Source organism: Lactuca virosa, chromosome 8 (genome assembly GCF_052849685.1).
Source record: "Lactuca virosa cultivar CGN04683 chromosome 8, Lactuca_virosa_CGN04683_v6, whole genome shotgun sequence".
Classification (NCBI taxonomy): Eukaryota; Viridiplantae; Streptophyta; class Magnoliopsida; order Asterales; family Asteraceae; genus Lactuca; species Lactuca virosa.
Genome location: NC_136433.1, coordinates 216,314,358 through 216,386,446, shown reverse-complemented (window position 1 = coordinate 216,386,446; position 72,089 = coordinate 216,314,358). Strand labels below are relative to the sequence as shown.

Sequence of the window (72,089 nt, the reverse complement as noted above, 5' to 3'; positions counted from 1 at the left end):
CCCCCAAAAATACCAACCACACATAAACATACTCGTAACATATCGCAAATAGAATAGCCATGCGGGTCTACTGGGTGACTGGTCCGCCCGTACCGGGCCTTCAGTCCACCTGGTCCACCATCCGAGTCTATCCATGTACATCGAGTCTTCAGTGTGATTGGTCCGCCCGCACCGGGCCTTCAATCCACCTGGTCCACTCTCTGAGTCTACACTATGACTGGTCCGCCCGCACCGGGCCTTCAGTCGGCCTGGTCCACTCTCCGAGCCTCGGCACGTCTGGTCCGCCCTCTTGGGGCCTTCAGCCTATCCGGACCGCTCGCTGGGCCTTCAGAATATCCGGTCCGCCCTGGGTATGTTCGCCTACAGCACAAAGCAGGACCCGCCTCAAACCAACCCCCGTCAAACAACCATGCACACATAAAACAATTAATCACATAACAATCCTTAACCAGACAAACAGTCTAACAAATCACATAGCATATCAACATCCTAACCAGGATTCCGACCTAACCGGTCACTAGCATAACATTACCCTATATACCGGGTACCGACCTTAACCAGGTTACTAACATAACACCATCCTAAATACCAGGATGCAGATCTAGCAAAGCAATAACATAACAAACAATACCCGGATTTCCATCCGATAAAGGGCCGGCCTTGGTGCCGTAGACCCTGTCGATATAGTGAGGATAACTCACCTGCAATTGCCGACTGAAGAGATACGACCAAGCTGCTCCGACCACCACCACGAACTTCACCACATCACAATACCAAAGAACCAATATCGAAATTACCAAAATACCCTTGGAAGTCAAACTGGTCAACTCTTGGTCAAAGTCAAAGTCCTCAGTCAAAGTCAACCTTCCTGGTTAACTCTACTCGCCGAGTCAACCCGTCGACTCGTCGAGTTCTCATACTCAGAAAACTCCCATAACACGACTCAACTCGCCGAGTCGCCCCAAGACTCGTCGAGTTCAACGATCTCGGAATCCCATCCTGTCCAACTCACTGAGTCGCCAACCGACTCACTAAACCAAAGCTTTAACCACAAGAGGTTGGGTTCTGCGACCAGACTCGCCGAGTCCAAGGCAATCTTCAACAGACTCGCCGAGTTGTTCTTCCAACTCGCCGAGTCCATGCACATGTTCATACAACTCGTCGAGTACACCATGTGACTCGCCGAGTCTCTTCAGTTCTCAATCCATATAGAGGCTTTTCGAGCCATGCAGGGGCTCCAATCCATAGATCCACTCTTCTACAGCCTAACCCTCACATAAAGTTGCAAACTTTACGTGAAACCAAGGAGATATAAGCCCAAAACACTCTAGGGCTAGGGTTTATGACAAAGGGGCTTCACCAATAACTCTTAGACAGGAGCTTTATGACATTAAGGACCATCACAAGCCTAGATCTGAAGTAGCAACCTCAGATCTAAGCCTCTAACTCGAAATAGCTCACAATCATACCAAAAATGCCCCAAATCTCAAATGATAATAGATCTAGATACAAAAGAGCCCAAGCAACAGATTAATACCTCCAATATATGCTCCAACTAAAGTAGATCCCGGATCTACACCACTCCTTTGCAGCAAACCTCTTGATCTTCAAGCCCCTTTCCAAGATTTTCTCATCCAAAGCTCTATTCTCTCTATTAATGGAAGCTCACTCGATTCTAGGGTTTTTGGATCTCAAAAGGGTAGCAAAGAGGCTGAGGGTGGGTTATAATGTGCTTTATATAGGGCACAACCCCCAGGATTAGGGTTTTCTCTCATCAGCACCAACTCGTCGAGTCCAAGCTGCCGACTCGGCGAGTTGGCCACTTAAACCGCGATAGAATCCCGCTCCGACTCGGCGAGAAAACGGACCTACTCGTCGAGTCCCTTTCCTAAATTTACACTTTTGGCCCTTCATTGAACAATTGAAATTTGGGGTGTTACAACTCTCCCCCACTTAAATTAGGCTTCGACCTCGAAGCCAACTGCAGTATACGCCTCAGAACAAACCCCTTGCACTGCAGACTCCGACTTCTCAATAAACTCATGCTCTTACAAACCCTACTTCTGCATCTCTCTTAAAATGGCTTTGTAAGTCCCTAATATGCTTGTGTATCAATCAGATCTGTTTGATGGTACGGAATCCCAATCAAACGGATGATGTCAGATCAAATAGAAGAGAAGGAGAAGAAGAAGATGATGAATCTTGTATGTATTGATATGAATGAAGATCCGGATACAAGATTCACACACACTTACACACACTCTCTTTTCTCTCTCTCTAGAACACCTTCAAATGCACACACTTAAGCTCCTCTATTCTATTCTGTTCATCAATCTATTCCTCACACCCCTCACCCCTATATATATACATGAGAAACATGGGCCGTAAATGGGTTTACGGTCGTAAACACCCATTGGGCCGTAAACAGGGTTTACGGCCGTAAACCTATTTACGGCCGTAAACACCTACCTGGCCGTAAACCTGACCATAAACTCATAAAATATTACATAAAAGTACAATTGCCTAGAAAAGCAAAGTATAAACCATATTTTTGACCCGACATGCTTATTCTCACGTGGCATCCTTGCCACTACTCCAAGCCGATCATCGGCCTTTCAACTCAATAGCACCACGAATTAACCACGAATCACCCGATAATACTATCCTTTCATATCAGGGACACGCTTCCGCGCCCTGCAACGCTAGATTCCACAAACACCCACTGAGCTCTGCTAAGAAACTAATCCATCTTCCTTCGCCCAAAATTGGCGATAACCCTGATAACTTGCAACCTGAAACGAATCCTCATGATGGAATACCCCAGATTGGAATACCTCCACATACATAACTCAAGCCTACAACCATACTCGGAACTAAGGACCTTGTCCTTGCATCACCCTCGAACCCTTCGGTTCGACACAACAGAGTGCAACCCACTTACACCTCCCTATCACGATCTCTAGGTCCTTGACCTCCGACTGTAATATCCTTATACAGTCCTCAGCACCGGTCCAGACTACTCCCGAGTCTGTTAACCTGATGTCTCACCTTCCTCTGTCCCAATCTCCAATCTGAAACCACTTTCCTCCCCCTCTTCCAAGGAGACTGAAAACATGCCTGCGCATCATCCAACATTGCCATAACCTCAATGGGCATCAAACCCGTATGTGCTTCCATATATCTGGTACAATCCCAGTGCTTACTACCAAGCACTTTCGATCATCCATTTACTCCACTGCCTTCCTTTTAGAGGACCCAAACTCCTTCCGGAGCTACATACCTTCCCTTTCCAGGAAGTCTACTCAACAACCCTTACCGCACCTATAAGTGCCACAGAGCTAAACTCCACTCTACACTATCCATGTAGAGCAACTGCTATTCTCGAACTCCCATATACTCCGAATCCGATCACATAACTAACAAGGCCCACGCACGGCCTCCAGCCAACTTCATCATCATGATCAATACTTGGGGCCAGACCATATCGATTACTATTGCATGGCGACACAGTCACTCATTCTCCGCATACAGATCTACTAACACATACAGAGTCTTCGGCATGACTGGACCGCCTTACCAGGCCTTCAGCCTATCTGGACCACTCTCAGAACCTTCAGCATGTCTGGACCGTTCCCCGAGCCTTCGGTCTGACTGGTACGCCTTCTGGCCTTCAATCTATCCGGACCACTCAAAACTGTCGTACGTCACCCTGAACCATCCTTCCCGGGAATCTCTCCCATGCAGTCTGTTCTAGCCCTCTTGGGGTTCCGAACTCCAGTTCCGTTCCCGGAATCCTTTCCATGGCCTAAACCCAGGCCTCACATTGACCGACTACCTTAACTGAAACCATGGTCTGTTCCCTGCCCCACTTGTCTATCACTTGCTCCAATCATGCCACACTCTCGGCTAACAACACTGATAAATCTAAACAGCTAACCAGCCTTGAATACTTGCTGTTTTACCGAAGAATTTTCCAATTCTCCTAACTTTCGCTGACAAACCGGCATAACTCGATCGACCTTACTTGATAAAGTTTCCCCCCTCTTCTCTCGGAACTAAATCCCTCCGGAGTGAGCAACCTCCACAGAACACTCTCTCGTCATCGCACATCCCGAACTCCAAGGAAGTTCGAATCTCAACTGAACACTTCTCGCATCGCAGTTGCTATTCCTAGCAACGAGATCATATACCTTATCTTTCGACCAAGAGTCCTCCTGAACGCTAACTACAACTCCTAACTACTAAGATCCTCAATCATACTACGAAACATGCGGAACAATGCAGACAGATTTACAATACCACACAAATAACAAGATAACAGGATATCAAAATGGAAACATACCCGCAGCTGCATCCGGCTCTGCCCTGACCTCCTCTGCGGTAAGCTGGAAGGCGCGTCCCTGAGCCCTCAGGGTCTCCGCTCCTCCCTGACCTCCACCTGTAATCCTCAAAGTGGCCGGTGCTGGAGCCTGCACCGATCCTGCAGCAAACTATGGGCAGTTGGCCCTCGAGTGTCTAACCTGATGGCAGTGATAACAAATCCTCATATCCTGTACTGGGACTGACTGACGGCAATCCCTCGCATAATGCCCCTCTCTCCCGCACTTACGGCATGCACCACCGGACCTACAAACTCCGGTATGACCCTTCCCACACTTCTCACAAGTGTGGCTGCTCTGACCCCCAATCCTGGAGTCAACAGTTTTGAACCGTTTTGGCGCCGGCTGCGACTGCACCGGGGCCTGCCTCTGCTCTCGCAACTGCAACTCAATCTCCAACTCACGCCGCCTGGCGGCCTCCTGCAACTCTAACAAGGTATCACATCTCTGCGTGGACACAAACTGTCTAATATCCCTCTTGAGCATACTCAGATACCGGGACATCTGAGCCTGCTTCGACGCGAACTCCGGGCAAAACATCGCCCTCTCAGTGAACATCCTGGTGATCTCCGTCACCGACTCCGAATTCTGTTTCAGCTCCAAGAACTCCTGAGCCAACCTCTCTCTCTCTCTACCCGCGGAACATAACGAGTACTGAACATCTCCCGGAACTGATCCCAAGTAACCGCAGCCCGCTGCGCATCAGAATAAGATCCCGTAGTCAACCTCCACCAATCCTTCACCCCGAGCCTCAAAACGTTCAGAGCACACCTTACCCTCTGATCCACAGGGCATGCACATGTGAATAAACAACCCTCCACGTCTGACAACCATCTCATAGCAATGATAGGATCCTGAACTCGATCAAAGGTAGGGGCTTCATGTTATCCAAATCCCGATACTGAAAGCCCCGACCGGCTCCACCCCCTGCTGCTGTTACAGCCGCTGTAGCTGTCGCGGCAGCCGTCTCAGTAAGAGCTGCATAACGATCATCGAAGTACTCCCTCATAGCGGACTTAATAGTCCCAAACAACTCCGGTGTAGTGGCAAAGAACATGGTTTGGCATGCGGAATTAAAGTTTGCACAATGAACATGGTGATTTGGGTGTTCAAGAGATGTATTGAATATGTATGGTGTTACAAAAAAGGGACATAGATCTACATCTAAATAAATAACACACACTTACACACTCACTTTTACACCTCTCAAGCACACCTATACAAGTGGTATGAACCCACTATTTATAGAGGTGTTTACATGTCTCTCTCTCACTCTCACTAACACATGGGTCAAAAGGCTAATGCACCACATGCAAGTGGGTCTACAAGAGTCAAACCATTACAAAGTCATACATGAAGAACTTTGCACCCCAACATTCTCCCCCTCAAAGTTAGGAATGGATGACCCACTTCAAATCTTCCAAAATCGAGCAACTACGCGGTTCGAGCCTCAAAGATGACAATGTCGAAACGAACTTCAATCTTCAATTCTTCCATGATTCTTCAATTTGGGCTCTAGGATGTGAGACCATACAATCCGAGCAGCAACGAATGATTAACTCCAAATAATCACCCAAAAGTTGCGCATAAAAACACACCCCAAAAATCTTCAATAAAACCAAACCCATTTCAAATACATCACTTCCGAACATCCAATTGCATCGTTTCGTAAGCTTCAAAACATCAAGATCACTTCGGTCTTCAAATCCGCGTAATATGAAAAATTCAAGTTCGGATTTCCATATAAATTTCTCCCCCTTTTTATAATCGAAAATTGATTATAAAACCTTCAAGGAATGAGAACGTGCTCTATTCGGAATTTTTCGTGTCAAAACTCCCCCTTAACATGTGGCATAAACTTTGTGCTCCAATCCAAAAAACTCAAAAAATATTCAATTTTTAGCTTCGTTCACGGATCGCCTTTGACAAAATTTCTCAAAAATGGGTAGAAATTGTCAATTTCAAAATTCTGCAGTGACCCGGTGCGCCCAAAACAGCAAAATATGCAAAACTCTCCCCCTTTTCCAAAGCTGGGTAGAAAACGTCAATTTGCACAAACTGCAGGGGCTTGAAATGCACTTTCTTCAATTTTCAGAAAAAAACAGTCCTTTTTCGAATTTGGGTGCAAACTGCCAGACATTCGAAGCCTCAGGGACTATTTTCGAAAATTCTTCCCTTTTTGCTCCAAACATACGAAGACTAGTCCCAAAGATACGAAGCTCCAAAAAATTTCGAATTTGGGTGAAAAGTGTCAAACATACGAAACTTCATTTAATTTTCAAAGTGCCAAATATTCGAAGGTTCAGGGGCTGTTTTTGAAACGTTTGCTTTTTCAATTCATACGAAGCTCTTTCATGAAACATACGAAGACAGTCAAAACTCAAAACGTACGCTTTAACACAGTTCTTCTCCAATTCATTGATCAAATAACAAAGGCTTCGTTCGTTTGATTGAAACCAAAACCAAAATCGTCGTCCTTTGTTTTTCAGAGATCAACCCAAATCATCAACACTTACAGTTCTTCGTTCCTTATATTTCTTCCCAAACCCAACGCAAGTACCCTTCGAATCGATCAACCCCAAAATTATCAAAACCTTTGAAATCGATTCCATAATCAAATTATTTAATTATCTTGCCTTCGCGTTTAATACACAAACCAAATCATCAACCATACTTGAACCCTTTGTAAATCAACGATCAAAATCCTTCGTTCAAACTCCCTTATACCCCTTAGAATCAAAATCACCAATCACAGTCTTTGAAAACAATTAACCAAACCCTTCGTTCGAAAATTTATCTGCCCATATGAACGAAAATCTTTTAAGCTTTCTTCTTCCCTTCGTACGAAATTGAATCAAAATTTCCCAGTTCAGCGATTTCGTTCCTTCTCATATTGACATCAAAATCAATACTTTGTTTTTTAGTAACAAACATCCAAAAACTCAGACGACTATTTAAGATTCGTACCCAATGCAAGGTTTGTTTGTCCCCAAATCGAAAATCAATGCATTGACCAAAACCAAATTCGATTCCTAAATTGTCGATTTCCAGGAATCAACTCAAAACAAACTGATTTGAACACTCAATTGAATGAGATGTATCAATCATCAGTCAAAAATCGACATTGACTTTTCGATCTTAGAAGTCAACAAACACAAAAATCGCAATTCTCACATAGATTTTCAAATCAAATCGAGAATATTTAACTGTTCTTCATCATATTCAACTGTTCTTGATCTGATTCTTCAAAACCAAAGTATCGATTGATAATTGTCAATTTCAATTTGATCAAAATGGAATTCGTAATCAAACGCATGATACTCAATCGATTCACAAAACAAAAACGAGAAGCAAGAACAAATTGATCAACAAACTAGAACAGATTAGTCAGCTAAGACCAAGAAATTTATCGACGATCTTCAAACATTGAATACTAATGAGAAATCAGAGTGATAAAGGTTCTATGCGAATAATGATTTTGCCCAAAGATAAATGATGAACAGTAAGGAATCAATGAAATGGGCTGGATCAATTGTTACAATGAACAGTAACAGATACGTGAAATCAGATCTTAACCAAAATAAATTTTGGTTTGGGCTCAAAATGGATTAATGAACAATGAACAGTAGTTGATTGTTTTTGGGCTAGATTTTGAATCAAGTGAACAATTGCAATTTGAAAATCAAATCAAACAAACGAATATGAAATTGGATCGGACTTTGATCAACAAAAAATTTATTGGATCATAACAAGTGGGTTTTTCAAAGAAAATTTTGATCCAATGAGTCAAACGATCAAAAATCAAGAACGCAACGCACGAATCAATGAAATTAAGAAAGATCATAGAGAGAGACTCACCAAAATTGTTCCAAATTGCAACAAAAGTTTCTAAACCGATAATCGTTCTTCAAAAATCACCTTGATCTTGAAGACCCGCTCTGATACCAATTGTAGTGACAAAGAACATGGTTTGGCATGCGGAATTAAAGTTTGCACAATGAACATGGTGATTTGGGTGTTCAAGAGATGTATTGAATATGTATGGTGTTACAAAAAAGGGACATAGATCTACATCTAAATAAATAACACACACTTACACACTCACTTTTACACCTCTCAAGCACACCTCTACAAGTGGTATGAACCCACTATTTATAGAGGTGTTTACATGTCTCTCTCTCTCTCTGTTACTAACATATGGGTCAAAAGGCTAATGCACCACATGCAAGTGAGTCTACAAGAGTCAAACCATTACAAAGTCATACATGAAGAACTTTGCACCCCAACATCCGGAATCTGACCCCGAACAATCTCGACCACCTCCTCGCGGATGATCTCCCTGACCCGATCCTCTGTCAACATTGGCCCCTCCTGGCCGATAATCTCAGGTGCCACTGGGGCCTCCTGCTCACCCTGTCCTAATCCCGATCCGGATCCAGTCACGACACACCTCGCATCCGCCATACTGCAATACACCAACAAGATCCTCAGATACCTCGCATAACCTCCGAGAACTAACCTCTAACCAACAACCTAGGGGTTGTGACTTCCTTGACACGCGTATGGGTCCTTGACACGCGTATGGGTCCTGTGCTTTCAGTAGTACGGGCCCATACTACCTTCCACACCTACCCATATTTGTCTCAAGTATCACCGCAACGCCCTAAGCACAAACATTCATAACAAGCACTCAATCCTCACTCCTAGAGGAATACTGAAAATCTCATATCAAGAAAACTCTAGGCTAGCAGGCATCACAATCAGGCAACTCTATCATGCAATTCCTGAAGATCCCTAGCCTAGTACTAGCATGCTGTTCTATTATATCACATAAACAAATAACTTGTATGGTATTTTGGGGTTACTTACTGGCTCTGGCTAATCGTACCCTCTGCATCCTCCTTTACTTATTTCGAAAACCCTTTTGAAAACCATTTTGAAAATCCCTCCTTGATTTGAGACTGGATTCACACGAATGTTCCTCCAATTCACTCAAACCAAGGCTCTGATACCAACTTGTAACACCCATAAAATTGAGCCAATTTAAAACATTTTAATTCGTTCAAAAATCATTAAGTTCATACATCTCGTTTTCAAAATGTTTAAATATCAGAGTATCCCCAGAACCATATTACATAAATCATAAAACATGAGGAGCGGTACGATCACACCTTCGCCTTGCCACGATCTCCTGAAGTACGTGAAACAATACACTAAACTGTAAGCCCGAAAGCTTAGTGAGTCACCCCCAAAATACCAACCACACAAAAACATACTCGTAACTTATCGCAAATAGAATAGCCATGCACATCGGGTCTACTGGGTGACTGGTCCGCCCGCACCGGGCCTTCAGTCCACCTGGTCCACCCTCCGAGTCTATCCATGTACATCGAGTCTTCAGTGTGATTGGTCCGCCCGCACCGGGCCTTCAATCCACCTGGTCCACTCTCTGAGTCTACACTATGACTGGTCCGCCCGCACCGGGCCTTCAGTCGGACTGGTCCACTCTCCGAGCCTCGACACGTTTGGTCCGCCCTCTTGGGGCCTTCAGCCTATCCGGACCGCTCGCTGGGCCTTCGGAATATCCGGTCCGCCCTGGGTATGTTCGCCTACAGCACAAAGCAGGACCCGCCTCAAACCAACCCCCGTCAAACAACCATGCACACATAAAACAATTAATCACATAACAATCCTTAACCAGACAAACAGTCTAACAGATCACATAGCATATCAACATCCTAACCAGGATTCCGACCTAACCGGTCACTAGCATAACATTACCCTATATACCGGGTACCGACCTTAACCAGGTTACTAACATAACACCATCCTAAATACCAGGATGCAGATCTAGCAAAGCAATAACATAACAAACAATACCCGGATTTCCATCCGATAAAGGGCCGGCCTTGGTGCCGTAGACCCTGTCGATATAGTGAGGATAACTCACCTGCAATTGCCGACTGAAGAGATACGACCAAGCTGCTCCGACCACCACCACGAACTTCACCACATCACAATACCAAAGAACCAATATCGAAATTACCAAAATACCCTTGGAAGTCAAACTGGTCAACTCTTGGTCAAAGTCAAAGTCCTCAGTCAAAGTCAACCTTCCTGGTTAACTCTACTCGCCGAGTCAACCTGTCGACTCGTCGAGTTCTCATACTCAGAAAACTCCCATAACACGACTCAACTCGCCGAGTCGCCCCAAGACTCGTCGAGTTCAACGATCTCGGAATCCCATCCTGTCCAACTCACTGAGTCGCCAACCGACTCACTAAACCAAAGCTTTAACCACAAGAGGTTGGGTTCTGCGACCAGACTCGCCGAGTCCAAGAACAGACTCGCCGAGTCCAAGCCAATCTTCAACAGACTCGCCGAGTTGTTCTTCCAACTCGCCGAGTCCATGCACATGTTCATACAACTCGTCGAGTACACCCATGTGACTCGCCGAGTCTCTTCAGTTCTCAATCCATACAGAGGCTTTTCGAGCCATGCAGGGGCTCCAATCCATAGATCCACTCTTCTACAGCCTAACCCTCACATAAAGTTGCAAACTTTACGTGAAACCAAGGAGATATAAGCCCAAAACACTCTAGGGCTAGGGTTTATGACAAAGGGGCTTCACCAATAACTCTTAGACAGGAGCTTTATGACATTAAGGACCATCACAAGCCTAGATCTGAAGTAGCAACCTCAGATCTAAGCCTCTAACTCGAAATAGCTCACAATCATACCAAAAATGCCCCAAATCTCAAATGATAATAGATCTAGATACAAAAGAGCCCAAGCAACAGATTAATACCTCCAATATATGCTCCAACTGAAGTAGATCCCGGATCTACACCACTCCTTTGCAGCAAACCTCTTGATCTTCAAGCCCCTTTCCAAGATTTTCTCCTCCAAAGCTCTATTCTCTCTATTAATGGAAGCTCACTGGATTCTAGGGTTTCTGGATCTCAAAAGGGTAGCAAAGAGGCTGAGGGTGGGTTATAATGTGCTTTATATAGGGCACAACCCCCGAGATTAGGGTTTTCTCTCATCAGCACCAACTCGTCGAGTCCAAACTGCCGACTCGGCGAGTTGGCCACTTAAACCGCGATAGAATCCCGCTCCGACTCAGCGAGTAAGCGGACCTACTCGTCGAGTCCCTTTCCTAAATTTACACTTTTGGCCCTTCATTGAACAATTGAAATTTGGGGTGTTACAGAATGTCCACAATTGCCATGTTGATTCTTTCTCCTAACAAGTATAGAGTCTAAATACGGCTATTTTACAAATTAAAAAGCGTAGGACTCTATGGAAAATGTTTGTAAACGATTTTGAAAACAAGTAACTAAGCCACACATATACACAGTTGGAAATAGAACTTACGGATATTTTATAGCAGGAAATATAGGATTTTCTGGAGAAAATGATTTTCTACGATTTCGATAACGATAAACTAGAAAACACTCTCAATTTTACTCGATAAGAGGAACAAGATTTTCAGCCACATTCTCTTTTTGAAAATAAGGGATTTTTCTGGAAACGGTTGACTTAATACAAAAGAACTATTCTCGGACATAGCTCGCCTATACAAATTTCACTACTTTTCAAAATCATGCTTTATAAGGATGAACAAAAGTAACGACATGCACACATATATCCATGATTTTCAAAGCAATTCTTCAAACGATTTCATAGAAAATATCGGATTTTATGAAAGTACAATGAGAACGATTCTAAACAAGTGTAAACGATTTTATACAAAAATGCTTATGAACTCACCAACTTTTTAGTTGACGCTTTTCAAAACGACTTGTATTCTCAGGGATCTAGTAAGCAGGTAACAAGGGATGCGGATGCAAGACTATTTAGCTGTAGTTTGGATTTTTCTGCTTATGTCTCTTTTGTGTAATTCGAAGGACAAATACAATATGTAAATAATGTAAGTTTGTTATCTCAATGTATGATGTTTGGATTGCTCTGTTTCATTTATATTCAATTGTTATGATACTGCACAATGAAGTCACCCACCTTCGGACGTTTCTGCCGTCTGGTCCGGGGGTGTGACATCAAGTGACTCGGCGAGTTGGCGAGTCATGTCAGGAACTCGGCGAGTATCTGAGGGTAATCGACGAGTTGAGGTCAACATGGACTGTTGACCTTGATAGTTGACTTTGACTTTGGCCGAGGATTGACTATTGGACTCCTGGGGTATTTTGGGAAATTGGAAATTTATGAACATGGTTTGATGGTAACTATAGGTGGTGGAGTTCGTGTCGGTGATCCGAGAGGTTGAGCTTATCTTTCGAATCGACAGTTGCGAGGTGATTTATCCTCACTATATCAACAGGGTCTAAGGCACCAAGGCCGACCCTTTATCGGATTTGTATCCGCGTATTTGCTTGATATGTTTATTGATCTGTTAGATATGCATCCTGGTAGTTAGGATGGTATTATGCTAGTGACCTGGTTTAGGTCGGTATCCTGGTCTATAGGATGATGTTATGTTAGTGACCGGTTAGGTCGGTATCCTGGTTATAGGATGGTTGTTGTGTTAGTAATCTGTTAGATCGGTATGATTATCTGTTATATACATGCTAGCGTATGATATTTATGTGCACATGATTGTTTGACTGATATGGGGGTTGGGTTGAGGCGGGTCCTGCTTCGTGCTGTAGGCCAACATACCTAGGGCGGACCGGATAGACTGTAGGCCCAGGAGGGCACATAGTCAGGCCGAAGGCCCGACGAGCGGTCCAGATAGGCTGAAGGCCCCGAGAGGGCGGTCCAGACGTGCCGAGGCTCGGAGAGTGGGCCATATAGACTGAAGGCCCGACGCGGGCGGTCCAGTCAGACTGTAGACTCAGAGAGCGGACCAGGTGGACTGAAGGCCCGGTACGGACGGACCAGTCACACTGTAGAATCGAGATGCATGGTTGTTCTGTGTTTGTTATATGATATGTTATGGTTGTATGAGGATGGTATTTTGGGGGTAACTCACTAAGCTTTGGGGCTTACAGTTTCATTTTATTGTTTCAGGTTCAGCAGATGACCGCGGGAAGGCGAAGGCGTGATCGTACACTTCCTCGATTTACGATTATGATTTCTGGGAACTCTGGTGTTTAAACTATTTTGAAAACAAACTTTAATAACTGAATGGTTTTATATGATTTAAAAAGTTTTAAATTGGCTCAAATTTTATGGGTGTTACAAGTTGGTATCAAAGCCTTGGTTTGAGTGAATTGGCAGAACACTCGTGTGAATCCAGTCTCAAACTAAGGAAAGTATTTTCAAAATCATTTAAATGGTTTTCAAAATAAGAAAGGAGGATGTGAAGTGTACGATCATCCAGAACCAGTAAGTAGACCCTAAAATACCATACAGTTATCTGATTATGTGATATGATAGAACAACATGCTAGTGCTAGGCTAGGGATCTTCAAGAATTGGATGATAGAATTGCCTGATTACATGATGCCTGCTATCATAGGGTTTTCCTTTTATGAGATTGACATCATCACAGTAGTTACTTGTGTATGCATCCAGGCTGTACATAATTAAGATCCTATAGCCTAAGAATGTTGGTTTAACTTTATTTCCTGTTCCTTGTATGGTTGTGGGCTTAGAGTAGGACCGAGTATTCGAATGTCTATAGGGTCCAGCGTTATGTATGGCTAGCATACACTAGTTCTGCAGGGTTGGTGGAAGTTTCATGGATGGGTGGGTAGTGAGAGGCCGGGAGGCCAGTTATGAGATAGTTAGCATTCCTCTAGGAGTGAGGGTTGAGCACTTGCGATGTATATGTGTATTGTTAGGGCGTTGTGGTGATACTTGAGACAAATATGGGTAGGTGTGGAAGGTAGTATGGGCCCGTACTACTGAAAGCACAGGACCCATATGCGTAGCAAGGAAGTCACAACCCCTAGGGTTTTTGATTGGGAGTTGGTTCCCGGATTGTTATGAGGAGTATCTGATATCTTGTGGTATGTTTCAGAATGGTGATGACGAGACGCTTTGTGACTGGATCCGGTTCAGGATCAGGATCAGGAGACGGAGGCCAGGAGGGGGCAACAGCACCTGATCCTGTGGTGCAGATGGGTACCGAGGAGTTGGATGCCAGGATTCGAGAGATCCTGCACGATGAGGTTACTGCTATGTTCCGGGCACAGCTGTCGAAGATGTTTGGGTCTATTAAGACCGCTATGGTTGAGTACTTCGACGAGCGTTACGCAGCCCTTGTATAGACGGCTGCCGCTGCAGCTGCATCGGCTGTAACAGCGGCAGGAGGAGGTGGATCCAGTCGGGGCTTCTAGTACCGGGACTTCGATAACACGAAGCCCCCGACAATCGATGGTACCTAGGATTCGATTAGAGCCATGAGGTGGTTATCTGACGTGGAGGGCTGTTTCTTCACGTGTTCATGTCCTACTGACCAGTAGGTCAGGTGTGCCCTGAACATGCTGAGGCTCGGGGCCAAGGACTGGTGGAGGTTGATGACAGAGTCTTATTCGGATGAGAAGAGAGCCGCAATTTCTTGGGATCAGTTTAGGGAGATGTTCCGCTCCCTCTACATTCCACGGGTCGAGCGTGAGCGGCTAGCTCCGGAGTTCTTGGAGTTGAAGCAGGATTCGGAGTCGGTCACAGAAATCACCTGTTTGTTCACTGAGAGGACGATGTTTTTCCCGAAGTTTTCTTCCAAGCAGGCTCAGATGACACGATATCTGAGCATGCTCAAGACTGACATTAGGCAGTTCGTTGCTACCCAACGATGTGATACGTTACTGGATTTACAGGAGGACGCTAGGTGGCGTGACCTGGAGATTGAATTAAAGTTGTGAGAGCAGAGGCAGGCCCCAGTGGGTGAGAACAGTCAGCATGAGAGAGATCACCAGGATGGGTAGTCTAGGGATATGCTCAACAGATTAGAGCGGTCTGGATAGACTGAAGGCCGGTGGGGCGTACCAGTCAGGCCGAAGGCTCGGGGAACGGTCCAGACGGGCTGAAGGCCCAGAGAGGCGGTCCAGACATGCTGAAGGTTCAGAAAACGGTCCAGACAGGTTGAAGGCCCAGAGAGGCAGTCCAGACATGCTGAAGGTTCCGAGAGTGGGCCAGGTATACTGAAGGCCTGGTGAGGCGGTCCAGTCATGCTGAACACTGTGTGTGTGTGTGTGTTTGTAGATCTATGTGCAGGTACTGAGTATGCTGCTATGTTATAGCAATCAGTAGGTCTGTCCCCAAGTATTGAACATGTTGATGGAGTATGTTGAAGACTTTTCATGGGTTTTGTTAGTTACATGATTAGGTTCTGAGTATATATGTGTTACAGGGTAGAAACTTTTTCTGCAAGTGGATAGTATAGGGTGAGGTTTCAGCACTGTGATGCTTGTTGGAGTTGTAAAGGACATTGATTAGGTTTTCTTGGGTAATGGAGGAGATGAGTACCTCCAGGACGGAGTGCTAGACATCTGAAGTGTCGACGGCGATGTCGATAGGTTATCGGGAGCATTCCAGTCATGAGCTGAGGGCTGGAGAGGGCATACCAGACTCATGTTGTGGGCTCAGAGGCAATCCATACCTATGTTGAGGACCATGTAAGGGTATTCCAGTCATAGGCTGTGGACATAGAGATTGTGTTGATTATGTCTTTTGTAGGAGCGTGTTCGGGTTAGATTTTTCTCCTGATCGTCTATGGCGACACATTATATGTGGGAAGGGTTGAGGCGATCCTGCTTATGCAGTAGGCCAAGATACCCAATGCGGGCCGACTGAAAGTCGTAGGCACGGACGCTCAAGAGGAGCGGCAGGGTTGAGGCGGTAGGCTAACAAACCCTGGGAATTTCAACTCGATGGTTGAATTGATTCGACATGTTGGTAGTTCAATCTAGGGTATTCCATCCTGAGGATGACCGAACCCTATGATCATTTGGACTTGGCATATTGGTATTCCCACCCGAAGGGTGGTATGGGATAGATATGAGTGCCCTGCTGGTGGCCGGTAGTGGTAGGTATGTTGTTGGTGGTAATCGCTTGCGAGGGTGTATTCTATGGATGTGGTGGACGACATGGAGCGACATGTTAGATGATCTTCGGTACTGTGTGGACATTTTATCCGGATAGGCTATTAGGTGGCATGTTGTGCTAGATCGGGCTGAGGTGGTCTTGCGCTATGTAGTAGGCCAAGATACCCGGTACGGGCTGACGGTAGGTCGTAGGCACAGGGGTTCAGCAGAATGTGATCCATGGTTCTATTTTCGGGTAGGAATCTTAGAATCCCGAGGTTGAATAGTCTGTTAGTAGTGTTGGGAAGAGAATTAGCGATGGTTAGTATGAGTGGTCTGTCAGGGAGCTAGACCAAATCCAGGTTCCAGATTGTGAGTTAGATAGAGTAAGGTTGTGTTGGATGACATTCAGGTCGATGAGCGCCTGAATTATGCTGAGAGGCCGTGGCCATTCTGGATAAGAAGGTGAGGGTTCTACAAAAAAAGAGGTACCTTTGGTAAAGGTACGAAAGAAACACCGAACAGGGTCTACGTGAACGTGGGAGCCCGAGGCGGAAAATGCGGGAACACTATCCAGGGTTGTTCACCGCAGCGGACTTCGAGGACGAAGTCTAGTTCAAGTGGGGGAGAATTGTAATGCCCCGATTCTCAAAGTATTAATTTGTGGTGATAAATTCTCATGGATTCAAGGTCTAATCGACGAGTTGGTTGCCTGACTCATCGAGTAGCAGCGGGTTAGGCCGCGCACTTAAGTGACCTACTCGCCGAATCCAAGAAGGGATTCGACGAGTAGGAGCTGGAGGATGAAACCCTAATTTACGGGGTTTTGCACCCTATTTAAAGGATCATTTCCCCTTAGCCTCCCTTTACTGCCTCTTGAGAGTCCAAAAACCCTAATTCGTGTGTGTGTTCCATATTAGTGTAAATTTCAAGCTTGGAAAGAAGATTTTGTTGCCAGAAGCTTGAAGATCAAGAAGTTGAAGGCAAGAACGTTTGGGGATCTGAAGTCTACCTCAGTTTAGCATCATTTGAAGGTAACAAGTTGCTACCTTGACCTTGTTCTTTCTAGATCTCTTCATGTTGAAGATTAGGGCTTTTATAGCATGGGTGATAACCATTTTCGGGTATGGGCTAGGATCTGAAGTCGCAACTTCAGATCTGAGCTCATCTTGGACTCTAGAGCCATAAAGTCTCCAGCTTTAGCAAGCATGAACCCTCCATGTTGAGATAAAACCCATTGTAAGCTTGGGATTGACATTCTAAGCCTATAGAGCCTTGCATGCACGTAAAAGTTGCAACTTTACGTGATAAACATGCCTTTGGAAGTTGGATCTGTAGCATGGAAACTTAAAATGGCTTAAAAAGCATCTGTATGAATGAAGGACTGAAGGGACTCGGTGAGTTGCATGGTCAACTCGGCGAGTCCGATGAAGGTTGATGTGAATATTTAATGCACTATTTTTTTTATTTATAATTCCTAATTTGTCGCATCTAAACCACACCTTACATGCAGTGAACCCGATCGAGTATAATATAGCTTTGATAAGCAAGGGTGTCGAACACAAGGGGAACGATAGTGAATTAATTTAAAATATTTGATTATAGGTTAAAAAGCACATGAAAAGAATAAAGAAATGTATTATTAAATCTCAAACGAATAACTAAACAGCAAATCTCGATAGACTGACAGGAAGACAAATCTCTTTAGGTACTTTGGTTTAGACAAATTACACCTTAAAATCATAGATAATCGCACACACAAATTTATTTATTCATGTTCACCGATTTCTAAAATGATTAGATTCACGTTCGCTATTACTAATCCTTTAGCAAACAAGTCAATTCAAGTAGTGATCAGTTGATTAAACTAACAGGTTTCCTAGTGTTCAGTTCGTATCAAGCAAGACTTGTAATAATAGTTAATCAAATTGGTCGTTCAATTAACCTCTTGTTGATGGTTCGTCACACAAGGCTCACACATTAACTTACTTATTTCCTAGTTAACCCTAGTTTCATGTTCACTATTCCTAGGCATATAATCTTGATGGTCATCAAAATCATAAGAGGCAAGCAATCAAGCAGATGTTCATACAACTCGATATACTTAATAATTAACAGAAAATAATTGTCATTAACACATAAGGATCTTTTAACAAGCTTAACAAGATAAATTAAACATGAATAAAACAATCAACTATAGCAATTAGTCCAATAATCAAGGTTTCATCTAATCATAAACTCAAAGCAAATGGTTTTGACACCAAAATCAGAAAGTAAAAACATAATAGTATCACAGTGGAATGCTAAACATGGTCACGATAACAAACCACATGATTACTGACACGAATCCGCTCTCTAATCCTTCAGATCTTCGCTCCTGTCAGCTTAACGGCCTTCCGGCCGCCTTCTAGACCCTCAAAACGGCAGTTATGAAGTTTTCTTGTCGCACAAGTCGAAGTGGAATATCATAGATTATGAAAATGGGTGAATGATATGGGTATTTATAGTTGAATGGAGATGGAATTAATATGCAATATTAGAGTTGGATAGGAATAAGGAAACTAATGGTGGCTTAGGGATTAAGCAAATAAAAATAAGGTAAGTGGTGCTTGGGGAATAAGTAACCTGGAGGGAATTTCCGTCTAGCTTTTATGCTTCATCTTCAAGGCCGATTTTGGATAAGATAATGCCGATTTAGCAAAAAGGCCCTCTCACATAAGTCGTAGGAAATTTCGTCTAGTTTTCAGAACATTTTGAATCTAATCAATCGGACTTACGATTCATCAGATATACCCGAAACACTGAAGAGGTGTCAATCTGCCAGCAATATCATTTTTGCATCTTTTCAGCTCCATTCTTTTCCTTTTGCATTCCAGCTCCAATTTTAACTGTAATTGAATATTTCAAAGCATATTAAGTATCTTTTATTTCTAAATAACATAAAAACATAGTATAAAATAATAAGAAAACATCATAAATATATGCATAAAATAGACGTTATCAAAGGTTGTCGTGGGCTCGGCGAGTCAGTCGAGTGACTCGGCGAGTCGGCGAGGGTTTTCCCAACCTTTGGACACGTATGAACGCGGCGAGTTGTAAAGGGGAAAACTCGGCGAGTTGTCTAATGAGTTACGACCACTAACACTAGGAACTCGACGAGTCACTCAAGTGACTCGACTAGTTGGCGAGTCATGCCAGGAGCTCGGCGAGTAGCTGAGGGGTACTCGACGAGTTGAGGTCAACATGGACTGTTGACCTTGATAGTTGACTTTGACTTTGGCCGAGGGTTGACTATTAGACTCCTGGGTATTTTGGGAAATTGGAAATTTATTAACATGGTTTGATGGTAACTATAGGTGGTGGAGTTCGCGTCGGTGATCCAAGAGGTTGAGCTTATCTTTCGAATCGACAGTTGCGAGGTGAGTTATCCTCACTATATCAACAGGGTCTAAGGCACCAAGGCCGACCCTCTATCGGATTTGTATCTGGGTATTTGCTTGATATGTTTATTGATCTGTTAGATCTGCATCCTGGTAGTTAGGATTGTATTATGCTAGTGACCTGGTTTAGGTCGGTATCCTGGTATATAGGATGATGTTATGTTAGTGACCGGTTAGGTCGGTATCTTGGTTATAAGATGGTTGTTGTGTTAGTAATCTGTTAGATCGGTATGATTATCTGTTATATACATGCTAGCGTATGATATTAATGTGTTGGATTAGTGTCTAAGTCCATAACTATTTTGGTATGTACTTGACCCGATTGTGAGCATGGTTCTTTTGGGTTGCCTTCACCATAGCAATATATAGGATGAATTAAGAAGAGAAAGGTTTAATTATGATTTATTAATATATTATGAGAATAATATATTAAAGGAGAAATCATATTATTTAATTAATATTAGTCAAGAATTAATTAAGAATTAATTTTGAGACTAAAAGAGATTAATTAAACTTAGGGGGCTGGAGTTGTAATTATAAGATAATTACAATTGGGCTATGGATCACCTGATAATATATAGGTTGGACGAATTCTATGGGAAGCCCATAAGGTATTCGTCCAAGGGATATGTTAAAGGAGTCCATGGGCTGCTTAGGGCCTAAGCAGTCAGATTAGGGTTTCCTAGTTGCAAACCCTAATATCCTACATGTATATAAAGGACCCCTATGCCCCAAAAACGTGGCTAAGTGTTCCTTTAGGGTTTCCAGCCATTTTTGGTGCCTCCCCTCTCTTCTCTCCTTCATCCAATTGCTTAGTGGTGTTTGTGACTCCATTAGAGGTGCAACACTTGAGGCACTAAGCTTTCTGAAGCCAATCAAAGCAAGGAATTGATTGTTATTACTATATAACAATCAAAGGTAATTACTAAACCCTTATTTCAGTTCTTATATGATAGATCTAGGGTTTATAGCTTTGGATATTCAATTGCATGTTCATTAGACAAACTAGATCCAAAAGCTATTAGGGTTTGCATGTACACCATAGGAATGATGTATTGCTCGAAACCCATCAGTGGTATCAGAGCCTAGGGCTGTTTGTTAGTGAATTTGATGCTCATTTGATCGAATTTTGGCTGAAAATCGATTTTTTTGAGGTTTTTCGACTTGACTCGCCGAGTCAACTGGGTGACTCGCCGAGTCCATAGTGAACTCGACGAGTCAGAGGGTCAGATGGAGGATTTTTCGGGTTTCTTTCCTATTTTTGCTGTGGGATAATTACCAAAACGTTTTTTATTGATAGAAATCGGATTTTTATGATATTCGGTGATTATCTTCGCCAAAATAAAAGATAATTTCATATTAATTGAATAATTACTTCCTTATATGATTAAATTTAATTATTTGAATTATTTGGTGTATTATCTTGCAAGAAATTAGACTAGGTCAAAACTATATAATTGCCTTATTTGAATTGTTGATCTAGAATGTTCTTGACAATGCTTGAATAGTTTCAAATTACTCCCTTTAAGTTTTATAGTTTAAATTTGAACTTAAAAGTTTTTTTTTTTTAAATTTAAATAGTTAAACCCTAATGTTTTGAAATGTTTCAAAACTTGCCCTCAAGTTTTGGAATTTAAAAGTTGATTAAAAGTTTAATTTTGAAATGTTAAATTCTAAAAACCCTCGTATTTTTTGAAAAAGTTCAAATTACACCCTTATGCTTTTATTAATTAATTAAAGTTTAATTAAAAGAGAAAGTTAATAAAACCACCTAGTATTTTAAAAGTGTAAAATACACCCTATACTATATTTATATGTAACATTAAAAGTCTAATATTATATATATATATGAGTAAAGAGTCAGTCTTGCCGTTAGTAGGCCTCATTCACGAAGCTGGTCTATAAGGGGTGTTTAAGGAAATTGCCTATAAAATGGCGATTGAATGGGTATCCACTCTTACCCACCACACTCTTGACTAGTGGAGGGTCGTTAGCCGAACGGGTAGGATAGGACGAAACCTTCCATTATAAGTATAATGAAGTACAAAGTAACTAAATGCTTTTACAAATTCCCAATCTTAGTTACTTTAGGGCAAAATGTGAATTTGTATGCTAATCCATGGAATTACACTTCGTACCCTTGTCAAATGTTAGTGGAGCGTGTGTGGCTAACCGGCACACTAATTTGGGATTGTCATTGGTGGCGAAGGATGGCTCGATGTTTATCATAGATCAATGGAGCGTGTGTGGCTAACCGACACATTGATTAGGTGATAGTAGCAATTGGGTGCACCAAGGTGATAGTAGCAATTGGGTGCACCATGTGATTCGTATGGTTATTCACACCTTGTTTGTGATCCTCGGCATCCCAGTCACAAATAGAAGGGCATAATCGAGATTAAACATGCCATTGAAAAGTTCAATGAATCTCAAAAGATCTAGGAGTTTCAATTCATTTAAAACTTAAAAGTTTTTTCGTTTTTTCATGGTGGAAATTGGTAAATCGTCATTTACCTACCTTCAAATATTCTGCAACTAGATTACGGCATCCCTCTTCTAGGTTGTAGGGTATTGTGTTGGATCCTAGCCTTGATGTTTCATTTGGGTGTTACATCAAGGATTCTTAGCCGAACGGGTAGGATATGACAGAAACCTTTCATTATAAGTATAATGAAGTACAAAGTAACTAAATGTTTTTCCAAATTCCCAAATCATAGTTACTTTAGGCAAAATGTGAAATTGTATGCTAATCCATGGAATGACACTTTGTACCCTTGCCGAGACGTTAGTGGAGCGTCTGTGGTTAACCGGCACACTAATTTGGGTTTGGCATTGGTAGCGAAGGGTGGCTCAATGTTTATCATAGATCAATGGAGTGTGTGTGGCTAACCGGCACATTGATTAGGTGATAGTAGCATTGAGTGCACTACGTGATTCGCACGGTTATTCACACCTTGTTTGTGATCCTCGGCATCCCAGTCACAAACTTGAAGGGCATAATCGAGATTAAACATGCCATTGAAAAGTTCAATGAATCTCAAAAGATCTAGGAGTTTCAATTCATTTAAAACTTAAACCTTTTTTGTTTTTCATTGTGGAAATTGGTAAATCGTCATTTACCTACCTTCAAATATTTTGCAACTAGATTATGGCATCCCTCTTCTAGGTTGTAGAGTTTTGTGTTGGATCCTAGCATTGATGTTTCATTTGGGTGTTACATCAAGGATTCTTGTCAACTAACTTGAATTTTCTCCCGTTTTGTAGATGTCTAAATCTTACAATGGTCTTCCCAAGTCCCTTGGAACAAGCTTTCCAAATGAAGATGACGTTCCACGATACGATCAAGGAAATGAGAGTCATGCTTCACTTCTTCCACCTCCTCCAATTATTCTCCCTAACCCACAAGTTTAAAGGCTTGAAAAGTTCAAGCTCACTCAAGCCCTATTAGCAAGTAAACACGAAGATGGGAAACCTGTGTATGCACACGTCTTGGAGATAAAGTCACACATTGATAGGTTAAGAATGTTGGGTGTCGAGATTTCAGGTGAGTTGGCTGTTGACTGGGTTCTTCAGTCGCTTCCTGAATCATATAGTGAGTTCGTTAGAGAGTACTATATGATGGACCATGACATGACCCTCATTGATTTGACCTATTTGCTTATAGCTGCTGAATCAGCAATGATTTGGCATGCTGATCAAGCAAATTTGTCTGGTGAATCAAACTCCCAAACTTCAATGGACATTGAAAATGGTGACATTGGGAATCCAGAAAAGGTAAATTCTGAGATAGTTCCTTGTGCCATTCCAAAAGAGTCCATTTGCTTCTATTGCCAAGAGAAGGGGCATTGGAGACGAAGCTGCCCTGTTTACCTAAGAGATCTAAGAGATGGGAGAGTCAAGACGTATGGCTCTACTTCAGGTAAAATCCATTAACTAACTCTATAAGTTCCTATTCTTTGATTCTTAATATGTGATGTGATGAGATTACATTTTTAAGTTTTGCAGGATTGAAGAAAAGAAAAGAAGCTTAAGGAAGAAGCGTGCTGAATCTGATCATGAAGAAATGAATTTCGATCGCATGGATTCGAAGATCAGATTTTTGAGCTGCTACTCTAGAGTTAGGATAGATTGATAAGAAATATGTAATAGCATAGTTTTTCAGTTGAATTGCATTGTAAGGACAAATTTTTTTTCCGCAATAATATAAATTTTGATTTTGTCTTATTTATTTATCCTTGCAATGGTGTGTATGAAAAATTGATGTTTAATTGTTTCTATTATTAGCAATAATGGATTTGATTCTCAATTATGTTATTTGTGGAAATGTCGAGAATTTGCCAAATAAGGGAAGATTCTCATCGCCCAAGTTTCAATTGGACAGAAACTTGGAATCATACAACTTGGTTGCGTGATGAATGAGAAACTTCATATTTGGAAATTAGACTAATTCTTTGACAAAGTGTCGAGAGAAGGACTAGGAGATCGAGTACACTAGGTTGTACATTGATCAAGTCCACCACAAGAGTGATAAAGATATTCGTCATGATTTACTAAAGTTTAGTAAATATGGTTATACTTATAAGATTAAGTATAATTCTGAGTTGATTGAAAGAGTTTCAATCAATAGCAGAACGAATAAGAAGAATCAAGTAGGCAGAAAGATAAAAGTTTCTCTATTCTAAGAAGAAGGGAGAGTACCTTTTATTGTGTTTTATGATAAGCTTTAATGATTAAGAACTATTTCTCAACTGGTCCTCTAAGTGAGTCTTAGTGCATTTGTATGTCTAAGAAGAGGAATCGAGAATTATGGAAATAGTTAAATCAATAAGTCAATCATACTTCGTTCCAAAATCAAGTCTTAGAGTCATACTCCAAGATTGTGACTTGAGTGACAAGTCTTAAGTAGGTTTGTAACACTTATCAAATGTAGAATAAGAAAGTTTCTTATTCTTGTACATTTGAAATTGGTAAGTTGTGATGTCTTGGATAAGACAAAGACCAACTAGGACCAATTGTGTGAAGTGTTAAAACTTGATAAGAAGATACACTTACTCTTGAATATTTGTTTGTCGAGAAATATTTCTTGACAAGAGAACCTCATATGTCAAGGAGTCAGTGGGAGACTTAATGGTCTTGAAAAGTTTCAAGAACAAATCAAGAGTAAAAAAAACCTAGTTAATCATCACTAGCGCACGACTTGAGGTTTATAACCTATCGTGTTGACATTATTTTGTTTCTGTGCCATTCCAATTAAGCTAAATATGTATGTGAGTTCTATGAGTTCTCATTTGAATGCATAAAGACAAAGCACCTTGATCAATGGAAAGTACATTGATAAGTAAGGATGAGTTGCTAAACCACTTGGAAGACATGGTGGGCACTCGTGTTACCATGAGGCAAGAAATCAAGATTGAACAAGTTCGGTCCATATGGTTTTGAATTTGTCGCAAACTTTCGTTTTGACGAATTCACATGGATAGGAACACATACACCATAAAGTCTAACTGACATAAGGTTTCTCTCCTTCATGAAAATGATTGTGAGGAAATGCTTTCACTAAGAGAGATTTTAAGAAGACAGCAATTGTGAAAATTGTATTCTCAAATTCGATTATGATTACGGCATCCCTCTTCATAGTTCGAATTGTGAGATTTGGCAATTAGTCTGAACATCTGGGACTTAGTAACATAAATTATGAATTGTTTAGACACACATGTGAGCTATCTAAGGCAAAGGTTTATGAGCTTAAAAAGCTTAGATAAAGGCTTATCAAAGCATTAGGTATTAGAAATATGAACTTAAGGAATTCAATAAGCATTGTTTTATGGAAGTTCAATTGATTTCTGAATACATGTCAAAGCTAGTGGGAGCATAAGTGTTATGCTGGTAAGAAAATAATCATCATGTTAATGGGAGCATGATTATTATGGTAAGTATTGCAAGTTAGCAATATTAATTATAGAAAACAAAGATTCACTTTGCAAAGTTGCAAGGGTTGAAAAGTTGTTTCGCTATGATTAAGGGAGAGAATATTATACTTCGTTTCAAAATTCTAAAGCTTAGATCGAGAAATATTAATAAATTTAGTCAAGGATACATAGTGCATTCTCAAAATTCGATTATGATTACAGCATCCCTCTTCATAGTTCGAATTGTGGGAATAGGGCACATAAAATATTATGGCAGAAGGTTGATAAAGTATCACGTCTTTATGTGAGACATTATGCATCGTGTCCAATACGCTTCGGATATAGGATCGATTGCATATGCTATAATATTTGACCATTCTAAAATTTTCCAAATGCCTAGGGCATTAAGAGGGAAAAAGGACTAGAACTGGATTTAACTAAAATAATTAAACAACTATCAAAGGATGATCTAAGGTTCGCCAAGGATTGGTCACTTATGAGTAGTTGGAAGTATAGTATTGGATGGACTATATTGACATTGTTATAAATAGATAAGATTCTATTTAGAATGAGTTGTCATATAGCAAATATGGAAATGTTTCCATAAATGGGAGTTGGAAATTAAGAATCTATGTAGATTAGAAACTTTTATGCAAAAGGATGTTCGAAGGAATGTACTTTGAGTGAGAGACATCACATCTATAGAATTGTTTTGTGACAATTTCGGATAGAGTGCTTTGTGATTTCATTGGCCAAGTCTTGATGACTTTTGTGCTATGACTTTACGAAAGGATCGTTGCATAAAATGTTAGAATCTGACATATTCTAAAAGTGGCAAGAATTTGGTATTCTTACGCTAATGATAAGGATTGGGGATTGTGAAATGAGTTTCATTGAAAAAGTTTTTCAATTGATCTAATTTTACAAAGTATGGACCATAGGAAACCAAAGTGTGCATGCTTGGAGCATGGGATCATTGTGGTTATAATTTGAGTAATAAAGTTGATTTTCTGAAACATTAAACAATGAATAATGAGTGATCAATATGGTGACTAAATAAAAGATGTTTTATTTATACTCAAGAGTTTGGGACCATATAGGATTGAGTATTATCGTTGTGTTTCACTTTGCATGTTTTGACTTCCAGAATAACTGGGTTATTCAAACCTCCACAGTCGGTTATACGTTGGAAGTAGGTATGAAGCAAGACTGTCATGAATTTGTCTGTAGATTGTCTAAAGTGTTTAGACATAGCACAAGTTTGCTGCAGAGTTCATGAGTGCTTTAATAAGATTAAAATATTGGATTAAACCCACGCTCACTTGAATCACTTCATGGATTTATGACGGGTGATTAGTGAGACGATAACATTGTATATTCTTGAAACCGAGACGTGTGAGTTGTTATTTGCTGGTCGGTTGCACATTGATGATAAGTAAAAACGCACCAGTAACTTGGTGTTATCAAACTTATTGTTGTGTGTGATTCGATTAGTAGGTGCAAGCAAGCATTTGAGTCGAAGTTTATCCATTCCTTTTACCCAAAGTGGGATAAAAGCGATATCTGTGGGCCCCTCGATGATTTAGTGATGACACCCTAAGCGCTTGGCCAAGCCGGGACTAAGTTGATGTGTTCAATTGTAGTTTGTTGTCAGTCGTCATAAATCAGATATCGGGAAACAATACATAAACAGAGAGAATGATTTAAATCCATGTCTCATGTCTATACGATATCTTGAGAATGGAGGAATATATGATCCCTTATCTAAAGGACACGCGTATCTGATAAGATCAGAGTTGACAGCGGCTTTTGAAAGCTACGATTGCTGATCAGGTTTTGAAGTTATGCAAAATAGTTATTAGACTTATCCAAGTGGGAGACTGTTGGATTAGTTTCTAAGTCCATAACTATTTTGGTGTGTACTTGACCCGATTGTGAGCATGGTCCTTTTGGGTTGCCTTCACCATAGCAATATGTAGGATGAATTAAGAAGAGAAACGTTTAATTATGATTTATTACTTGACCCGATTGTGAGCATGGTCCTTTTGGGTTGCCTTCACCATAGCAATATGTAGGATGAATTAAGAAGAGAAACGTTTAATTATGATTTATTAATATATTATGAGAATAATATAGTAAAGGAGAAATCATATTGTTTAACTAATATTAGTCAAGAATTAATTAAGAATTAATTTTGTGACTAAAAGAGATTAATTAAACTTAGGGGACTGGAGTTGTAATTATAAGATAATTACAATTGGGCTATGGATCACCTAATAATATATAGGTTGGACGAATTCTATGGGAAGCCCATAAGGAATTCGTCCAAGGGATATGTTAAAGGAGTCCATGGGCTGCTTAGGGCCTAAGCAGTCAGATTAGGGTTTCCTAGTTGCAAACCCTAATAGCCTACATGTATATAAAGGACCCCTATGCCCCCAAAAACGTGGCTAAGTGTTCCTTTAGGGTTTCCAGCCATTTTTGGTGCCTCCCCTCTATTCTCTCCTTCATCCAATTGCTTAGTGGTGTTTGTGACTCCATTAGAGGTGCAACACTTGAGGCACTAAGCTTTCTAAAGCCAATCAAAGCAAGGAATTGATTGTTATTACTATATAACAATCAAAGGTAATTACCAAACCCTTATTTCAGTTCTTATATGATAGATCTAGGGTTTATAGCTTTGGATATTCAATTGCATGTTCATTAGACAAACTAGATCCAAAAGCTATCAGGGTTTGCATGTACACCATAGGAATGATGTATTGCTCGAAACCCATCATAATGTACACATGATTCTTTGATTGATATGGGGGTTGGGTTGAGGCGGGTCCTGCTTCATGCTGTAGGCCAACATACCAGGGCGGACCGGATAGACTGCAGGCCCAGGAGGGCACATAGTCAGGCTGAAGGCCCGACGAGCGGTCCGGATAGGCTGAAGGCCCCAAGAGGGCGATCCAAATGTGCCGAGGCTCGGAGAGTGGGCCAGATAGACTGAAGGCCCGACGCGGGTGGTCCAGTCAGACTGTAGACTCAGGGAGTGGACCAGGTGGACTGAAGGCCCAGTGCGGGTGGACCAGTTACACTGTAGACTCGAGATGCATGATTGTTCTGTGTTTGTTATATGATATGTTATGGTTGTATGAGGATGACATTTTGGGGGTAACTCACTAAGCTTTCGGGCTTACAGTTTCAGTTTATTGTTTCAGGTTCAGTAGATGACCGCGGGAAGGTGAAGGCATGACTGTACACTTCCTCGATTTACGATTATGATTTCTGGGAACTCTGATGTTTAAACTATTTTGAAAACAAACTGTAATAACTGAATGGTTTTATATGATTTAAAAAGTTTTAAATTTGCTCAAATTTTATGGGTGTTATATTTAATTAAATGTTATTTTTAATATTATTTTAGTTTTTTTTTTAAGTTAGCAAAAGTTTATTTTTAAATGAAAAAAATATTATGTTTATTTTATTTTATATTTTTTAATTTAATTAAATAAAAAAGAATAATGTTGCAAGTGGGTTGGAAAAGATAGAGTTTTCATATGTTGTAAGTCAGGAAAGATAGAAATGAAAGGAGCACTACAAGAAAAAGACCCTTTTACAACGTGCAAACCATGACACTTAATTATTTATGTTACACAAAAGAGAGTGACATTAAAAAAGTGTCATCTCTTCAAAAAATTTAAGGATTTAGGTCACGCATTATTGCGTGCCCTTAAATTAGTGTCTCATGTAAAAAAAATTAAAAACACGGAGGGCACTTTATCTAAAATGTGCGTCCCTCGTCTCTACCCCTCACCCACATCCACTGCCTCCAATCCTCGTTGCCTCTTCTAGCCTCAGACTGTGGCGATGCACCTTCCTTCTCGAAGAACGCTTCATTTACCACCATCGTCCAATTATGTGAGCCCAAGGAATTGACGGAGACGAAGAAGATTATGGATAAATCGCTTCACATCATGTTTAAGGTTAAGGGTTTGAGATTTCTTCCAAATCGATTCTCACACTAAATGGTTCGGCGACTGCAACTCCTTTCGACTGTAGCGCCGATCGACAACTACGACTCATCAATCGTCAATCGAAGCTACCAGTTGAACAACCCCTAATCGACACCTCCACCTTCTCGTCTCTCCTTCTCCACTAGCTTTTCTCTCATCTCTATCATCCACCATATGAAGATTTACAAAGATGTGAAGGGGGTAACCGAAGGAAACCCTAAATCCCTCTCTCAGTCAACCACTACAACCCTAAATCTCTCTTCTTTACAGTAGAAAATCTTTTTGATGGATTGTCCAGATTCTGGGTCCTGGCATGTTCGGTGCAAGTGCTTTCCAAGTTCTTGGTTTCCTTCCTGAGTCATTGATACTTCTCGGTATGTTCCTTCATTATCTTAATTTCTCTAGATACCCTCAATCGATCCAGACCCACAAATTGAAAATGTTAAATACCTAAAGACTCCTCATTGGAAATTTATTCATCGTGGGTTGTAATTATATCTCTATATATATCATGCGCAGTATTTGGTCTATTAGACACAAAAGATGGAGCAACGTGGGTTATCCTTACTAGTCTGAAGTAATTTGACTTATTAACATATTAGGGGTATGGGTTGGAGTGCAGTATACTCATGGGTTTTTAGCAACGTGGTAGAAATTTTGGAAGGTGGAATGGTTCGGGTATGCAATCATTAATTGTGGGTTATTTTCTAAAATTTTGAAAAATGTTTCCATTGACAACACCAACAACCTAAAATTAAAAAGAAAAACCAAATCACATGTTTTTTTCTCCTTTTTTGTTGCATCATCCTTACCAGATCTCTTCATTAGGTCGTTATAACCTTCTTCGCTCTTCCATTTACAGCACCTATGGGGTGTACACATACGTGCCATCTTCTTTTATTAACATATGGAAATCTGGTGGAGCTTGTGATTGTGGAGGGTGGGATATTGGTTGTGAGCTAAATGTTCTTACTAATCAGAGTGAATCAACTGAATTTATAAATCCATCTACCTCAGATCATATCGATCTTTGTTATCAGGTATTTTTTTCCTATATCAGAGTGGTAGCATCCTTAGCATGCTGCCACATATGATTTTTTGAAGCCAAATAAGATTTTTTTAAGCAACGTATGATGGATAGAATGGTAATATCTAGGTAATGAGTGGTAGCCTCTAAATGTTGAGTTATTTTTATTTTGAAAAAAAAAATGAAAAAAGAAAATGAATCCATCCAATGATTTCCCTTTCTTTCCGTATTCTATTTCTATTTCCCCTCGCTCCCGACTAGCGAGCCATCTTTAGTGAGGCACCTAGCGACTTAAATGAGAGTGATGGATACAAGGCTAGCGAGCTGGAGGCGAGCTTGGCTAGTGAGTCACACCCTCTAGCCTTAGAAGTCAGAACATAATGTTTTGTATTTGTGATGACAGTAAGGAGTCTTAGAGGGTGTTCGGGTGTTCATTTAAAAACTTTTTATTAACTTATTGACTTTTCGAAAAGTCAATAAATAAATAAATATTTGAATACTTAATAAGGAATTTTAAAACTCCTTTTTATTTAGCCTTTGAAAAGGAGTTTTCAAGAAATAACAAATTATGACATATTGAAATGACTTATAACTTATTACGATAAAAAAACAAACAAAAAACAATTTTCAGTCAAATACTTTTTAACTTATTGATTTTTGTCATTAAAAAACTAATCCAAACATTTTTTTAAAAACATTTTTTTTCCACCTTCATAAGTCAATAAAAGTCAATAAATCATTTTTAACAAAATTCTTTTTAACTTCAAAATGAAATCTCAGACATTTTCTTGATACATTTTTTTTGTTATTCGATTGAAAAGTTTTATTTTTCCTTATGAGCCATTTGCATCTTTACCTATTTGGATAATATGTTTATTTTAACATATTTGAAATTTTTGAAAATTTAGAATGTTACTATTAGTTTGGTATGAGTCTTATTATCACTATTATGGATGTTTGATTTAACATTTGATTTTAATTGATTTACGTAGTTGATTTCATTTGGAATACGCGTTTGAAGACTTGAACAACTACTGGGTGTTGTTTGTTTTTTTAAAAAAACATTTTCAAACCATTTTCTGCTGCGCTGCGCAGCACACGCGTAACACTTTCCCTCTCGCAGTAGCTTGTTTTTTGGAAGACTTCAGACTGCAAAACCTCTGCGCGTGTGCTGCGTGGCGCAGCACTTGACTTGCCTCTTCAAAGCTCTTCAACTTTTATTTTTTTTAAGTGTTTTTTTAGAATTTTGTATAACTTATTATTTTAAACTTTTTTTTTAAAAAAAAAAAGCTTTTATTTACGGATTTGATACAATTTCTTATTATAGTTTCCACAAATTTTTTTAACTTGATTTTAAAAAAAAACTTTGATTTTTTTTAATTTTTTTACATTTTCTGTTAATAATATTTTCAGTTTCGGTTTCATCTTTTTTAACGTGTATAATTTTTTACGAAATTTGTAGACATCGTTTGCAATACTTTCTTAATTTTTTTATTATTTTCTTTTTTATGTTTTTTAAAATTAGTTTTTTTCTAGAATAAAGTTGTTAGCTTCTTTTATATTTTTGTAAGTTTTTTTTAAAAAGTTTTATATTTTTGTTTTTTTATATGTTCTTTTTAGTACTCTTTCGATGTTTTAATACTAGAATTATTAAAATTTTGGTGTTGAGAAGTATTTTCAGTTTATAAAATCAGTTTATTTAAATTTCAGTTTACTGCAGCAGTCTGCAGATGTTAAAAAACAAACATGCTTCTTACTATGGACTGCAGTCGTTTGTTCCACCTCTTCTGCTACAGAGGATTGCAGAGGTGGTCCGCAGACTTCATTAATTTTCGCTTCGAAAAAACAAACAACACCTTAGTATTTTTGCTTTTTTAATAATTAGTTTTTGTTTTGGGCTAAACAATTAAGAACAAAAAATTCATAATTGTTTACATTTCTATACAGAAATGAGTTCTTATTATTATCTTATTGTATTCCTTTGTTTAATAAATTATTAGGTGTAAAACCCGTGTATTATACGAGTTGATTAAAAAAAGATTAAATATTTTTTAAATAATAAATATTTTTTAAATATCAAATGATAAAAAAAGATTAAATATCACATTTATTATATTTAATATTTTACATATATAAATATAAGTATTATATGACTTTTTAATTTTAAAATTTGGAAAAAAAAAAACCAGACATTTACATGTGGATATTATTTATTTTCAAAAATATCACAAAATGACAAGTGTCAAAATTCATGAGAGATTGACATTTGGCAAAATGGATCTTTATTTATTATAGTAGATATTATTTTATAATATTTTAAAATATAATGATAATAATGTAAAAGTTACAAAAAAAATATATTTAGAAAATTTTGTTTGTCAAAATGATATCCTTCGGAAAATCATTCAAACAATTATTTTTAAAAGGAAAAAAACCTCGATCAAAAAGTTACAAAAACAACTATTTTGGGTTTGATTGTTTAAAAAATGTATTATAACTTATTTAAATATAATGTCAAAGTTTAAATAACGACTAAATTAGCCAAAAGCCCAAAACCTATAAACTAACTAGAGTGGTTTTCAAACGGGATAATGACTTAAAAGGGTAACATATTATTCGATTTGTACACATTTGGTCACTAAGTTTTTTTTTTCATTCACATTTACCCCTTAAACTTGTTAAACTGTACGCATTCAGTCCTTATGACCTGTTACTCCAGGTTAGCCGGGAAAAATGACTTGATAGGGTAATATATTTTTCATTTTGTACACATTTAGTCCTTAATATTTTTGTACATATTTAGTCCTTAACATTTTTTTTGTTTCAAAATAAGTGTACCCATTCAGTACTTATGAATGATTTCTTTAGGTTTTTTTCACGACATCTTACGTGAGACAATCATTGATGAGGTGCTTGGGGTTGTTGATGCTTATGTCCAATGCGATCTCGACTGCTTGGTTGCGTAAGTCTTGTGGTTTGGCTTAGGTCTTGTATTTTGAACATCGTAACTTCTTCATACGATATCAGATTTTAAGGATCTTTATCCACGTGTTTATTTTTTGAGTCTACTACAACTTCCATTAAGATTACTCCCGTTAAAATGTAATATATTTTTACTAACGATTTTATAAAAAAAAACATACATACATGCATTCATAAAAAACGTATGGATAGGGGAAGACGCAGTAATACATAGTAGGTGTTGCCGAGATGAAATAGGTGTTGCCGATACATGGAAAATAGGTATAAACGTAAAAAAAAAAAAAAAAAAGCGAAAAATTTTCCACTGCGAACAGAAAAAACAGGTGTTGTCGGTGCAACACCGGGACCATACTAAATCCGCCACCGCGTATGGATGTAAAAATCGTAAGTAAAAATATATTATTTTTTAATGTGAGTAATCTAAATGAAAGTTGTAGTAGACTAAAATACGAACGCATGGATATAAAGATCGTTAAAATCCGAGATCATATGAAGAAGTTATGACGTTCAGAACACATGACCTAAGCAACTAAGTAGTCGAGATCACGATGGATATAAACATCAAAAGCCTCATACACCTCATTAATGAATGTTTCACGTAAGATTTCGTGAGAAAAAATAAAAAATCATTCATAAGTACTCAATGAGTACAAAAAAATGACTTATTTTGCAAAAAAAAAAAAAAAAAAAAAAAAGACTAAATGTGTACATAAATATTAAGGACTATATACAAAGTGAAAAATATATTACCCTATTAAGTCATTTTTACCGGGTAACCTGGAGTAGCCAGTCATAAGGACTAAATGTATAAAGTTTAACAAGTTGAAGAGTAAATGTGGATGAAAAAAAAAACTCAGTGACCAAATGTGTACAAATCGAAAAATATATTACCCTTTTAAGTCATTATTCCTTTTCAAACCAAGACTTTTACCTCTTAGGTTGGACGGTATGGGTGAGGGAAAGACTTTTACCTCTTAGGTTGGACGGTATGGGTGAGAGAAAGAGTGAGAGAATCTTTCCCTGTCACCGAACACCATCCCTAGACCGAGGGAAAGGTGGTGAGGGATCCCATTCCCTCACTCTCTCTCTTATTCCTATTGTCCAATTTTTTTTTTTTTATCTTTTTTAATGCTTAATAAATTATAAACATACTAAAAATTATAATATATATATATATATATATATATATATTCAAAACTCATGGTTTTTAAATCCCTACAAAATGAGTATAATATTTATAGGAAATATATATATTTTCTTAAAATAAAAAAAATAGTGAGAGAAGTTTCCAATTCATTCATTGGGTTTAGGTGAAGGAAATAAAAGTGAAGGGAAAAGGTGGTATGGCCCACAAAAAATAAGGAAAACTCCCCAACCATACCCTCCCGTCTTATGTTAAAAAAAACTTTAAAAAACTTTTTACTTTATCTGTAAAAAAATTTAAAAACTCTTACTTTATCTTTACGCATAGGGTGACCGGTTAAAAAGAAGTTGATATGATAAATGTTAAATACTTAAATGTGTGAAAAAAAAAAAAAAAGGTTACAAGTTTTAAGCTTTATCACATAAATTCATGCTTAACTTTTTGACAAACTTAAAAGCTTTTAGATCATATCCTTAAAAAAAAGTAACAGACATAAATATATAGTTTACTAGATTAAATCATATTCCCATTAACCCATTAGTTTAGTTATTAAAAAAATATATATATCCAAGTTTTTGTCTAGCAAGAGGTCTCTTTTATATAGGTTTTAAGAAACAAAGTCGTTCATTTATGTAAAATGTAAACATAGTATGACGACCATAAAAAGGAAGACAATAAAAAAAAGGTTTATAACCAAAACAAATAAACAAAATACGAAATCGAAATCTAGTATTTCCTGTATGCGAGTTCTTGAACACACTCAGCAAGCCCTTTCTCATTTCGAATGGTGTCAAGCCACTTTGCATTTATATGAACCCTCTCAAGGCTCTGCTTCAATGTCCTCATAATCGAAGGCTTACCACGCGTCACAAAAAACGCTTGCACCTCCTCCGCTTTCTCAATTGACGAAAACTACAAATATCAAAAAAAAAAAATTACATATTTTTATTCATAATACCAACATCTAAACACTTCTATAATAATAAAAATATTTGAGTTGACGAAGACAAACCGGTGATACAAGTGCACTGACAAAGCGTGTGATCAAAAATCCACGCCCCCAAGTACTCGAGATGTGTTCCCAATTTTCCTGTGTTTCAGGGTTCAGGGTTTAGGGTTTAAGGTAACAGATAATATAAAATAATTAGTTTAAACAAACCTTGAACCAATTCCAAGCCACTTCACGACCTTCTCTGCTAACACCCAATCCAAACACAACATCTTGACTTCGAACCTCACGGGTCAACAAAAAGTTAAGGACTTCAAGAATTATGTCTGGGTCACTACAAGATCCAAGGGCACCTACAACATAACCACTTATTTCTCTTAGTACAATATAATATTGATTTTTTTTTTAAAAAAGGACAATTTTGATCAATCACCTAATATCCGAGTCTTTTCCTGACTTAGATCAGTCTCTCTGTAAACTTTCAAAAGCGAATCCAAACCAGATCTGTCTGTTGATGTCACCTTTTTCATTACAGCAACATACACTGCCTGTCAAAAAGAAGGTGTTTTCTAATTAAGTCATGTGTTTTTACAAATTTGCCCTTCTGTAAGTGTGCTGTTATTTTCTTGAATATGTTTTTGAACAGAAGAAAAAGGGGCTAGGGCTAAATCTAACCCTTCTTATATCGGGTGGAAGAAGATGTGTGTTTCTATCTTCCAAAAATGCCTGGAAGCGTTTGTTTGCTTCTATTAATGTTTCCTCGTGTCCAAACACAGCCAGTGTAGCAAAAAGCTCTCCTCTCAACAAAGCATCCAAGTGGCTTTCCCCTTCTTTACAATCAAAACCAATCCTCCTGCATAACATAAATACAAAATAAATTAAACCCAATAATTATAAATCCTTAATAATAGTATGAGGAGTTAAAAAAACTAACTCTGCAGAGTACTGGAAAAGGTTGATGAAGAACATCTTAATGTTGTCCAGCAATGTGTTATCAGCATCAGCCACAATTCTTGCAACTTTAGAGCTAACCTGTGAATTGTGATAGCGAAAAAAAAAAGCATCAAAAAGACATGAATGCCCTCCTCATCTTCATATTGAAAATAATAGAGACTAAAACAAGTATTGACTAGGGTAGAGTAGTCATTAGTCATTACACTGATTAAGTTTGACAACACTGTATAATCAGGTTCCTCTCTGTAAGCACCCATCAATGTAAGCAAAGAAGATAAAGGCAACTGGCCAGCCATAGACAATGCAAACGAGTCATCTAGAATTCCTGTCAGTAGAAACAAAAGATTATAATAATAATAATAATAATAATAATAATAATAAATATATATTATTTTAATATTTTTACATTCCAGGATCATGTTTAGTTTCTTTGAGGATAATAATAAAATATCAAAGATTACCATATCGATCCATGGCAGATAACTTTTTACTTTCAATGGCAGATCGTAATTTGGCTGACAATTGTTCATCATATTTGACTCGGTAAAACCCTGCCCGGTCAACATTGACTTTTATCCAACTACTTGATGATTCATCAACAGTTTGTGATTTTTTTTCAAGTAAGAAGCTCTTTCTTGCTTCATATGAGCCACAACATAATGTTATGGGGACAACCCATTGCCCTTCTGCTTCGCAACCACTTGACAAAAATTGAACCTATAAATACATAACAACCAGAAATTCATAAAAAGAATTCATAAAAAATTGATGCTATATTAAAGATATGGATGAAAGTAAGTAAAGATACGTAAGAGTGAGATGAAAACCTGTTCAAATTCCAATTTGTTGTCTTTTAGTTTAACAGAGACAACTGGATAACCTTTTTGCTTTGTCCATGAGTTCATTAGTTTGTTCACAGGCTCACCAGATTCCTCCTCAAGGGCGGCCCACAAGTCCTCAGTTTTTGCATTTGAGCCAGCGTGTTTTTTTATATATTTAGCAAGTGCTCGCTGATGATATAGAAAAAAAAAAAAGAATTAAAAAAATTAGTAAAATCATATGTTAAATTCATGCAACCAAACCTGAAAAACAGTAGCACCAAGATAGCTCTGCAGCATGCGAATGACGGAAGCGCCCTTGCGATAGCTGATTGCATCAAAAATTTCATCTATTTCACCTGCATGATTGATTTCCACCTGCAAAAGAAATTTGTTACAAATGTAAATATATCATGGAGTATGTTGCTATTTGTCAATTGTCACATTTAACCCTAGAACTCATTATCTGAAAGCATAATGCTATTTATTTCACCTCAATAGGGTGTGATTCTGAAAGCCCATCAAGTCGAAGACCTTCAGTGCTTTCATCAAGAAACTGAGTCCAGATCTTCCATTCTGGGAACAATCCATCAGCAGCTAAATAGCTTACCTGATTTACAATTACAATAACTTATAAGTTATAAGCATAATGTCTTAACAAGAAGAAAAAAAAAACGAAAGCACAATTTTATAATTGGGTGATTATTACCCAAGTGGCAAATCCTTCATTTAGCCACAAATGTGTCCACCACTCCATTGTCACAAGATTTCCAAACCATTGATGTGCAAGTTCATGAGCTACAACAGTTGCCACCTGTATAATTAGTCATCCAGTTTCCAGTCAGTTACTATTGTAGATAGAAGGGTAAATTGGTAATATCAATGTACTTTACCCTCTGTTTGTTTGCAGCTGCAGAGTGTTTTTCATCATAAAGTAGAGCTGTTTCTCTGTATGTAACCAAACCATAATTCTCCATGGCTCCAGCAGCAAAATCAGGGATTGCAATCATGTCCAATTTGGGTAGTGAATAAGGTGTTTCAAAGTAGCTGCATAACTCATAATACAGGGTTAGAATGCATAAAGAAAGTCAGAAAAAATTGAAAGTGTGAAGATGAGAAAATAGAGCATACTCTTTGTATAAACCAAGGGTCTTAACAGCAACATCTAATGCAAACTTCCCTTGATTTGCCTTTCCAACTTGGCAATATACCCTAACTTTGATTCCTGTAAGAGAGTTCAAACTTTTTTACCAATTTGCCCTTGTGGATGTGGGATGCTATAAAACAGAAGATAATGAAAGTAGGATGCTATAAAACAGAAATAAACAAAGGTAAGTTGTCATGTATTGCATTTAGCCTTGTATTATAGTATCATACCATCAGGTGTTTGGTCTTCAACATAATCAAACAAACCAACAACAGCTGCCACTAAATATGTAGACATGATTGGGGATTCCTGGTATTGGACAATCTTTATGTTGCCCTCCACCTTTTCATCAAGAACTGGCATATTTGAAAGGGCTACAAGTTCTGAAGGCACCTCTAGTGTAATCTTGAATGTAGCCTAATAAGTGAACAAACAAGAAATTAGCACAATTTTGAGCAATTATGGTGTCTTATATGGGAAGATTCAGATCCCAGGTGGCATATACCCTTTTTAGGGGAAGATTTAATCAAACACCAATGCGTGATTTGGTGGGATAAAAATAAAATTAGCACAATTTTGAGCAATTGAACAAAATATAAATGTAAAAGAAATCAGAACAACATATGAAGATATTAGTCATACCTTACAAGCAGGTTCATCCCAACAAGGAAAACATCTTCTGGCATCAGCTGGTTCAAATTGTGTTACAGCCATGTTCTTCTTCTCACCATTATGTTCATATGAACTGTCAAATCCATTCAACAGTTGCAGTTAATACCTGAATAGTGATAGTTTGTTTGTCTAAAAGTTGGAGAGGCAAACAATCTCTTCAATTACTGTAACTTCATCAACTTGAATAATGATAATCGGAAAGTCTAAAAAGTCATCTTATTTCTTTATAAATTAGCCAAATTAGTAAATTGTAGCTAACCTTAAACTTCATTGATGATGACTTTGCATTAGCCTATTATGGAAAATGGCATTTTATGGATACACATTAACAGGAGTACAAGTGCGAAGCGAAAACTCAAATTCAGAAACTAAATCATTGATCATTCCTGCCATTGTCATCATTGCATAAGCAACAATCACAATTCCAATGGATACAAGGTAATAATCTTGGAGTTCTATCAATTAGCTCTTAAACCACACATCAAGATCAGGTTAATTAATTTTGTCTAATATCTTTACTTTAATCATAAACATCTGGACTTTGTCCGTCGTTTAATCATTTCATTTTAGGACATGATTAAAGAAACATCTTTATAGGTTATTTACTGTCATAGTTTTTATAATAGCATGTATGAAGAAGCCACTTTACTAAGTTTTCAAACTGACAGAAAGAAGATATGAATTCACAAACAAGTTTATATCTTACTAGTTAGGTTATGCAATACAAATCAAGACTGGATTAATCATCAGAAACAAATACAAATTACTTTCAAAAAGTCTAGTAAATAAAAATGTCAACAAGATCAAGGACGAATTACCTTCTGTAAAAACCTTTCATTTGATCATTCAGTGTGCCTTCAAAACTTAAATGTAATACAGCAAGACCGAGAGCCAAAGTTTCACCGAACTCCAGCACCAAAATCTCATCGTCTTCAAAAAATTCTACTTGCAAAGGCTCCAATCCCTTTGATCACGTACACTCCCATTAATTAAATTACTCTTACTATTAAACATATACGAGAAGCAAAAAAAAAATGAAATCAGATGCTTACTTTTGACTCGCTTTTCGATTGGAATCGAACAGATTTGGAATCTACGGAGAGGTCTGCGGCATTGAGGACAATGAACTTGGTATCGGCGACGATATCGATAGAGATCTCGACGGTTCCTGAAAACTTACAGGCGATGAGGTCTGGTATGAGCTTGAGATCGTACCTTTTCGGGATAGCAAATTTTGGAAGCCTCGGTTGGCATCTAAATTGCTCGTACTTCTTCGCCATTTTTCAGATGCTTGCGTTCGAGAGAAGGTTAAATGATCTGTTTATGTACTTCTGTATTGTAGAGAGGTATTTATAGGGGAGGATTGCTCTTATCGGGTGGAGAAACTATTTTCCTGAGGGAGTTTTCGTAAAATAAGCTTTGATTTAAGAGAAAATGATAAATTAAACTAATTTATTTAAAAAAATAAAATAAAAAATAAGGGTGTCTTGTGAAATGGACCTGTGGGACCGGTGAAATAGGTTTTAACGGGCTGTATATGGTTGCCAATATTTACGATAAATTCTTTAATTTCGTAACACCATGAAACACTTTGAACAAGATATTTTATAATTAGGGTCGAGGGTTATTTATGTTCGTTCATTTAATTTAGCTGAACAAAAGAACGAATGCGAACGGATAAACAAACGATTTTTCTTATTCATATTCATTCATTTAACAAATTACATTGTTCATCTTCGTGTATTTATGTATGTGAACATGATAAACGAACGAACATAAACAAACATAATTAAACATATATTAACATAAACAAACATAAAATATAATAATGCAATCAAACATAATTTAACATATATGAATATAAAAGGATCTTAAATGAACGAACATAAACGAACGTAAACAACAACATAAACGAACGTTCACGAACATAATTGAACGGACAAGATATTTGTTCATGTTCGTTCATTTAATAAAACGAATGGGAATATGTGTTCATGTCCGTTCATTTATTACATAAACGAATTTTTCCCCGAACGGTTCACGAACAGTTCGTTGAACGTTCGGTTCGTTTACAACTCTGACTATAATAGAACAATAGGCTTATAGAAGTAAAAATAAAAATAAAGCCAAATAGAGTGGCTGACAAAGGAGAATATGGAGCTAATGTAGAGCTCAGCGGTCCTAGTGTGCATTGTACCCTTGGGTGGTTTCACCAAAATTTAGGGTTTCTACATGTGAGGAAATAAAAAATTGATAATTGATAATATAAATTTTTTAGAAGAGGAAGGATAGAGGGAATCAAATTCATATTCAAAATTTCATATGCAGTGCAACATGGTTTTTTTATTGTCTTGTGATTACTAATAAATAATGTGTTTGTTCAAATATTTGATTAATAATAAAAAATCATAAAAAAAAATATATAAACCAATTCTTATATTTGATATTGTGTTGACGTTTGCACGGGCATAACCGTATGCATGTCGATGTGGGATCGGTTGGGGTGTGTAGGTCTAGGTGGGGTGGGGAGGGGTGTATATGGGTGTTGATGTTAAGGTCGGTGGCGTAGAAGTAAGGTGGGGTAATGGTAGTTGTTGAGGCATGGAGTGAGCGAGTGGGTTGGTGGTGAAATTTTAAATATATTTGAAGCAATTAACATATTTTAAATATAAAAAATATTAAATAAACTATATATATATATATATATATATATATATATATATATATATATATATAATTAAAATTAGAATAAACTCGAAATATATGTAAACTCAACCTGAAGAGTTAAATACAACAATGAAAGTTAAAACCTATTTACATAGTAATGCATGTAGTTATGGGTGTCAGTGCAACGATGGGTGGGTGAATGTAAGGGTAAGGTGGGGATATAGGTGTGGGTGTGAGTATGGGTATGAGGAGGTTTGTGTAGGACAAGGTGGTAGGGATAGGGTGTGTAGTATGGAAGTGTCAGGTGAGTTAGAGGTGTGGTGGGGGTAGGGTATGTGTTGGTGTGGGCTTGTGCAATGGGTGTATAAATATAGGTGCATGTATGTGATGAGGGTGTGGTTAGGATAAATATGGGGTAAGGTGGGGTGAGCATGTGGGTGTGGGTGTGAGGGTAGGGTAGGTATATATTTGGGTGGTGTAGGTACATATGTGGTGAGGGTGGTGGGCGTATGAGTATGGATGTAGATATAGGTGAGGTGGGTAGTATGTGGGTTGGGTAGGTGGATGGGTGTGGAGGTGGGGATGAAGTCGAGGTGGGTGGGGTATGCATTAGTGTGGGCTTGTAGGAATGAGCTTTAAGCCCTAAGCTATAAGCCTTAAGCATTAAGTCGTAAGCCATAAGCCATAAGCCATAAGTGATAACCTATAAGCCTTAATCCTTAACCCATATGCCCTAAGCTATAAGCAATAAGCCATAAGTCGTAATTCATAAGCCATAAGCCTTGAGCCATAAACACTAAGCCTTAAATCATAAATCAGAAGCCTTAATTCAAAATCCTTAAGTCTTATGACATACGTCATATGCATAATCCACAATCCTTAAGTCATAATACATAAGGAACAAGCTCTAAGCCTTAAGTCCTAAGCCACAAGCTATATATCTTACGCCTTAAACTATACACCCTAAGCCATGGGCTAGAAGCATAAGCCATATGTTATACATTATTATTCATAATTCATAAGTCACAAGCCATACGACACGAACTGTAAGCCTAAGTCCTAAGTCTTAATCCGTGAGCTAACGCCATAAGCCATATAAGCTATAGGCCTTAAACCATGAGAACTAAGCCCTAAGTCCTAATCCATATGCATTAAGCCATAAATCATAAGTCCTAAACCATATGTCATAATCCATATCATTCCAAAATGACTTATGTACGAAATGATTGATATAATGGCTTGCAGTTCCACATGAGATCTTGGATTCTTTAATGAGATAACTAACATATTATCAAAACCAACATCAAGTTATTTTTTACAAGTTTCCAATTCACATTCAATAATTTTTCCTCTGTAAAAAAAAACTATTTAACCTTTACCATATGTGATATGTCTTTGAAGTGATGAAGTAGATAACCGGGGATTTACATTCACATTCAAAAGGAACGATTTGCTCAATCGTCAACAAATTAACATCTCGGAAAAATTGACATGAAATAAGAGGTTGGTCTTTTTTTCCTTAATATTTTTTTTGTTAATACAAATCCAATTTTTATTATTATCTTATTTTTTATACACTTAACATCTATCGACAAAACTGTCACATGTTCTGACTTTTACCTTATAGTTATTACCATTACAAGATGTTTTTTCAAGGTGTACGTAATGGTGCTTAAAGGCAAAAAGTAACAACATACTTTCATTTATTATAGCATCTTAATTCTTTTATTTCTATTAGGCTGGACGGTGTGGACTTCGGATACCTCGGCAACCAACTCGGCAAACACCGCGCCGTGCCCCTCAACATGGCAAAAGTGGCAACTCTTTCGGCAATAACTTACCGAGCTTTCTTCCCCATTTCCTCCATTTGACTTTTTGACCAACCAATCACAATGCCTTTATTCTTTTTATTTTTTTATTTTTTTTCAATTTTTTTTAACATTGCAAAAATGGCAACCCATGCCCCGTAAATGACAAATTTTTGAAATAGTGTGGCAAATCTTAGGTGGCGCCTATGTGGACTGTGGCAAACTTGGCACCACTCCCTCCAGCCTTAGAACAATATGTTTTTAATTTTTTGATTATTAAGACATATATATATATATATATATATATATATATATATATATATATATATATATATATATATATATATATATATATTGAAAATAAGTTAAAAATTACTACTTTTGAAAATCTTAATCAAGGCTATTATATGTACATGTTTTGTCGTGGTAGCAAGAACTATCAACATACTTTCGATTATTTGTTTATTATAGCATTTCTTTTATAACATCATTGTATTTTGAAAAATCTAACCATTTATAGCAAATACCATATAAATAAGTAAATTGAAAGTATGATGCTATAATTGGATATACATATGCAGAGTTCAGGAACACACTTGCCTATCAACTTGTGGTTGCCAGCAACAATGAATTGAGTAGAAGAAACCGAACACCAAAGATGTTGTGAAACAAGATAAAAAAGATAGAACCAAATTTGCAACAACTACTGCCGGAAAAGCTAAACATATCATAGAGCTGCTTATTTCTTATGGGTGGGATTTCTTTGAAGGTACATGAATCCATTATTTCGCACGTTTGGGATTTCTTTGAAGGTATTTGTTTTGTTTCATGTGTGTATATATGTTGACAAAAACCAAACCAGAAATTATATTAGCTTCATTCTGTCCTCATGATTATTATGTTTATTGTGCTTTGCAATTATGGATCCGAAACTGGTCCAATCAACAATGGTACTTACTATATTATATGTTATATGTAGTGTGTATTTAAGTGGCATTTTCATTTACCAAATGCAACACCAAAAGATTATATTATGTGTGTTATATCGAGGAACTGAAAACACCTTTTAAATCAAACCAGCAGATGAATTTCCAACAAATAGAAAGGGTGGGGATCCCCGATGCTTATCGGACACTCTTTAAATTGCTTTTTTGGTAGTTAACACTTATTTGGCTGCTATAGAGGGTTGAGTATAAAGAGTGATTTTATGTATCAAATAAAAACATAATGTCATCAGATTTTTTAAATGCTTAAATTCTTAATCGGACCCTTCTTTTGTGGTAGTTAACACTTATTTGGCTGCTATAGAGGGTTGAGTATAAAAAGTGATTTTATATATCAAATAAAAACATAATGTCATCTGATTTTTTAAATGCTTAAATTCTTAATCGGACCCTTTATGATTAAGGGGAATCAAAGGCCGGGAAAAGGTAAAAAACTCTTTTCAATCTAAAATATCGCACCAAACAAAAAAACTTTTCTTTGAATTATACACAACGTATTCCGGTAATCTTTGTGAAATTTGTTATAACACAATACGAAAAAAAGGCCGACCCTAGGCTAAGCCCGGTTTTTTTTTTTACTAATTATGTTTAATACTAATACACCATCATATATACTTATTACAAAAGGGGACATACATCTGCACAGTTGCTACATATTTATATTACAATCTTCTATATTTTTGGGTTGTTATATAACTACTTCTACACATTTATACAAACTGTCAAAACTGTCCTAACCATACTTTATTTTTTCTCCACAAATTACAACTAATAAGCCTAGCTAGATTATATCTTCCTACACAATTAAGGAACCATAATCCGTGATCTATGTCTTTTTTAATTGCTAATCATACCATATCCATAGGCATGGTAAAAGATGATATGTGGGACAAACTATATATCATTCCGTGAAACAATTCAGGGGGAATTTAGGCGTAGAGAATGCAACTAATATGACTAGGAAAAAATTGCACCGATAATTACTTCAGCCACCCCTGATCCAGTAACTTCTGCAGCAACTTCACCTTTTGTGTTAGAGCTTTTCATAGCCTCAACAATAGCTATAAGTGTAACCACAAAGGCGTAATCAACATTGGGATAAATTGTCACCATGAATTTGTCCTTAATGAGCTTTATATTCTCAGATGATTGCATTTTATTCACCTACAAAAATAAGTCAATTAATTAGTCTTAGCTTGAGCTTTACCTTCACGGACTTACCAAATCTTGTATCAGTTATATCACGTAATTGAAAATATGGATATCTACTAGAAAATATTGAAAACGAACTAATATGTATGGAAATTACTTGGGCTATAGTTGTTGAAGTATCTCCCATATAAATAGTGCAGTTTCTCTTCGACCAGCTTCCTTTTATCTTGAAATCACAAACATCTTTACTATTGGTTTTGTTTGCCAAGAACACATGAACATTGGTCTTAGACTGGATCACGTGAGGTGTTTTTGTGGTAAATACCATGTCCGATTTGCTTTTACTGTCACCCCTGAATACATTCCATCTATCGTGTTCACTCATGATCTGGAAGATATATTAGTCCATTTCAATGTTAAACGTAGCTTCCGATTTTCAAAAACAACCCAAAGAACAAAAAAGAAGTATTAAAAGTTAAAACTGAACTTAAAGTCACCTTCTTACACATCATAACAATGGGTTTGTCATCAACATCGAGTAGCACCCGTTGATAAGATGCGTCACATGGTTTCACTTTGAGCAAGATTTTATGGTTCGTATCAGTAATCACAAGGTTTCCTTTTGAACTTCTATCAACTATAATATCAAATTGATATGGTACCATGAACCGAGACCCTATCACAGAGATTGGAGAGGATAGTGCATAGCTCGGTTGAGCCATCGTCGATACATACAGGTAGATCGTTCTTGATTAAGAGTACGAATGAAAGGTTTCTTATAAAGAAGATCTGTTCCTGTTGGTGGATTACTTATATAGGAAGTTTGTCAGGAAACGTTGCAAGTCTCAACACGGCACTGTTTTGACAAAGTCAAACATCGTCTCTTGATTGATCAATGACATCCACTGGTCAACACCTACAATAAATAATAGAATTGAGTTTGTTTTTGTTACTTACTTGTTTTATCGTCCACTTTGATCACTAATCACTCACCACCGGAGGATTTCGCCGGAAAAAACCCACGGCTGCAGGCAAATCGCCGGCAGAAAGAAGGAAGGCCGAAGGTAGCAGCGTGCGTGAGACGTGAACGTTGATTGGTTTGCTGAGTTGCAGATTTCCGATTTTTCACAATTAGTGGGCTAAATTTTGTGTTTCATTAAACTAATTTTGTGATGGACACTGGCTAATTGGGTTTAACAAGTTTGGACAACTTATTGGAGTAGTTTGTATTTGCATTTACAATTCAAACATAACCTAAATTTTTTTTAGAGTAGCACAAAAATCACTTTCCCATTGGCATGATCATAAATGAAACCAATTGTTTTTCTCTTTCTTTCGGTTTTCATTTACTCCATTTTTTAGTGTGCACTGAGATCTATATATTTTGGTTTGTGGGTTTGAGAAAGCCATTCTTGATGATACTCCACATATTTATACCACAATCATTGATATTTTTGGGTTGTTGTATAACTACTTCTACACACATATACAAACTGTCAAAACTATCCTAACCACACTTTATTTTTCTCCACAAATTACAACTAACAAAATGATATGTGGGACAAACTATAAATCATTCTATGATACAATCAATAGGGAATTTGTCATATAGAATGCGACTAATATGACTAGGAAAAAACTGCACCAAGAACTGCACCCACCCCTGATCCAGCAGCAACTTCACCTTTTGTGTTAGAGCTTTTCATAGCCTCAACAATCCCTATAAGTGTAACCACAAAGGCGTAATCAACATTGGGATAAATTGTCATCATGAATTTGTCCTTAACGAGCTTTATATTCTCAGATGATTGCAATTTATTCACCTACAAGAATAAGTCAATTAATTAGTTTGAGCTTGAGCCATACTTTCATGAACTTATCTAATCTTGTATCAGTTATATGTATCACGTAACTGAAAACAGGGATATCAACTAGAAAGCAAACTAAAAGACTAAAATGAATGGAAATTATTTGGGCTATTATTGTTGAAGTATCTCCCATATAAATACTGCAGTTTTTCTTCGACCGGCTTCCTGTTATCTTGAAATCACAAACATCTTTACTACCGATTTGGTTTGCCAAGAACACATGTACGTTGGTCTTAAACTGGATCACGTGATGTGCTTTTGTGGTAAATATCATATCTGATGTGCTTTTACTGTCACCCTTGAATACATTCCATCTATCGTGTTCACTCATGATCTGGAAGATAGATTAATCCATTTCAATGTTAAATTTAGCATCAAGTTTTCAAAACAACCCAAATAACAAAAAAGAAGTATTAAAATTGAACTAAAAGTCACCTTCTTACGCATTGTAACGATGGGTTTGTCATCAACATCGAGTAGCACTGTTTTTGTTTATGAACATATGATGGTGTATGGATAATTAATGTCAAATATTTTATATCAAGATATAATTGTTTATACCGAATTAAGTAGTGGACATAACTAATATAACTAATACTACATATAAGTTAAAGAACATATACTATACTTGCAATTGGATAAGATAACATGTGATCATGAATATTTAAAATAAAAACGAAAAAAGATAGGTTTACCTTAATATTTGAACTTTAATTCTTAGTTAAGAGTTTAGAGGTCGTGTATAATTTAATAAAAATAGGTCCTAAACTTTATATATATATATATATATATATATATATATATATATATATATATATATATATATATATATATATACTATCTTATAAAAGAAATCTAATTTTTTCTAAAAATAGATTGAATATAATAATATTATTTTTTTAAGACGTCCAAACAATTAAGCTAACAGTACAAAGTAAACAACAATATAATATTATTAAATTTCAAAAACAAGGTATTTCATATAAGTCTACGTTGGATCCTTAAATGTCAGCCTATCTGGTTCGTTCCCTCAATATTGCCCACGTTGAAGGGGAGACTGATTCAAACTGCCATATCCTTTTTCCTCCAAAGAATACACCATCGCAACATCCTTCGTATCTTTTTAAATCACCATCAACTGTAGATTTTTTTTCTGTCTTCAATCAACCGTTGCCACCATCCACAATCATAGTTGCCTTCAACCAACTGTGGCTAGCTCTCATGTATGAGAAAAGCTTGGGCCAAAACTCCCCTTGGTTTGGCTATCTCCAGCTCTTGGCCGGCCGCAACCCCAACTTACACTTGTTTCGGTCTCTCGGTGAATTCGACCACCTGGGGACTGAGCTCCAGAAGGTAGGGTTTTGCTGATCTTTGTTTCTTGATGAGGATTAGACATGTTTCGACTCAGCAACGCATCTACCTGCGCTTCCACTTTATTCTTTATTCTTTTTTTTTGTGCTCTACATCCACTGAATACCGATCTTATTCATTACAACATCACCAATTCAACAAAGCAGTTCAAGTAATGGTCTCAAACCCTAAGAGCTCCCCAAACACCCAACATCTTCTCGCCACCATCTTCATCGGCTATAACTCACACCATCATCGCACCATCCTCACTAATGAGCACCACTGGAGTAGTCAACACCGCCATCTCTGTCGTCTATTCTTACAGAGAAATAGGACGACGTTGCTGAACATCCATGTTCGAAATTTGAAATTGACGTCAGGGTTCGATATCCGTAAACTTCATCCTATAGAATTAGAAATCTAAAAATGTCTTCAGGTTTGATTTTCATCTTTCTATATCTGGATTTGACATCTTTTTTTGATTTTATTTTTCCACCACTTAGCACGTATGTGATGTTGAATTCAACCCTAAATTGTTTCTACCTTTTATATGATTAAGATGTGAATATGATGTTTCAGGTTTTTCTTTATTTGCGTATGTGTCTAAATTTTTTGTTTTCGTTTACATTTAGGGGATAGAAATTTTAGCTGGTTTAATCATACAGCTCACATGTTGACATGCTGAAAGGTAACAATGATTTCTATCCTCCATTTGTTTTAATGTTAATCTTGATATTACTTGATTTGTATTTATATGAATGCAAACATGCAAGCATACCATACCGTGTTTGAGGGGGGGGGGGGGGGGGGGGGTGTACGTTTGCAGATAGATACAACTGTTGAGTCAATACTAACTGGTGAAGCATAGTTGAATATGAGCATTGGTTGAAGAGAACTATATTTCTCCAATACTTCAAATATTTCTTAAATTCATAGAGAAGATTTTTGTATTTTTGTTCCGATTTTTATATCTTGGCATTTTGTTTGAGCTATTGGAAACTATAGATGACAGTTGAATTTGTATATTAATCCTTTAATACATTTTCTTGTCCTGATTCACATCCTCCTTATATTGACAAAATTTTCGGGGAGAGCAATTTTCTGGTGATTTAGCATTCTTAACATCAAGGATAAATGAACTGAAGAAGCAGAAAGGACTCTTTTGATTGCAGTGAGTTGATACCTGTTATGATGTACTTTGTATTATGTAGTTATTATTTTTTTTGTTTGCATGACCTAACCATGTACCATCCAGAAATTGCTAATGAGAATATAGTAGTTTTCTTAACTACTGTCAAGTGAATGAATACTGATTTACTTAGAAACAATAAAGAAGTAATTTTTAATGGTATAATAAATAAGTTTGTAAGTAATGATGGAATGTAAAAGTGATAACCATTTTACTATTGCAAAGGAAAAAGTTGAGAAGAATAGAGAGAAGTTAAGAAGCGATTTTTCTCAGCTTTTGTCATTATCTATGCTTAGAACTGATGCTTCTAATAAAAACAATGGAGAGGATAAGATGTTATCTTCGAGGATTAAAAATCCTCTTTGCCTTCTGACTGGCTAAGTATCAAGTGATGATAACACTACCAATCAAGAAGTAGTTATTTCCATAAGCGTTAAGCTTCCACCTGCAGATAAAACACCACCTTTTACTACTTGGATATTTTTGGACAAGTTTTTCGTCATCTCTGCTTTCTTTTTAGTCATTGCCCCTCTTTTTTTTCTTTTCTGGATAAATACATGACATTATATAAATAAACATGAGAACATTGTTGAACCATTTTCTTTTTTTGGATCACAGAAATCAGGGAATGGCCGATGACCAGTCAGTTGTTGGGAGGCGATGCATCTATTGTAACAAAAATGGAAGTGAAGCTCTCATCTATAGTGACAGTTAGGAAGAGATTATTGAACCAGAGGAAGAGATACTTTAATATGATATTGTAGAAGTTTGTCCGAATGATAATATCCTTTTGATTTTTTATTTATTCATTTATTTTGCTTTGTAAAAAACCATTTGAAGCACACACTTCATGATCTTAATTTGAATCATCATAATACAAAGGACGATGGTATTTCTTTTGTTAAATATTTTAAATATGTTTAATAATAATAGGCATTCATATTAATTAGAAATTAATGCAATTTATAATTAATTAATGATGATTTTATATAAGCAAGACGATATGTCTGTTTTCCTTAAAGAAATAAAATTTGTAGTATTTATTTTTGCCAAACTTGCAATAATTTATGTTTAATCGAATTCTGAAAAATTTAAAACTATAGTATTTATTTTTTTAAAAAAAATTAAAATTGTAATTTTGAAAATGATTCATGTAGTAGAATTGTGTAGACAAAGAATATAGTTACCAACCTACATTTATTAAATTTTAACCGAATTCTTTTGATGCACAAAATTGACTGTATTAAAAGATAATTGAACAAAGTTTTAAATGGATATTCGTGCAATGGAGTTTGATTAACTTTAACTGGTTGACAATATTTTGTTAACCACAAATAAATTTCGGTACCATGTAAATTGGTATAGGGTGAATAGTTTGTTTTCGATAAATATGACATGTTTCCGACAAATTTAAAATTGATCATTAAAAATGCGTCCACCGAGCGTCTTTCTAATATTTCAATGAATATCACGTGTTTAGCAAAAAAAAATTAATCCTCGAAAAGAAACTATCTGGTGTCCTCTGAAAGCATAGTAATTACCGACATGAAACTATACGTCAAAAAATCTATTCGGCGTCCGCAATCGCACGGATACCCCTTTATATGAAAATATGAATTTGGTCGAATGTGTTGTATCTTTGAATCATTGTCAAGTTGAAATTATTTACAAATACCACCTTAAGTTTCAAAATTATAGATATCTCTATAGTGTATAAAGAAATGTTATAATAAATATTGATTTTAATAACTTAAAAATCAGATTGTATAAAAATACAAGGTGAGCTTCTATAATATTTGTAAAAAGATTGTTAATATTAATTTTCTTTAATGACATTTTCTAAGCAAGAAAGCGAAAAAAAATTAAACAACCAATAAGGATCATATCACATGATTTTGTAAAAGTAGATTAATTTCGTTTTTGATAAGTAATAATTAAAGATCAACGTTTTAAAAAAGTATATTAGAGTTGGGATTATTGGTCATAATCATCAGGTGATGACTTATTATAAAAAATTGTTAGATCTATACAAATGACTTTTGATTTCTTCAATCCATTTTAATCCTCTTTCGGAGTCCATACTCACGAAACAAAATTCATAGAAATCAAATTAGATATAAAAATTAATATATTTGACTTATCAATTTTTTAGTTAGTCTTGCTTGACATAAGTCATGAACACAAACCAAACCAGAGAGTTAAAGAGTTTACCATAAGATTAATCAATCCAACAAAAAAATGAAAAAACCAATTTAAAACATCTCAAATACATAAATTGCAATTCTCTTACATATTCGTCGCCATAGCATTGTGCAGGTATTGCCACATTGCATGTGGTTATTTCATAATACAAATGTGTTTGGGAAAATAATCACAAAAATATAACTATTCGATGAAAAGAGACTACTAACCACCTGTCATTTGTGTGTTCCTTAGAATATGAAATATTTTCAAAAGTAAACTAATTACCAAAAGTAATATGTTTAAAGGAAAAATATTTGTCACCCATAATATGTTCCATAAAATATAACATGTTTTTGAATGAAACTAATTGCCGAAATAAACTATTCGACCCCGCCGCTTTGCGCAGGTACACCACTAGTATATATATATATATATATATATATATATATATATATATATATATATATATATATATATATATATATATATATAACAAAATTTTAATTTTTGATTTCATCTAGTAATATACTATAATGAGAATTCCATATCATGTATCAGTTTAACCGTAACCTCTTTCTCCCCCATTCTTTTTACGAGCCACACACACACCATGTGTTTTTACACATTGAAAAATTAGAAACTATATCTTTTTTTTTTTGAACAGCAACAATAATATAAAACACCAATGCCAGCAGCTACTTGGGACCAACAAAAATACAAAGAGAATAAATTCCCCACCCATGATTATCAACGTGAAGTAGAGGATCGCAAAACCACAACCAAATACACTTTACATATTACATATAGTCAATAAAAACACCCAAACAATACCATCCTGCACCCCCTTGATAATATGATATCTAAGCTCATAGAAAAATCAAAAATCACACTTCGGAAAAACAACCCAACATCAATCAGTATCACAACACTTCGGAAAAACAACCACCACCAATGAGAATATGGCCTCCATAACTCGAATTACATGGCTTATGATCGTTTATAAAAGACATTAGATTGTGATTATTGAAAGACGTTTCTGATTAGTGAGTTGGATGAAAGACGATTTTTGATTTTAAAGGCAGTCTTGATGTTACAGCCAGGGATTTGAATCGATTTGGTTTCCATCCTTGATTCTTGCAATCTTCATATATATCATCTGTGTCAAAAAGGAAGGGCCTTCCCTATGGCTAAAAACCCATAAGAAAACTCAAGAATTATATAATACAATCCAGTCAGGAATTTAGGAACAGAGAATGCAACTGATATGACTAAGGAAAAAGTGAACCAATAACTTCCTCAACAACTTCATCTGTGTTGGAGCTTTTCATAGCCTCAACGATCGCTACAAGTGTCATCACAAAAGCATAATCGACATTGGGATAAATTGTCACCATGAATTTGTCCTTAACGTACTCCCCATTCTCCCGTGATTGCGTTTTATACATCTACAAGAATAAGTCTATTAATTAGTTTCAGCTCGTCGTTTAAGTTTATGAACTTATATCTTTTCAGTTATACACACATAACTGAAAACATGGAAACCTACCGGAAAACAAACTAAAAGTTATGAAAATTACTTGGGCGATTGTTGTTGAAGTATCTCCTATATAGACAGTGCAGGTTTTCTTCGACCAGCTTCCTTTGATCTTGAAATCACAAACATCTTTACTACTGGCTTTGTTTGCTAAGAACACATGTACACTGGTCTTAGACTGGATCATGCCAGGTGTCTTTGTGCTAAATATTATATCCGATTTGCTTTTACTATCACCCCTAAACACATTCCATCGATTATGCTCACTCATGATCTGAAAAAAAAATATGCAGTCCATTAATTTTCAATTGTGAATTTAACATCAAACTTCCTGAACAAACCAAAGAATTATAAATATGAACTTAAAGTCACCTTCTCTCGGATCATGCAGATGGGTTTGTCATAAACATCGAGCAGCACTCGCTGAAGATGGAAGGATGAGTCGCATGGTTTCACTTTGAGCATGATTTTATGGTTAATATCTGTGATCACAAGGTTTCCGCTTGAATTTATATCAACTATCATATCAAATTGATATGGTACCATGAACTGTGACCCTATCACAGAAACTGGAGAGAATAAAGGTGCATAGCTTGGTTGAGCCATGATCAATACACACAGTGATCAGATCGTTCTTGATGGAGAGGATGAGTTTTTGAAAGGCTTTAAATAAGATCTCCATGATGACGGATTGCTTCTATCGGGTTAGGAAGTTTGTCAGTAAAAGTGTACAGCTCAACACGGAAATGTATTGACAAAGTCTAGTCTAAACTCTTACTTTGTAAATGTCATGAACATTTACATGATTGTATTCTTCAGTGGGTATTTGTAAAAAAGGTCGATATAACAAGGCTTATTGTTTTTACTATGAGAAAAGTCGATGTTGTATGGATACTTAATGTCATATATTTAATTGGTCTTAGATTATCTGTATAGGGCATTTGGACTTAATTTATGTTTATTTTTTAAATTTTAGATGGCTAATATTATAGCACATCTTAATTAGCAAAGAGTATAAGTAAGGGATACTAGTACTAGAAATAAGTTAAAGAACATACGTTTTATATTTGTTTAATTATTATCACTCAATTGGATAGGTGTATTGAATTATCTTGTCTAAATAATTTATATTTCTATGATTAATTGAAAACAAAATAAAAGATATTTTGTTTCATTTTTGATTTCTGAACTTTATTTTCTACTTATTTTATATTGCTTAGTGACATAATTAGTTATAAATAAATATTAAGAATATAAAATAAACAATATTCGACGATTTTACATGTATGAACAAGTTCTTTTGAGTGTTATATTTAGTCTAATTAATTTATATTTTTATCCTAACTGAGAAATGCCTCAAATAAATTGAAAATTTATATTGACGTAATAGAAAGTTTAAAAAAATAAATGAAATTGCCTTTTGACATATTTTATTAATGTTGTTGACATTGACCAACACAAACAATAAATAGATAATCGCAAACATGACTAATCAAAATGAAGTACTCAAATCCACAAACAATAAATAGATAATCACAAACATGACTAATTAAATTAAAATAACAAATAAAGTACTCAAATCGTTTATGCGATTAGGTCAATATTGTGTATTTCGTCTTAATTTTTTTATTTAATGTTTTTATTCAATTGTTCATATATATTTTTTATTGCGACTTTTGTCATTGTTACACAGATTATATTATCTTTAGAGGAAATGACCATTATAGCCACTTTTCTAAAGTTTTTCTACACATTAGAAAAAAAATCAGAAAAATGACCATAATAGCCATAATGTTTACAAAAATCTATGTGAATTGTGAATTTTTTTTATTTTTTTTTTAAATTTTCGCAGATGAATACCTGCAAAAATCTAGGTGGCCTATGATTTTTGTTTTTTTTGCAGGTCACTCTTGTGTTGGGAGAACCCAGATGGTGTGATTATTGGTATAAAGTTGTATGATGAATAATTAGAACAATTAATCTTCTTATGTACCTTCCTCTAAGATCATCAAGTTCTTCGGCACCTAAATGTCTTTGTTGTGAACTTAATTTATTCAACATATCAACATCAACCAGTTTGTAAGAGAAATATACTTTCAAATCACATTTAAAAGATAGAAAATATATTATATATCCACAAATAAATAGAAAAGGGATTTTGCTCACAGATTCGTTTAAATCATGCTGTATTTTCTTCCATTTTTCATCTGATAGTGCTTTCTTGCATAACTCATTTTGTAAATTCTATATCCTTAATTCATGACCATATGTTCACTTTTCAAGAAAACCTTAGATCCTATCATTATGATATATAACAACCACAAACAAAATACAATATTTATCCATGCATATATACTCAATGTATATGTATATAAAAAACAAACAAATAAACAAAATACAGTATTTTGAAAGTAGCAAACACTGGACATTAACTAATCAAAACAAATGTATAACTAGTATTCTTAAGCATCTGATACAGTTTTTCTGATTGCTTTAATAATCTAAGGAGTGAACATGTAAGCCATTTTAAGTCGGTTTCTTTCTTTTAGCTTTCAGACACTCCTGTAATTATAAATAATTTGAAATGTTTATTAGCACCAAAAGAGAAGAATATTAAATGACATAAAGTTAAAGAAGCTACAAAACAATTTTTACTAAAATTCCTTTTAAGGAGTGGTCACTCTGTTTATGCAGAAGATGACACTTTTACCCTTTTTACAACCATGGATTTCTTCTGTAATTGCATACAAATCATGAAAACATTAATAGTTCATGGCTAAATCATTTCCAAGAAGAACTAAACAAGAAAAAAGAGAGAACTCGGAGCAAAGAACATTGAATTAGGGATTTCAAGTCAGTTACCTGTTCCAGAGAGATTGATTCCATCGAAATGAACTGGTTATAGTGGAATGATGATTGAAAAACGCAAACTAAAAGTAGAAAACAAAACCTTATGATGTACACCAGTTCTCCGATTGTTGTCTGACAAAGAACATGCAACAGATAAAGTTGAAACGCAGAGAAAGGATATCAAAAATAAAATCAATAGAGAAATTGAAACGCAGATGATGATTGGAAACCATATAATTAGAGACGATGAAGATCATAAACCAAATACATGTAGAAATCAAAACAATAACAAACCTGAGTGATTAGAGAGAAGCTCTAAAACATCCATTTATACTGAAATCCAGAAGAATCTAGGTCAAGAATGTTAGCTGGAGAGAGAATCAATGATAACATTAGCAAATCGAAATGTTTTAACAATTGGAATTTGTTCCCTTGTGAAGTAAAGAATAAAGGCGGAGATAATATTAACGAGCTAGCAAGGCAAAGTACACACAAAATCAAATTACTTCAAAACCTGATGAGTATATAACCTGACTTGAAAACCTGCAACAAAAATGTAATTTTTTATTATACTTGACTTTGAATAGGGAAAATGAGATAAAAACTCTTGAGTTTTCACAAAAATGTGGGTTTTACCCTTGGACGTATTTTATGTCCGGTAAAGCCCGAAGTTTTGTTTAATTTGTTCATTTTTACCCTTGTAGCCGGTTTTCAGGTAACCTACCGGTTACCTAATGCCAGTAAAGCCCTTGAATTTTCAAAAATGTTCAGATTTATCCTTAAATTTTTCAAAAATGTTCGGATTTACCCTTACATTGATTGTTGTTGTAATTATTATTATTATTATTATTATTAATACATTTTTAATTATATAAAAATATTTTATACATACATTTTTAAATGTATAAAAATATTTTATACACACATTTTTAAATGTATAAAAATATTTTTACTAATATAAATATATTTTAAAAAATATATGTACTTGTATTTAGTATTTATATACATTTGAAAACCCTAAATCTTCATCTATAATTGTTGAATCGAACAGAAAAAGCTTGATAAACTAAAAAATGTCGTCAATGATTGATTTTGCAAAAACAAATGCTTCAGATCAATATAAAAAATGATGCATTTCTTGATCTTTTTTGTGAACTTACAACAAACATAAATGAAGTTTACACTTGTATTTGACATTTCGTTATCAATTTTTGAGATAAAAATAGTTAATGAATGATTTTAAGTTGATAATACTTAATTTTTACAGTGATCAAATGTTTTTGTCGAAGGTTTTTTTCATTATATTATGTATTTTTCATTTACGAGTGTTATTTGTTGATCATTTATTGTTATCTACTCAATATTAACCTAATATAGTTGAATAATAGAGGTTTTTTCAAATTGTATACTAAATCTTATCTGTAATCGAGTGTTTTAAAAATGTGTACAAATACATATAATTATATCTTTTATATAATATAAACCATATAAATATGTATTTTTATATTTATATGTATATAATATATTTTTATATGAAATAAATATATATTTATACTTATACCTACTAAATACAAATAAATATATTTTTAAAAATGTGTGTATAAAATATTTTTATACATTTAAAAATGTATTAAAAATAATAATAATAATAATAATAATAATAATAATAATAATAATAATAATAATAATAAAAACAATAATAATAATAATAATAATAATAATAATAATATGTATAAAAATGTATTAAAAACGTATGAAAAGTTTTTATTCATTTAAAAATGTATGTAAAAAATATTTTTATACAATTAAAAATGTAATAATAATAATAATAATAATAATAATAATAATAATAATAATAGTAATAGTAATAATAATAATAATAATAATAATAATAATAATAATAATAATAATAATAATAATAATAATAATAATCAAAATAATAATCAAGGTAAGGGTAAATCCGAACATTTTTGAAAAACTTAAAGGTAAATCTGAACATTTTTGAAAATTCAAGGGCTTTACTGACATTAGGTAACCTAGGTAACCGGTAGGTTACCTAGAAACCGGCTACAAGGGTAAAAATGAACAAATTAAACAAAACTTCGGGATTTACTGGACATAAAACAAGTCCAAGGGTAAAACCGACATTTTTGTGAAAACTTAAGGGCTTTTATGTCATTTTCCCTTTTGAATATTATGTATAATAATTCTTGTTATATTAGGCATTTATCTTTTTTGATTTGTGGCACATACTAAAATTGTATAATTTAAATATTGTATAATGGTTAGGCCATACTTTCAAAGATGAAAAAGTATTCATTCTAAACCGGTCTTATTGACAAGTCGACTTAGGATGTAATACAAAAAAAGAAAAAAATATAATGACTTAGTGTAACATATTTTATTAAATGTTTACATTTGGTCACTGAATTATTTTTCGTACTCTATTTACCCTTGAACTTATTGAAATGTGTACATTATACCAGTATGACCGGGTATAGCCGGTTTTACAAGTTTGTCTTTAATTACGTTTAAAAGAAACATTATGTGGAAATGACGTGGCTTCCACCCTCATTAAAATAGATCCCGAGTTCACATTTGATCCCTAAATTCAGTTAGGGCATCTTCTCCCAGTGATGGGAACTTCATTGTAGTGGACATCCACTACAATGGAACGTTTGTACCAAGTCCCCTAGTCTACTTTGATCCCGATAGAGCATTCATTCACGACATTGACTTTAGCGGGTTTGGGTACTTAGAGTTCATTGATTTCCTTGAGAGGCTCACCAGAAAGAGTTGCAAAGATGTGTACTTCTGCCTTCCACAAGAATCGTTGACTCGGGTCATTCATATATTGCACAACGATGGTGACTATAAAGAATTTAGATATGGCATATGCTAATGGGAAGAGAATGAATGTGCATGTGGACCACCTCAATGAACCTATCTTCAACTGGATTGACGCTGAGGAACCCGAAGAAACAAATGAAGATGAAGTTCAAAACTATGAAGAAGATAAAGATTCAGTCTTTTCAGATTCATGTTCTGTTGACCATGAAGAAGATGATGCTTCTTATCCCTTTGCAGCCAACAAAACTGTAGATGAAAGGTTTTTAAAGATTCTTTGTCCTCCTACACCTAGCAATGAAGATGATGAGAATGTTCTACCCCAATACATTGTACATGATGATAGAAAACCATGGGATAAGATGAAACCAGTGTTAGGTGTGAGATTTTCTAATCCTATTAAGCTTAAACATATATTAAGCAACTATGCAGTTACTAATGGGTATGATCTTTGGTTTGAAAAAATGACTCAAACAGATTGTTAGTTAAATGTTAGAAAAAGAACAAGTCACTATCTTTCTGATGGGTTATGAGCAAAACATCATTCCTATGGTGTACATGCAAACCCTAATAGCTTTTGGATCTAGTTTGTCTAATGAACATGCAATTGAATATCCAAAGCTATAAACCCTAGATCTAGCATACAATTAATCATATTAACATAAGATTGGGGTTTAGATCTTACCTTGATTGTTATGTAGCAATAACAATCTCAAATCCTCCTTAGTAATGGCTTTAGAAAGCTTAGAGTCACAAGTGTCACTCCTCTAATGGCTCACAAACACCAAGAGCAAGAGGATGAAGAATGATAAGAGAGGAGGCACCCAAAAACGTGTAGAAACCCTAAGGAACTCTTCACCACGTTTTTGGTGCTCTAGGGATCCTTAAATAGTGAGGCTATTAGGGTTATCTAACAAGGAAACCCTAATTTGACTGCTTAGGCCCTAAGCAACCCATGGACTCCCTCCTTAGAGGCCTTGGACGATTTCTAATGGGTTTCCCATAGAATTCGTCCACTCCATCCTCTATGGAGTCCATTAGCTCAATATTCAACTATCACACAATTGACAGTTCTAGTCCCTTTTATTTAATTAATGTCTTTTAGCCACAAAATTAATTCTTATTAATTCTTGACTAATATTAATTAAACAATATGATTTCCCCTTTAATATATTATTCTCATAATATATTAATAAATCATAATTACTCCTTTCTCTCCATAATTCATCCTATCAAGTTGCTTTGGTGAAGGCAACCCAAAAGGACCATGCACCATCGGGGCAAGTACATACCAAAATAGTTATGGGCTTAGACACTAATCCAACAGTCTCCCACTTGGATAAGTCTAATAACTATTCTGCGTATGACTTCAGATCCTGATCTACAATCGTAGCTTTCAAAAGCCGCTGTCAACTCTGATCTTATCAGATACGCGCCCTTTAGATAAGGGATCATATATTCCTCCATTCTAGATATCGTATAGACTGAGACATGGATTTAAATCATTCTCTCTGTCTATGTGTTGTTTCCCGATTTCTGATTTATGACGACTGACAACAGACTACAATTGAACACATCAAATTAGTCCCGGCTTGGCCAAGCGCTTAGGTGTCATCACTAAATCATCGAGGGGCCCACAGACATCGCTTTCATCCCACTTTGGATAAAAGGAACGGATAAACTTTGATTCAATGCTTGCTTGCACTCACTCACCGAATCACACACAACAATATGTTTTATGACACCAAGTTACTGGTGCGTTTACATATTATCAATGTGTGATCGACTCGCAAGATACAACTCACACATCTCGGTTTCAAGAATATAAGATATTATCTTCTCACCAATCACTCGTGATAAAATCCATGAAGTGATCCAAGTGAGCGTGGGTTTAATCCAATGCTCAAATCACATTCATAAGCACTCATGAACGTTGCAGTAAACATTTGCTTATGTCTAATACACTTTAGACAATCCACACACCAATTCACGATAGTCTTCATTCATACCTACTTCCAACATATGAACGACTGTGGTCCGTTCGAATAATTTGATTGTTCTGAACCAATTTAATTATTCAGGAAGTCAAAACATGCAAAGTGAAACACAAGAATAATACTAATCCCATATGGCCCCAAACTCTGGGTATAAATAAAACATTTTATTTAATCACCATATTGATTACTCATTATTTGTTGTTTCGGGTAATCAATTTTTTACTTGAATTATTACGACACTTGTCCCATGCTCTTAGCATGCACACAATGTTTACCTACGGTCCTTACTTTGTGAAATAGATCAAATGAACACATTTCCAATCATACTCATTTCACAACTCCCAATCCTTATCATAAGTATAAGAATATCAAATTTTTGTTACTTATGCTAGACTCTAACATTTTATGCAATGATTCTTTCGTAAAGTCATAGCTCAAAATCATCAAGACTTGGCCAATCTCTATCAGAAACAATTCTTTAGATATGATGTCTCTCACTCAAAGTACATTCCTTTGAACATCCTTATTGCATAAAAGTTTCTAATCTAGACATAGATTCTCAATACCCAACTCCCAATATGGAAACATTTCCATATTTGCCATACGACAACTCATTCTTAATAAAATCTTATCTATTCATAATAATGTTGATATGATCCATCCAATATCATACTTCCAACTACTCACAAGCGACCAATCCTCAGCGAGCTTTGGATCGTCCTTTGATAGTTGTTTAATTATCTTAGTCAAAACCGATTCTTGTCCTTTTTCCCTCTTAATGCGCTAGACATTTGGAAAATTTTAGAATGGTCAAATATTATATCATTTACAATCGATCCTTTACCCGAAGTGTATGGGACACGATGCATAATGGCTTACATAAAGATTTGATACTTTATCAATCTTCTGCCATAAAATTTTATGTGTCACGTTCTTACAATTCGAACTATGAAGAGGGATACCGTAATCATAATTGAAATTTAAGAACACACTATGTATCCTTTGACTAAATTTATTAAAATTTCTCAATATAAGCTTTAGATTTTGAAACGAAGTACAATATTCTCTCCCTTAATTATAGCAAAACAACTTTTTAACCCTTACGACTTTGCAAAGTATGACTCTTATTTTCTATAATTAATATTGCTAACTTGAAATACTTGCCTTAATAATCATACAAGCACAACATTTACGCTCCCACTATCATGATGATTATTATCATATAAGCATAACACTTATGCTCCCACTAGCTTTGACATGTTTTAGAAAACAACTGAACTTCTAGAAAACAATACTTATTGAATTTCTGAAGTTCATATTTCTAATATCTAATGCTTTGATAATCCTTTATCAAGCTTCTTAATCTTATACACCTTTGCCTTAGATAGCTCATAAACAATTCAGACTAATTGCCAAATCTCACAATTCGAATTATAGAAAGGGATATTGTAACCATAATCGAATTTGAGAATACAATTTCACAATCACTATCTTCTTAAAATCTCTCTTAGTGAAAGCATTTCCTCACAGTCATTTTCATGAAGGAGGGAATCTTATGACACTTAGATTTTAATGGTGTATGTGTTCCTATCAATGCGAATTTGTCAAAACCAAAGTTTGCGACAAATCCAAACTCATATGGACTAAACTTTCTCAATCTTGATTTCTTGCCTTATGGTAACACGAGTGCCCACCATGTCTTCCAAGTAGTTAAGCATCTCACCCTTTCATATCAATGTACTTTTCATTTATCAAGGTGCTTGCCTTTTATGCGTTCAAATGAGAACTCATAGAACTCACATATATAATTAACTCAACTAGAATGGCACAGAAACAAAATAATGTCAACACGATAGGTTGTAAACCTCAAGTCGTGTGCTAGTGATGATCGATAAGGTTTATTCTTGATTTGTTCTTGAAACTTTTCAAGACCATCATTAAGACTCCCACTGACTCCTTGACATATAAGGTTCTCTTGTCAAGAAACTTTTTCTTGATAAACAAATATTCAAGAGTTAGTGTAGTTTTTATCAAGACAAAACACTTCAAATGTGCAAGAATAAGAAAACCTTTTCCAAATCCCACATTTGATGAATGTTATAAACCTTCTTAAGACTTGTCACTCAATGTCACAATCTTAACTCTAAGATTTGTTTTTGGAACGAAGTATGATTGACTTCTTGATTTAACCATTTCTTCAATTCTTGATTCCTCTTCTCAGACATATAATTGCACTAAGACTCACTTAGAGGATCAATTGAGATATGGTTCTAAATCATTAAGACCTATCATAAAACATAATAAAAGGTACTCTCCCTTCTTCTTAGAATAGAGAAACTTTTATCTTTCTGCCTACTTGATTCTTCTTTATTCGTTCTGCTATTTATTGAAACTCTTTCAATCAACTGAGAATTACACTTAATCTCATAAGTATAATCATATTTACTTAACCTTAGTAAATCATGACGAATATCTCTGTTACTCTTGTGGTGGACTTGATCAACACACAACCTTGTGTACTTGATCTCCTAGTCCTTCACTTGACACTTTGTCAACGAATTAGTCTAATTTACAAATATGAAATTTCTCATTCATCATGCAACCAAGTTGTATGATTCCAAGTTTCTGTCCAATTGAAACTTGGGCGATGAGAAACTTTCCCTATTTGGTAAATTCTTGACCTTTTCACAAATAACATAATTAAGAATCAAATCCATTATTGCTAATAATAGAAACTTACAAACATCAATTTTTCATACACGCCATTGCAAGGATAAATAAATAATATAAAATCAAAATTTATTTTATTGCGGAAAAATTTGTCCTTACAATGCAATTCAATTGAAAAACTGTGTTAATACACATTTCTTAGCAATCTATTCTAACTCCAAGTAGTAGCTCAAAAATCTAATCTTCTAGTAATGCGATCGAAACCCATTTCTTCACGATTAGATTCAGCTCACTTCTTCCCTTAAGCTTCCTTTCTTTTCTTCGATCCTACAAAACATCAAATGTAATCTTATCACATCATGTATTAAGAATCTAGAATAGGAACTTAAAAGAGTTATCTAATGGATTTTACCTAAAGTAGAGCCATACGTTTTGACTCTCCCATCTCTTAGATCTCTTAGGTAAATAGGGCAGCTTCGTCTCCAATGCCCATTCTCTTGGCAATAGGAGCAAATGGACTCTTTTGGAATGGCACAAGGAATTATCTTAGAATCTACTTTTTCTGGATCTCCAATGTCACCATTTTCAATGTCCATTGAAGTTTGGGAGTTTGATTTACCAGACAAATTTGCTCGACCAGCTCGCCAAATCATTGCTGATTCAGCAGCTATAAGCAAATAGGTCAAATCAATGAGGGTCACGTCATGATTCATCATATAGTACTCTCTAACGAACTCACTATATGATTCAGGAAGCGACTGTAGAACCCAGTCAACAGCCAACTTACCTGAAATCTCGACACCCAACATCCTTAACCTATCAATGTGTGACTTCATCTCTAAGACGCGTACACACATAGGTTTCCCATGTTTACTTGACAAAAGGGCTTGCGTGAGCTTGAAATTTTCAAGCCTTCGAACTTGTGGGTTAGGGAGAATAATTGGAGGAGGTGGAGGAAGTGAAGCATGATCTCTTGTTCCCCGATCGAATCGTGGAATATCATCTTCATGTGGAAAGCTTGTTCCATGGGATTTGGGAAGACCATAGTTGTCACACTTTGACATATACAAAATGAGAGAAAATTCAAGTTAAGTTGATTAGGATCCTCGACGTGACACCCAAATGAAACATCGAGGCTAGGATCCAACACAATACTCTACAACCTAGAAGAGGGATGCCGTAATCCAGTTGCAGAATATTTGAAGGTAGGTAAATGACGATTTACCAATTTCCATCATGAAAAACGAAAAAGAAATTTAAGTTTTAAATCTATTGAAAATTCCTAGATCTTTTGAGATTCATTGAACATTTCAATGGCATGTTTAAATCTCGATATGCCCCTCGATTTGTGACTGGGATGCCGAGGATCACAAAACAGGGTGTGAATAACCATGCAAACTTACATGGTGCCCCCAAACGTTACAGTCACCTATTCGATGTGTCGGTTAACCACACACGCTCCACCGAACTATGACAAACAATGAGTCACCCTTTGCTACCTTTGCTTAGAACCATTTAGTGTGCCGGTTAACCACACACGCTCCACTAACGTCTTCGCAAGGGCACAAAGTGTAATTTCATGGAATTGCATCAATTCACTTTTGCCTAAAGTAACTAAGATTGGGAATTTTGTAAAATCATTTAGTTACTTTTATACTTCATTATACTTATAATGGAAGGTTTCTGTCCTATCCTACCCGTTCGGCTAACGACCCTCCACTAGTCAAGAGTGCGGTGGGTAAGAGTGGATACCCATTCAATCGCCATTTTATAGGCAATTTCCTTAAACACCCCTTATAGACCAACTTCGTGAATGAGGCCTACTAACGGTAAGACTGACTGTTTACTCATACATATATAATACTAGACTTTTAATGTTATATATAGTATAGGGTGTATTTTACACTTTTAAAATACTAGGTGGTCTAATTTAATTAACTATACTTTTAATTTATTTAAATGTAAACCAAAACTTTATGGATTTTTTAAATCACTTTTAATTATACACCTTAATTAATTAATAAAACCATAAGGGTGTGATTTGAACTTTTTCAAAACAATACTAGGGTTTTAGAATTTAACATTTCTAAATTAAACTTTTTAATCAACTTTTAAATTCCAAAACTTGAGGGCAAGTTTTGAAACATTTCAAAACATTAGGGTTTAACTTATTTAAATTTCAAAAACAAAACTTTTAAGTTCAAATTTAAACTATAAAACCTAAAGGGATTAATTTGAAACTTTTCCAAACTTTGTCAAGAATATTCTAGATCACAAAATTCAAATAAGGCAATTAACAATTAATTGGTGGTTATCTAATTTGACCTAGTCCAAATTTTTGCAAGATAATTCACCAAATAATTCAAATAATTAAATCTAATCATATAAGGAAATAATTATCTAACTAATATGAATTTATCTTTAATTTTGCCAAAGATAATCACCCAATATCATAAAAATCTGATTTATATCAATAAAATATGTTTTGGTAACTATCCCACAGCCAAAAGAGCACAAAATCCCGATTTCCCCTCTTTCTGACCAGCTGACTCGTCGAGTCAGGCATGGACTCGGCGAGTTCACCATGAACTCGGCGAGTTCATCTATGGACTCGGCGAGTTCAGCCCCCAGAAACCCTAAATTTCGAATTTTAAGCAAGGATAATTCACAATAGCATCAAATACATCAAACAAACAGCCATGTCTCTGTTACCACTGATGGGTTATGAGCAAAACATCATTCCTATGGTGTACATGCAAACCCTAATAGCTTTTGGATCTAGTTTGTCTAATGAACATGCAATTGAATATCCAAAGCTATAAACCCTAGATCTAGCATACAATTAATCATATTAACATAAGATTGGGGTTTAGATCTTACCTTGATTGTTATGTAGCAATAACAATCTCAAATCCTCCTTAGTAATGGCTTTAGAAAGCTTAGAGTCACAAGTGTCACTCCTCTAATGGCTCACAAACACCAAGAGCAAGAGGATGAAGAATGATAAGAGAGGAGGCACCCAAAAACGTGTAGAAACCCTAAGGAAACTCTTCACCACGTTTTTGGTGCTCTAGGGATCCTTAAATAGTGAGGCTATTAGGGTTATCTAACAAGGAAACCCTAATTTGACTGCTTAGGCCCTAAGCAACCCATGGACTCCCTCCTTAGAGGCCTTGGACGATTTCTAATGGGTTTCCCATAGAATTCGTCCACTCCATCCTCTATGGAGTCCATTAGCTCAATATTCAACTATCACACAATTGACAGTTCTAGTCCCTTTTATTTAATTAATGTCTTTTAGCCACAAAATTAATTCTTATTAATTCTTGACTAATATTAATTAAACAATATGATTTCCCCTTTAATATATTATTCTCATAATATATTAATAAATCATAATTACTCCTTTCTCTCCATAATTCATCCTATCAAGTTGCTTTGGTGAAGGCAACCCAAAAGGACCATGCACCATCGGGGCAAGTACATACCAAAATAGTTATGGGCTTAGACACTAATCCAACACTTTCCCCTTTAGACTTTGGATCTCATGGATGGCTAAAGAGAAGACATTTCAGATAAAATCTCTAGTTAGTGAGCATAATTGTTGTAGGGTTTTTAAGCTTGAGTCAATAGTGACTTATAGATGGATAAGAAAACATTTGATGAGTGAAATTATAGAGAAGCCAAAAATGAGCTTAAGAAAGATGAAAGCTAAAGTGTCCACTAAATTTAACATAAATGTGAGTTTGGGACAACGTAGAAATGCAAAAAAATTTGCATTATAAGAGATTGAAGGAAGTCTCATTGAGCATTATGGGAGATTATGGTCCTATGGTGAGGAAATTTTGAGGAAAAATAGTGGGTTGGGTCTATTGTAAGGTTGGATGTGAACATCATGCCAAATTCCACAACTTGGTTTTTCCAAGTATTATGTCTATTTTAAAGCTATAAGGGATGGTTAGATAGAAGGGTGCATGCCTGTAATTAGCCTTTATGGATGCTTTTTAAAGGGTATATTTAGAGGAGAAGTTCTATAAGCTATTGAGAGGGATGCAAACAGCCACATCTACCCTATAACATGGATTGTGGTCTGTGTTGAGAACAAGGAGACATGGAAGTGATTCATAGACATGCTCATGGATGACATTGATGGGGATCTTGGTGTAGGATTTCCCTTTTCTCTCTGGTGGACACAAGGTGAGTGTTAGTTCCTTTTTATGCTTCTCTTTTATATTTGTTTCACTAATTATATTTTTATTATTTGTAGGGTTATTAGAAGCAGTTAAGGAAAGATGTCCAGAAGTTGAACATAGACACTGTATCAGGCACATCTTAGCCAATTTTAGAAAAAGATTTACTGGTGAACATTTTAGAAAGTTGTTTTGGAGGGCTATCAGGGCTAGTACTATGGAGAAGTTTAGAGGTATCATGGAGAAGATCAAATCTATAGATAATTATACTTATAATTATCTTATAGACAGAGATATTACTACATGGTCTAAGGCATTCTTTCAAGAGAGAAGAGATTGTGATGCAGTTGAACGTAGGGTTAGTGAGAGTTTCAGTTATGCTATTAGGCATGCAAGAAGGAAACCTATCATCACTATGTTAGAAGAGATTAGGATATTTTTGATGGAAAGGGTGTATACTCAAAAAGTGATGGGAATGGAATGAGATTTGAATATATGTCCAACCATTAGAAAGATCATAGAAGACTTGAAGGTGTCATAGAGGTTAGTTTTCCTGTTTATTATGCACATTGTATATGTCCTTGTTAAGTTGTCAAACCCGAAAAATATTAAGGGTAATATATATCAAGAACAACAATACCTCTACTCACAAAATAAAGCAATATAATGGAAGTATGGATCATATCCACATGGACGCATGAACAATAGTAAAATGTACTTCAAGTAGGTATGCAATGATTGAGCACACAATTAAAATGGGGGGGGGGGGGTTGTGAAATGATTGTTATAATCCTAAAAACAAGCAAGGAGAACATAATACATAACAAGACGGGAAACAAATTTAATAACTTTCAAAGATCAGATTTCCGGTTCCTAGTCTATTTTACTCTCATGCAATCAAGGTCTATATATTGTGTCATGATTAAATTGGTTTAAGTTGGTACTTGAGACTCATTGGCAAGCCCTAACGGTCTCTATTTGCCTAGATGTTTAAGTAGGAGAAGCTAGATCTCTAATATACACCTAGTCTTACTAATCCAATTAAGAGAAGCTCAGTAATTAAGACTGAAAGATTGCATTAGGGTTTGTGCAAATATTCCCAATCAACGTTCAATTCTACTCGGAAGGTCGGAAGAGTAAAAACGCATGTTTGATATTACAACACTCAATCAACACTTAGCGTATCAACGCGTTGTTTGTTACTAATATTAAACCTAAGGACAATTACGAATCAATAGATTCAATTAACAGTATATGATTTAACTTAAATTAGGTAATCAGTCTAAATCAAGTGTAAAACAGACAATATGAGGAAGAACAAATATCAAACATTAAACCAATTTAATTAATTAAAACAAAACTGCAAATTTAGTCCTTGTGGTTTGCAAAAATCTTTGAATATGGTCCAAAAAGTTTCCAGCTTGCACAGAAGGTCCAAAATCAAGGTTTTTCTAGGTTTTTAGTCCAAAAAAAACTTGAAAAGACGATTATACCCTTTTAATTTCTTTTTTTTATTTTTTACAATTATTCTAATACCATTTTGTCTTAAAAATAAAAAGAAAAGAAATATATTATCCCCCATCCACCCATACGTTCTCTCTCTATCTCTCTCTCTCTCTCTCTCTCTCTCTCTCTCTCTCTCTCTCTCGCTAACTCCCTTCACCATTTATGCATCTCTAGCGTAGGAGGAAACCGGTGGAACTAGGAGACCACCAATCGCCACCATCACACTACTCCTCCTCTTCCTAATATGCTCACTGGTCTCAGCCAAACACCCCCCCTTTCATCGTTACTGCTACTGCTCAAATCCACAGCCTACAACGAGAAGGGAAGCAGTCGAGTGGAGCACCGAAACACCCCTGACTCCTTCACTACCGATGATGAGAAAGGAAGCCACGATGGGCCTACCGGAGACATCGACAGCAGCCCCTCCTATTGAAGCAGAATCACCCAAATGCTTCCCATGCCGACTGCTGTCGATAGATCGAAGACAACAACCCTCGATGAGGTTTTGTTGTTGGTTGATTTATGTTTGCTGGGTTTGTTGGTTGGTTTATGTTTGCTTCGATGAGATTGAATCAATGAATAAATGTGTCTTAAATGAATCTGATTTCTCTGAAAGGGTTCTCGATCCAAATATTGAAAAAGGAATCCCGATTCATTTCTCCAAGAACAACATAAGACCAACATATGTTTCCAATTTCTTCCCTGTTAAATTCAAGAACTGGAAAGCTTTCAACTTTCAATGGTTAAGAGATGTGTGAGTCATTCAGCTGCGAATCGTGTTTTGGCTGAGAGATATGTGGAGATGGATTATTTTGATTTTATTGATGGTGATTCGTTTGGGAGTGATTCCAGTTTCTTCAGGTGTGCATCTGATGTCGTATTCCAATCTCCTGATAATCGTTGAGCACCATCGATGACACATCAACAACTTCAGATCCAAGCTTTGACGATTCCGGTGGTGGAGGACGATTCATCGCTAATCAAGCCATCTTCAAAGCAGGTGAAGGGTGAAGAAGAAGAAGATGGGAGAGAGAGTGAAAGAGAAAGGAAAGGGTCGGGTGGAGTGAAAGAGAGAGGGGAGGATCGGATAAAGTGATAGGGTGGGATATGTTATTTTTTTTAATTAAAAAAGGTATTAAATAAATATATAAAATACAAAAAAGAAAATAAAAGGGCATAATCGTCTTTTCATGTTTTTTTTGACTAAAATCGCGGAAAGGTTTTGATTTTGGACCTGCCATGCAAGTTAAAAACTTTTTGGACCCTATCCAAATATTTTTGTAAACCACAAGGACTAAATTTGCAGTTTTGTCATTAATTAACAATATTCTGATGATTTGATTACATACAAAGAAAAATGATGACTAGGAACCAGAAATTAGGGTTTAGCCTATCATGGCTAAAGCGAGGAACACAAAATCAAAACTTGAATTCATGTATGATGATTGAAAATTAAATAAAGAAATACCAAACAATGATCTTCATGCTTGGATCTGTGGAAATCACATTAGGGAAATCGCCAGGGGGTCGAAAAGACTGTTCTAGGGTTATAATGCGGCTAAATGGTATTTAGAGCGAATTATTCCCGTCTTTTGAATTTTCTCGGCCGAGGAAATTCAAGGGTTAAATTTACTTGGTCGAGTAAACTGATTTTATCATGTGTGTTGACTTTTTTGACTTGGCCAAAATGTCTGACTTTCACATTTACTCGGTCGAGTAAAACCATGAATAAATATTTACTCGGCCGAGTACCAACTTGTTTAGCCATTCGGGTGCAATTTTCTAACTTCATCGTTTTACCTTTGATTGCCCCCAAATTTCAACCACAACTCCCTTTCACCATCCAAAGTGTGCACGGACCT

The 72,089-nt window shown here is 36.2% G+C and overlaps 3 protein-coding genes and 1 pseudogene across 3 annotated transcripts; all 4 read right to left on the bottom strand.

Moving 5' to 3' along the window:
* Window positions 1–35,443: 35,443 nt before the first annotated feature.
* APM1 (aminopeptidase M1) lies at window positions 35,444–40,768 on the bottom strand. Its single transcript, XM_079064856.1, has 18 exons — window positions 40,464–40,768; window positions 40,230–40,375; window positions 39,382–39,484; window positions 38,970–39,156; window positions 38,724–38,817; window positions 38,486–38,639; window positions 38,302–38,406; window positions 38,086–38,202; window positions 37,857–37,970; window positions 37,602–37,784; window positions 37,236–37,491; window positions 36,978–37,099; window positions 36,755–36,852; window positions 36,496–36,673; window positions 36,254–36,368; window positions 36,031–36,173; window positions 35,884–35,961; window positions 35,444–35,783 (listed from the first exon to the last, which is right to left on the bottom strand). The coding sequence occupies exons 1-18, from the start codon at window positions 40,689–40,691 to the stop codon at window positions 35,598–35,600; spliced, it is 2,607 nt and encodes an 868-aa protein (XP_078920982.1). The 5' UTR covers window positions 40,692–40,768; the 3' UTR covers window positions 35,444–35,597.
* Window positions 40,769–45,847: 5,079 nt separating this feature from the next.
* Window positions 45,848–46,823, bottom strand: LOC145131251 (protein LURP-one-related 10 pseudogene; annotated as a pseudogene).
* Window positions 46,824–47,451: 628 nt separating this feature from the next.
* LOC145133481 (protein LURP-one-related 15-like) lies at window positions 47,452–48,388 on the bottom strand. The gene is made up of 3 exons (XM_079068414.1): window positions 48,346–48,388; window positions 47,987–48,244; window positions 47,452–47,841 (listed from the first exon to the last, which is right to left on the bottom strand). The coding sequence occupies exons 1-3, from the start codon at window positions 48,355–48,357 to the stop codon at window positions 47,671–47,673; spliced, it is 441 nt and encodes a 146-aa protein (XP_078924540.1). The 5' UTR covers window positions 48,358–48,388; the 3' UTR covers window positions 47,452–47,670.
* A 4,876-nt stretch (window positions 48,389–53,264) lies between these two features.
* Window positions 53,265–57,518, bottom strand: LOC145134713 (protein LURP-one-related 10-like). The gene is made up of 5 exons (XM_079069554.1): window positions 57,312–57,518; window positions 57,030–57,149; window positions 54,540–54,864; window positions 54,211–54,441; window positions 53,265–54,078 (listed from the first exon to the last, which is right to left on the bottom strand). Exons 3-5 carry the CDS (start codon window positions 54,771–54,773, stop codon window positions 53,902–53,904), a joined length of 642 nt encoding a protein of 213 aa, XP_078925680.1. The 5' UTR covers window positions 54,774–54,864; window positions 57,030–57,149; window positions 57,312–57,518; the 3' UTR covers window positions 53,265–53,901.
* Between the last annotated feature and the right edge of the window lie 14,571 nt (window positions 57,519–72,089).

Coding starts and splice junctions, on each gene's coding strand:
- LOC145134713 (XM_079069554.1), bottom strand. CDS start 54,773: ATGGCTCAACCAAGCTATGCACCTTTATTCTCTCCAGTTTCTGTGATA. Junction 54,442..54,539: donor TCTGCATGATCCGAGAGAAG/GTGACTTTAAGT, acceptor TTTTTTTTTCAG/ATCATGAGTGAGCATAATCG. Junction 54,079..54,210: donor CTTCAACAACAATCGCCCAA/GTAATTTTCATA, acceptor TTATTCTTGTAG/ATGTATAAAACGCAATCACG.
- LOC145133481 (XM_079068414.1), bottom strand. Junction 47,842..47,986: donor CCATTCATTTTAGTCTTTTA/GTTTGCTTTCTA, acceptor CAATCATCTGAG/AATATAAAGCTCGTTAAGGA.
- APM1 (XM_079064856.1), bottom strand. CDS start 40,691: ATGGCGAAGAAGTACGAGCAATTTAGATGCCAACCGAGGCTTCCAAAA. Junction 39,485..40,229: donor ATGAAAGGTTTTTACAGAAG/GTAATTCGTCCT, acceptor TGGATTTGACAG/TTCATATGAACATAATGGTG. Junction 36,853..36,977: donor TGTTGTCAAACTTAATCAGT/GTAATGACTAAT, acceptor CACAATTCACAG/GTTAGCTCTAAAGTTGCAAG.